The following is a 72,089-nucleotide window of genomic DNA, read 5'->3' as shown; positions in this document are numbered from 1 at the left end:
GTCGCTTTTTTGCACCTTAGTATCTTCTGTACCCTTCAGCTACCTTCTAGAAGGACAAGGGCAGCAGATAGATGGGAACACCACCACCTGGAAGTTCCCCTCCAAGTCACTCACCATCCTGACTTGGAAATATTTCATTGTTCCTTCACTGTCGCTGGGTCAAAATCCTGGAACTCCCTCTATAACAGCACTGTGAGTGTACCTACACCACAGGGACTGCAGCAGTTCAAGAAAGCAGCTCATCACCACTTTCTCAAGGGCAATTAGGGATGGGCAATAAACGCTAGTCCAGCCAGCAAAGCCCACATCCCATGAATGAATAAAAAAAATGCCCCTGGTGAATCCTTTAAAAGATTCCAATGTGTAGAAGTTGAGAGCCACCCTGATCTTCAGGGCCACTGGCACTGGGTACCCAGCAAAGTCCATGGATCTCAGCTCATCCTGAAGCATGGTGCATAAGTCAGTGATGGCCTCACTGGATAGTCTCAGTCTGCGCTGACACTACCACTCGGACATCTGCAAGTAGTTGAGCTGTGAATGGTAAAATCGGTGGGGGTCTACTGATAAACACTTCTTCCAGCGACAGGCGATCGTAGCTGCCCTATACACACTTCACCAGCGTTAACACTAGGAGTCTCGCCCTGAAGGATCATAGAATGGTTACAGCACAGAAGGAGACCATTTAGCTCATCATGTCTGTGCCTATAATCTGCATTTAGTCCCACTCCTCCATTTTTTCCCATAACCCTGCAAATTTTTTCTCTTCAGATAATTATCAAATTCTCTTTTGAAGGCCTTGATTGAACCTGCCTCCACCACACTCTCAGGCAGTGCATTCCAAACACTAACCATGCATTGCATGAAAAGATCTATCCTTATTCCAATATTCATTACAAGCCCATCGACTCCCACAGCTACCTCGACTACAACTCCTCACACCCTGCTTCCTGTAAGGACTCCATCCCTTTCTCTCAGTTCCTTCGCCTCCGTTGCATCTGTTCCGATCATGCCACTTTCCAAAATGGCGTTTCTGACATGTCTTCCTTCTTCCTTAACCAAGGCTTCCCACCCATTGTGATTGACAGGGCCCTCAAACGTGTCCAACCCATCTACTGAGCCTCTGCCCTCACATCTTCCTCTCCCTCCCAGAACCATGATAGGATCCCCCTTGTCCTCACTTTTCACTCCACCAGCCTCCGCATTCAAAGGATTATCTTCCACCATTTCCGCCAACTCCAGCATGATGCCACCACCAAACACATCTTCCCTTCACCCCTCCCGGCGGCATTCCATACGGACTGTTCCCTCCGGGACATCCTGGTCCACTCCTCCATCACCCCCAACACCTCAATACCCTTCCCTAGCGATCACAGAAGGTGTAACATCTGCCCCTTTATTTCCCCCCTCCTCACCATCCAAGGACCCAAACATTCCTTTCAAGTGAAGCAGCATTTCAATTGCACTTCCCTCAATTTAGTCTACTGCATTCGCTGCTCCCAGTGCGGTCTCCTCTACATTGGAGAGACGAAACGCAGACTGGGTGACCACTTTGCGAAACATCTTCGGTCTGTCCGCAAGCATGACCCAGACCTTCTTGTCGCTTGCCATCTCAACACCCTGTCCTGCTAGCATGCCCACATATCTGTCCTAAGCCTGCTGCAATGTTCCAGTAAAGCCCAACGCAAACTGAAGGAACAGCACCTCATCTTCCGATTAGGCAGTCTACAGGCTTCCGAACTTAACATTGAGTTCAACAACTTCAGAACATGAACTCTCTCCTCCAACCCCACCCCTTTTTGATGCCCCCCTGTTCTCTATATTCATTTTTAAAAAAATTTTAATGTATTTATTTATATATATATTTTCCTACTTATTTTCATTATTATTATTTTTAATATTTATTTCCATTTTTATTCATTGTTTTATCCCAGCTTTTAGCCTTTTCAAACTTTTTCCCCACCGATGTCACCTCACCCCACCCCACCCCACCCCAACTAGGGCCATGTCACTTTCAAAAGTGTTTACCCTGGTCCTGCCAATATCACATTCTGCTTTCCATTCTTAATGTCACCATTAGCACCTCCTTTAGCCAGTATCACCACTATTAACAACCCTCTTTGCTGCAGAGAACGGTGTCAATCCTTCTCACTATACTCTCCCCTATTACCACTGGGATGGCTTCTTGTACCACAGTGCCATGGCCAGCCAGCTCATCCACCCTGCAGCCCTCACTCTCATCCAAACAAGTTGAAAAAAACTCAGACCTGTTGGACAATTGCAAGGGCTGAGGCTCCTTCTCTCCTACCTTGTGGGTCCCGTTACCTGCCTCACTTGCAGTCACACCCTCCTGTCCCTGACCACTGACCCCTACCTAAGGGGTGTGACCACATCCTAGAATAAGATGTCCAGGTATCTTCCCCCCTTCCTGATGTGCCACGGTGTCTGCAGCTGAGTCTCCAGCTCAATAACTCAGAGCCAAAGTTACTGCAGCTGCAAACATTTACTGCAGATATATTTGCCCTGGATCACAATGGTATCCAGGAGCTTCCACATCCTGCAATTGCAGCACATCACCTGCCCTACCATCTCCAATATATGTTAATTAATAATTTGCTAAATTACTTGATTATAATTAACAAAGCCTACACCTCCCATTAGGTTTTGGCAAAGCCAGTTATCTTTACAATACTGTTAAATAATACTGTACTTACAATACTGATAAAACTAATAATACCTGTTACTTGTTTCCCCACTCCTTCTGCTGCACCAAAGTGGAAATCAAATACTGGAGGCTGAGAAAGGGTAGGAGAAAAAAAACACCTGCTCCCCATCCTTCACTGAACTCCCCACTCAGCACACTTTACTTCCTACAGTGAACTTTACCTAAAGCACCCCTTTCCCTCTATGCACCAAATTCCCACTTTGAACCAAATTCCCAAATATACTCGCTCAGTATTTATCTCACTCAGGCCAAAGCCTCCCCTCAATGACCGTGCTCCTGCACATGTCACTGAAGAGCCACAGTGAGCCGTCGCTGGTCGGTGCCTAGCTAGACCATAGGGTCCATAGACTCCGCCTTTCATTGCTGCAGACGACCGAGAATCAGTGTCGCTGACGACTGCGCATGTCTAGGGAACTAGTCGGTCACATATGCCACCTGCTGCAGGATTTGGCGCCACGGGGACATGGAGGGAAACCGCTGCCAGTGGCTATGAAAGTGACCGCGGCACTCAATTGTTACACAATTGTTTCAGGGTGCCACATGTACCCTCTGTGGGATATCGCAAACCTCCACATACAAATGTATCCATTAGGTCACAGATGCCATCTTTGCAAAGGCACACAACTTTGTGCATTTCGCCCGGGACCAGGAAAGCCAGGATTCAGCGCAATTGCCCAGATCTCAGGTTTCCTACAGGTGCAGGATGACATCGACTGGACTCTCATGGGGCTCAGATCTCTGCCACAACAAGCGATCAACTATGTAATTCGCTGAATGTGTAGCTGGTGTGCGACCACCAAAAATGCATCCTGCAGGTCTGCACTTGGTTTCCAAGGACTGTCCGCGACTCCGACAATTTCAGTCGGTCACAGATCCCTGACATGGATATGAAATATTTGGATGTGCACTTGCGATGCCATGGCATACAAGGCTATGGGCATAGTGCTGGAAAATGGGATTAGAATAGTTAGATACTTGTCTGACCAGCACAGACTTGATGGGCCGAAGGGCCTTTTTCTGTGCTGTAGACCTCTATGACTCAATTACTCTATGACATCTTCCAGGGTCCACAGAGGCTGCAAGGATAGCAAGGGCTGTCTGCAGAGTCTGTGGCTGATGACACCCGTGCGGTGGCCTCAGACTGCAGCAGAGCGACGGTATAACAAGACTCATGCTGCAGCTCACAACTTGCTGGAGCAGACCATTGGGATGCTGAAAATGAGGATCCGGTGCCTGGGCCGATCTGGTGGAGCCCTGCAATGTTGTCCACAGAGGGTGTCACCCATCATTGTCATCTTTACAACTTGGCGCTGCAATGGGGAGAGGAGCTGGCTGAGGAGCTGGAGGGGCTGTATGCCTTCTCTGATGAGGAGGATGTTGATGGGCATGAGGGTGAGGAGGTCCTCGAAGGTGAGGATGACGGCGATGAGACCATCGCATTGGCCAGATGAGGCAGGCAGACTCAAGAGGTCCTCATAACTGCTAGATTTGTGGAGGATGATGACAACATGCAGTGAGGAGACACCATAGATCCGCAGGTTGCATCTATGAATGTTTGACTCCAGCCTGGCTTATGGCAGCGCACATACCCTCTGTGAGAATGCTCCTGTCATGCAGATTCAGCCGAGGACCTAATAGTCGCTCGATTGCAGGAGGATGACGACGACATGCAGTGAGGACATTCCATAGATCTTCACGTAGCCTCTGTGAATGTCTGACCCCTGTCTAGCCGAGGGCAGCTCGCTTGCACTCTGTAATCAGGGTCATATCATGGAGATGCAGCCATGAAACTTTAAACGCACCTGATCCTTTGTCAGCCTTCAGCACCTGACCCCTTCAGGAGCACAGCATCACAGAGGTCACAGATGCTGATGAGATGCGGGCCAGCCCCACCTTAAAGGTACTGAGAGCACACAGAGAGAATGAGGGAACTCTGTGACACCTGCCCACGACATTCTGGCAGCAATGACAAGCACCATCAAGGTGCAGACATCAGTAATGTGTCCAGTGAGTGTAAGGCCGGACATTCACTTAGTCCTGAAGGCTGCAAAAAGCACAGGGAAGAGGTCATGGACTGAGACAAGTGCCTTTAACTTGTGCAGGGACAAAGGTTTCACATCTGAGTGACATGAACACTGCTCATCAGGACATAGGGCAGAATTTAGCCATTGTCGGGCAGGCTTGGCGCCGGCGGGCGTGGGCAGTCGGGAAGCTGAGCTCCACCCTCTACTGAGGCCGGAAGGCGATTTCACGCTGGCAGGCCAGTTAAGGCCCGTCCAGTGTGAAACATGAGCAGCAACGCTCAACGCTACTTGTGCGGTGGGGGGATGGGGGGGGCAAGCGGGGCGAGTGCGAACTTCACGCATACGTACAAGTGCGCGCTAAAGAATCTCCCTGAGGCAGCAGTTTTCAGAAAAATTAATAAAGATCCGAAAAATGTAATGAAACATGTAAACAGGTCCCCTCATGTCACATGAGTGGGGACATGTTATAAGTGAAATTTGAAAAATTTTATTTCATTTTTATTTGATGTTGGAAACCTCATCCTGCCTGTGCTTGAGGTTTCCAAAAAAGTGCAAAGGCCGCTTGACCTTTTCGCCTGCCCACCAACCCTAAGGTTGGACAGGCAGTGAAAGATTTAAGTTAATTGATACTTTAATGGCCTTAATAGGCCTTTCAGTTGTCGGCAGGCGCGCTGCCGATTCCCGCGCACGCTCGCCGACCGAACTATCGCACGATTGCGTGTTGACACCGGGATGCTCACCCAACGTTAATGCGTGTCTTTTCACGCTCCAGCGGGTCGGGCGCTCGCCCGCCCGCCAAGGTAAAAATCCTACCCATAGGCACAGAACACAGGGGCCATAGGCAGGGAGATATTCTTGGGAGTTTATTTACAATAGTGAACATTATGTACAAGTGATTAACAACCATGCCCAGGCTGCGCAACTACATCTTCTTAACCTTCCTAAACCTGCCGCTACGTCTTGGTGCTCCCCGAATATCCACAGCAGAGGTGGAGGCAGCCTGCTGTCTGCTACGCCCTGCCTGTGATGATCTTGGTGGGCATCCTCTGGAGGGCCGAGACCTGAAGGGTCCCGGCCTGCTTTCGGGGTCATGCTGTGTGGCAATGCCACCCTCCTCGGCCTGTGGAGCTGGAGCTGCTGGGGTCACAGGAAGTGGGGATTCGGATTGGCTGGACACTCTCGGCGTCACCTGGGTGGATGGCCCCAGGGTGTGCAACTGCTGATCCTCCTCCTTATGGATGCCCGAGGGCCTCTGGCTGAATCCTTGAGGAGAATGGATAGCTGGAGTGAGATCGAGCTGCACCCCTCTCGCTTCACCCCTCATCACTCACAGCATGGTTGTCTGATGGATGTTGCACTGTTGGATCGTCATTTGGCAGAGCACTGCCGACCTCACCGTCAGCAAAGGAATGGTCCAGATCCGTGCCGCCCAGCTGGATGGCTCTATTTTCTAAGTCCATGAGACCTTGATTTCAGGCATTCCTCCACTGGTCTGAGACATCTCCCTCTTGTTGTGTGCCAGCTTGTCCTGCATGAATATAGGTGGAGAGGGTGTAAGCAGGACACCTGCCAGGCCATGTGATAAGCATGCCGAGCACGTTTGGGTGGTGAGTGGTCCCACGGATAGGCTGAGGACAGTGAAGGTGTGTGTGAGCGAGTGAATGGTGATGTCCCTTGAACTGGCAGTGATTGAGATCCCTGTGGATGTGTGATGTGTTTGTGAGTCTGTGAGTTTAAAGTGATGAGAAGATTGGCTTACCCTGGCAGATCGGAGAAGATCATTCATCCTTTATCGGCACTGGGTGGCTGTCTGCTTTTGTTGGGTGTTGGCACAGACCACCGCTGCCACCATCTCGCAAGCCCAATTGGTGACGTTGCTGCCCATCCTGCAGCTAGAGCGAGAGTAGAGGACATCACGGCGAGCCTCCACTCTGTCCAAAAGGCGCTCAAGGGACGCATCATTAAACCTGGGGGCTGCAGTCGTCTTGCCTTTCGAGGCCAGTCTTCCATGCAGCAGCCCTGGGCTAGAAGCACAAAGCACTGAGATGTGTGTGAGTGGGTGCACTTTAAGTATGGTGCCCGGCATGTGGAAACAGTGAGGTGATGGCCTGACAGGCAAATGAGAGCCCGCCTGCCATCAAAACAGCGTGTTTTCACAGGAATACATAATTAGCGCAGCAGGATTGGGATGATACGGTATGATAAATTGCCATTGCGGCCAGCGGGTGAAACATTGTTTTTTTCCACCAGCTACCACATTTAGTGCAAATCTGGGACAATTAGTCCCATGTTTCCTGCCGCTTGTAAAATTCAGGAGCGGCATCCCGTCTGCAGATTTTTGGCTTCCCCATCCCCTACACCATCCTTGTAGGCCTGCTAAAAATGTGCCCAATGTGGCAAGAGATGGTGTCTATCTGTATATCCCTGTTAAGATTATTTCCTTTAAAAATCGAATGTTTGTACAGTTCCTCTTTTAAAGGGGTCAGCCAACACGATGAAGTTAATCATTTTTAATGTGGAGAATTTCTTCTAGCCTTTAATCTTGTTTAATCCTCATCAAACTTGTATCTATGTCCCCAAGCCTTGCAATTAAACTTGAAGTTCGGCAACTTTTTTGCAATCACTTTATCCAAGCTGTTCTACACTTTGAGGACCTCTACTGTAACCTACTTTCTCCAGAGTATTAATGCATTCCATTGCCCTCTCCTCGAAATCAGAGCTTTACATTGTTTTTTTCTATTTATGTAGGGGGAAACGGCTTGCAAAATGCTGGCACACTCCTGTGAACCCCCTCCAAAAAAATTACCACACTGCTGGGGACCACCTGCAAATAATGGCTCACTCCCAGGAACCTCCTGCATGTGTTGGCGCACTGATAGGGACCTCCTGCAAATACTGGCACATTCCTGGACCTCCTGCAATTATTGATGCCGTTCCAGGGACCACCAGTAAATATTGGCAAAAGGGATTCCCTCCTGACACCCCTTCCACTCCGCCCAGATCCTAATTCGGAAAAAAACTGTCAGATACTCAAAGGGTTATGGCACATCACAGAAAAGGTTTTTTTGTAAGAATGCAGCAAGAGAAATAACCTGCGAATAAGTCACCAAAAATAGAAATCCGATGATCTTGCAGGCCCCTGGGATGCCCCCACAGGGATCTTGGTTTGAAAACATCTGCTCAAAATTGCTGTTAAAAATTGAAAGCAGAAAAAAAAGTTTTTTTAAAAATAATCTGTTCACGCATCAGCACCTTGCAAGCATGTGCAGCCACTTTCCCTATCCACAGATATTTTCTAAAAAACAATGTCTTTTTTTTTGCTTTTAGGCCTGGTGAGATACTAAATTATAAAAAGTCCAAACCTGAACTCAACCTACCTCAAACCCGCCCACTTCTGATTTTAACAAATGTGGGACAGTCAGAAGGCAGGGAACCTGCTCCCAGGAGGCAGGTTAGCTATACAAACATCAGTAGTCGTTCGGTAGTAGAGAACTTGAATATTGAGGTGGAGGTCCTCTTCACATACAGTGTAAATTGTTGTTTTCCCCTTATATTGGTATTCTTGCGAGTGTCCTGATGAGTGCAAGACAAAAAGCTTAGACATGTCTCTTTTATCAGCAATATTCAAATATTATAAAGATGTTGGGAGCTTCAGGTTTAACCTGTCTATTTAGCTTTGCCCCTGGGCAACCTGGTTCCCCAGGCCTTGGGAAACCCAATAGCTCAGGTAAGGTGAGGACAGCTTTGGGCAATGCTTATGGTCCAAGAGTGCTTCCTCCTGGCCCAGCAATGGGACTACTCCCATCCATCCATTCGAACCACCACACATCATACGGTCTCCCTATCTCTCCGGATTGGGATTGGACTCTTCAATGGGTTTGGTGATTAAAACCTCCCTGCAAATGCTCCCATCATTGGAGCAGCAGTCTGCTTACTTGTTCTTGTGACTGCAGCCTGTGATGGAGTTCTCACTGCCCGACAAGGAGTCAAGCCTGTCAATCAGACTGACTTCCAAGCAGGGACCTTGTAGAGATAAAAAAAGACCAAGGCCATGAAGTTAAAACCCCACAGCATGTGGGGCCCAACTGAAATACCTACCTCTCACTTACAAACCCTGTATCCTTCAATACAGGGCAATAGAAACTTATAGTGCAGAAAGGGGCCATTCAGCCCATCATGCCTGTTCTGACCGTTCAAAAGAGCAATCCAATTAGTTCCACACCCCAGCTTTTTATCCTTGGCACTAAAATTTTCTCCCTTTTAAGTATTTATCCAATTAGCTTTTGAAAATTACTATTGAATCTACTTCAGGCAATGCATTACACGTCATAATACTGTGCTGCTTAAAAAAATTCTCATCTCACCTCTGGCTGTTTTGCCAAATCTCTATCTTTTAATTACTGACCCTTCTGCCAGTGGAGATGCCAGCTTCTCTAGTCTCACCAAATATCTGAAGTCCATCATCCACGGTACAATTATATTAAACAACTCTGCAGCCTAGGGCCTTGACATCCTTTGTAAAGTGCCATGTCCAAAATTGGAAGCAATACTCCAGCTGAGGCCCGATCAGTCATTTCTAAAAGAATTGAAGGACCAGGTGGGAAAGAAGTAGGAAAAAGGAAAGCAGGTGAGCCATGATTTTTCTCTGTTATTGCAGATAACATCACCAATCAGCAGAGAGGATGCAGGTTATGCCAGTAGAGGGGAGGAAGCTCAAATGCATTGGTCCTGAAAATCCATAGGGATTTTGTTGGATTTCCACAGTAACTCCAGCAGGAGTCTGGTGGGTCCCACCTCAACATGGCAGCAACCTGAGCCTCCAACGTTTCTGGAATCTTCCAGCCAGCTTTTTAATTTGTCATATGGCTAATGATGCCTTGGGGCGTGCCTGCCTATACTGGAATTTTTTTGCTCCCTTGGCTCAGTTAGGACCAGGCATCAGGTGATTGTCCACTGCACTGAGTGAAATGAGGCTATTCGATGGGCACAGGCTCAGGGAAGAAGGGGGAGGTCCAGGTGAACAGAGCAGTCTGGACTTTGAAGAAGGATAGTGTTACAGAGTTGATCTTCAGACAATCTTTCTTAGTGGAAACGTTTGGCTTTATTTACAAGACAGCAGTGGCAACTACACACGTCCATCACACTCCAGAAGTAAGCAGTACTCTCTCTGTCAAGGTTCCTCGTGCTGTTTACACATTGGTTTACACAGATCATGTGATCTTACATCACAAGATTATTCTTTAAAGCTACAGTCCAACATTTCCCAAAGTTATAATTATAACATTACTCCCCCTTTAACTTTTCTGTACATTTTGTATTCACAAGGATGTTTATCTCATGCCCTCACTTCGTCTGGAACTCTTGTCATTCAGCAGAATCTCCTTGAGCTTCTTCTTCTGCTCTTCCATGTCGTTCAAGATAGTTTTCATTCCTTCGGGCTGTTGAATCCTTACACATTCCTTTTTCACCCTGTTGCGGTCCTTGGACTCTCCAGGCTCTTTCTGAAGTGCCTTGCCTTGTTCCTTTTTCAAGACAGGAACTCTTCCTGCTTCCTTTTGAAATCTCACTTGAAATCAATGTTAATTTCCCTTAGCCAATTTCAACCTAGAAGGCTTGCTCCTCTACCTTCTAATACCATCCCTGGTAGCTGTGCCGATTGGTGTCTATAATGAACAGTTGTTCTGGTGGCACTTTTTACTTGGATTTCTTCACCTGTATACATTTTCAACTTGGTAGACGTTTGCTCCAATTTTAATTGTTGATCACCTTTATTTAGATATCTGAAAGTGTGTTCCCCTTTTACAGCGGTGAAAGCTCCCGTATTTACTTCCATTTTTAGTGGTTTACCATTCACTTGCACTGTAACAAATATTGGCTCTGTCTTCCCAACTTTCATGTTGAATAGTGAATAAATGACAGAATTTGCAATTTCAGGCTCTCCTACACTATAGACTTCATTGGACTTCATTTGCTATTTGGAAGCCTCTTTAAATCTCTCTTTGCACTGCCTCATTATTTTTTCTATATATTCATTCATGGGATCTGGGTGTTGCTGGTGAAGCTAGCATTTATTGCTCATCCCTAATTGCCCTAGTTCAGAGGGCAGTCAACCATGTTGCTGTGGGTCTGGAGTCACATGTAGGCCAGACCAGGTAAGGATGGCAGATTTCCTTCTCTAAAGGACATTAGTGAACCAGATGGGTTTTAATGACAATATGCAATGGTTTTCGTGGTCAACATCAGACTTTTAATTTCAGGTTTTTAGTGAATTCAAATTTCACCATCTGTCATGGTGGGATTCAAACCCGGGCCCCCAAAGCAATATCCTGGGCCTCTGAAAACTAGTCCAGTGATAATACCACTATGCCACCACCTCCCCCTGAGTCCACTTAAATGAACACTTCTGTGCCAAAAATAACATTCTACTTTTCTAAATTGCCAATCGCTAGAAGACTGATTGTTTCTGCATCACTGAAAGTTATTTTTCGACTTGGTTGCTAAGCTGCTTCTTCTCATTTCTCAGAGTCCTGCCTTTTTGCGTCATTTTTGGCTGACTGTTCCCACTCAATTTGGTGCATGGCACCATTTTGCACCCCTTGAATTACTTGTGACTCCCTTACAGCACTTTCCATCGCCGGCACTAATTCTAACACTTTCTTAAAACCAAGATTCACTTCAGCCAGCAACCTTTACTGAATCTTGTCTTCCTGCACACCACGTACTAAACGATCTCTGAGCATGTCATTCAGGGTTTCGCTGAAATCACAATATTCCGTCAGTTGCTTTAATTTCACCAAGTAGGTAGCAATTGTCTCACTCAGGGCTCTACTTCATGAATTGAACCTGAACCTCTGCATTGTGGCTGAGGGCTTGAATTGAAAACGTCCCTTAACAAGTCTACTAATTCACTAAAAGTCTTTGAATCTGGGGCACAGGGGCCATCAAGCTTTGAATTAAACTGTAGGCCTTGCTCCCACAAATACTCAGGAGGATCGCTTTCCTCTTTTCTTCCCCCATGATTACATTCGCTTGAAAGAAGAATGCAAGATGTTCTATATACTGAGACCAATCGTCTGTGGCTGGCTCAAAGGGATCGATTCTACTGAACTGTGGCATTTCGGATGAGTGTTTCTTCTGTTATTTTTAATGAACTCAGATAGTCACAATCGCTGGGCAAGGTACAGCACCAACTCTGATTTATCCTCATTGCCAGTTTGTTATAGAGTTGATCTTCAAACAAATTTTCTTAGTGGAAACATTTGGTTTTATTTACAAGACAGCAGTGGCAACTACACGTGTCCATCAAACTCCATAACTAAGAAGTACTCTCTCTGTAGAGATTCCCCATGCTGCTTACACATTGGTTTATACAGATCATTTGATCTTACATCACAGGATTGTTCTTAAAGCTACAGTCCAACATTTCCCAAAACTATAATTATTGCAGATAGATGTATTGATTGTTATTTGATCGGTACCTATTAGAGGAGAGATATAGTTGGAGGTCTTGTGGGGATGGTGCAGAATGGAGAAGTTTGTGGGAGCCAATAGTGACTGCTTTTCCAGTTGCATGGAGGAGGTGAGTGCTGGAAATATGTCTATAGAGGTACCAACCCATGCAAGTTATGTGTCCCTGCAAACTCAAGCAAGGTTAGTGCTATAGGGCATTGTCAGGAATGAGCCTGGTGTGCTGGCCAGGGCTGCAGAGCATGGATTTTCCAAGCCATTATTAATTGTTTACATCAAACAACTCCGCACAATGACTCTGTTACCAAAGTTTGAGAAAAGCCCAGTTTAGAGGAAAGTAATTAGCAATGTATTCTGCCCGCTACAACTTTCTGACTTACATGCAGCATCGTGCACGCTGACTCAGGACTTCAGATCCGAGGAAAGGAAATAAGCTACTTAGGAGAAGTATACAGTTTGTGACTTATGAAGAATGAGTGAACAGGGGAAAACAGAAGGTTTGAATTTTACATGCTCCTGTTAATGGGCAAGATAATTTTGCCTTCTGCCCAGTCCCAAGTGAAACTCAACCTGCAGCATTGCTCCTAGTTTAACAGATTGATTCAGCTGGACAGAAAATGTCAATAAATGTATTGTTCTGTGTTACACTAAAGGGCCATTCCCAGGGGCAGGACTAATGTCAGAACAGTGCTGGGATTGCCTGGCTTTTCTGCTGATATGCAGCTTAACTGGCCTTGGATGGAAAGTGATATCAATTCTGTCGTACTCTTTGATCCTACGAGCATCGAACACAAATGCTGGCGCCTTTTAAGTCTTTGCAAGTCACCGGCCCTGCTGGATTAGCTGAAAGTACTGTGGTGGAGCTTTGTGTTGTTAACTGTGAACCCTTTCATTTAGCTAGTTAGATGACTACGTTTTTCACAAACCTTTAAAGATCACACAGCATCAAGTGAGCAATGGGAACAAACGTTACTGTGAATGTATAAATTGTTCTTGATTGTTGAGACATTCAGTTGCTATGCTACTTACCTGGGAACTTGTGGGACTGGCTCTGCCAAAGGTTCCCAAGAACATTACAATCTCCAGCTGGCCCAGGCTCTCTTATTGACTTTGTGCTCAGCTATCACAGAGTCGTACATTTTCCCTAGGAAAGCCTTGAAAAAAATTGCAAAATTCTAGCACAGCCACCACCAGATATTCTCTTGGGTTCCACATTTAGGCTTGATTATAACCCCTGGAGGGGAATGCAGCAAAGCAAGTGATATGCCTGTCTTGGAGCAACAGCACTGGCATGCCATTTGCCAGGCAGGAGTGACCATGAAGTTGCTGGGAAGCAGCCAACCAGCCATTAAAATTATGCACCAGGAGGCCATCGCTGGGAGACCAGGCATAAGTGCCCCCATGGTAAAGTAAGTCCTCTAGGAGTGAAACCCTGGTTGTGGGATGAGGGAGGAAGCCCGGAACCAACAAATTGTTCCTCCTGCTCTTTGCTCACAGGGGATTAAAAATAAATAAATTTACTATGCTAGGCCTTTTCTAGCCCAAGCTGCTATTCCCAAGTAGTTTGACCTGTTGAGGAAGCCATGCTTTTTTATATATATACTTATTCATGGGGTGTGGGAGTCACTGGCAAGGCCGGTTATCTTTTGCTTTTCCACATAATTGCGCCTGGTGAAGGTGATGGTGAACCATCTCTTTCAACCGCTGCAGTCCATGAGGTGTAGGTGCACCCACAGTGCTGAACCACAGCTCAGGTGTCAGGTTAGAATGGCAGATCAGGGTCATTGAAATCAGGAGCCACTGTGAGGAGAATTGTAGTTACCCACCCTTATTCTATCATCTTGTGGCGGAGCACATTACAGCATTCCCAAGAGTATTCTTGAGCAAGACCCTGGTTGGGACTGAAGTGCTTGATAAAACAATAACGAGTGATGATACTACTCATTTCCAAAGTGTCATTGTGTAACAGAAACCGGAATTTTCCGGCCCCATTGGCGCAGGTGCCATGGGGGATAGGGAAGGACAATATGTTGAGAAGGCCAAAAATTGGTTTTAAGCCGTTGTGAAACCAGTTTGTGATTGTCTGGTCCACCTGTCAATGACGCGCCGCATTTCCCACCACCGGACATCGGGAATGTCATTTGAATACATTTGCATCTAGTTATAAGCCCTGCTCGCCGGAATCTTCCCCCCACATCAAATTTACACCCACGTTGGCGTGACTTCAGAGTGGCGTGCTTCATGACTGCCTTTAAAAGGCGTGCATTTGGCGACCTGAACTTCAAGGGGAACTCAGAGGCGGATGCACACAACCTTACACAGCGCTCGCGAGCATCACCCATAGGACATCAAGGATGAGGCGCTGTGCAATCATGGGGGACACAGACAAGTCGCTTTATCCCAGCTAGCTATCAATGCGGTGCCGCGGCAAGGGTTCCAGTGCAGGTCAGACCCAGGGTGGTTGTGGGGTTTGGTGGGGGCCAAGGCAGCACAGACAGACTGAAGGAAAGACTCAAGCACATGTTGGGGGCGGTGGGGGAGATGGGGAGGTGGGGGTGATGGGGGGGTGAGGGGAGTGGCTATGCCCTTGGAAAAGCTTGTCAAATGTGCGCACCCTTCTGCAGCTGAGACTGTTCAGCTGCAGCTCCATTGACACGTGTGGAGAAGGGCCTCTGAAGCTTTTCTGCCCACTCAAGCAAAAACAAAGCATGAAAGTGCCACCAAATGCTCCAGAACCTTTCACCCCTCAAGTGCAGACTGCAAATTAGGAAAGCAATTAGGAGAGCAAGGAAGGGATATGAGGAAGCTCTGGCTGGTAAAGTAGGGAAAATCCCAAGATATTCTATAAGTATATCAATGGGGAGAGGATAAACAGGGAAAGAATAGGGCCCATAAGGAACCAATGGGGCAATCTATGGGTGGAGCCAGAGGACATCGCTAAAGTGTTGAATGAATACTTCACATCCATCTTCACCCAAGAGAATGAGGATAAAGGTATCGAACTTGGGGAGAGAGACTGCGAGGTTCTTAAGCAAATTGACATAGGGAGTGACAAGGTATTGGAGGTGTTGGCAGGCTTAAAAGTCGACAAATCTCCAGGTCCGGATGATTGTGTGCCAGACTGTGAGGGAGGCAAGGGAGGAGATCGCAGGGACTCTGAACCAAATTTTTAATTCCTCTTTGGCCACGGGGGAGGTGCCAGAGGACTGGAGAACAGCTAATGTGGTTCCGCTATTTAAGAAGAGTTGTAGCGATAAGCCAGGGAACTACAGGCCAGTGAGTCTCACGTCAGTGGTAGGGAAACTATTGGAGAAAATTCTGAAGGAGAGAATCTATCTCCACTTGGAGAGGCAAGGTTTGATCAGGGGTAGTCAGCATGGCTTTGTCAGAGGGAGGTCATGCTGAACAAATTTGACTGAATCTTTTGAGGAGGTGACCAGGTGTGTAAATGAGGGTAGTGCAGTTGATGTAATTTACGTGGATTTCAGCAAAGGTTTGACAAGGTCCCACTTGGGAGACTTATAAAGAAGGCAAGTGCACATGGGATACAGGGTAATTTGATAAGGTGGATTCAAAACTGGCTTAGTTGTAGGAGACAGAGGGTGATGACAGAAAGACGCTTTAGTGACTGGAAGCCAGTGTCCAGTGGCGTACCACAGGGATCTGTGCTGGGTCCCCTATTACTTTTCATTTATATAAACGACATAGATGACTATGTTGGGAGTGGGATTAGTAAGTTTGCAGATGACACAAAGATTAGCCGGGTGGTTAACAGTGAGGTTGAGTGTCTTGGGCTACAGGAAGATTTGACGGGATGGTCAAATGGGCAGATAAGTGGCAGGTGGAATTTAACCCTGAAAAGTCTGAGGTGATACACTTTGGAAGGAGTAATTTGACAAGGAAGTATTCAATGAATGGCATGACACTAGGAAGTTCTGAGGAACAAAGGGACCTTGGCGTGTGTGTCCATAGATCTCTGAAGGCAGAGGGGCATGTTAGTGGGGTGGTGAAAAAGGTATTGGGACACCTGCCTTTATCAATCGAGGCATAGATTACAAAAGTAGGGAGATCATGTTGGAGTTGTATAGAACCTTGGTGAGGCCACAGCTGGAGTACTGTGTGCAGTTCTGGTCATCACATTATAGGAAGGATGTGATTGCACTGGAGGGGGTGCAGAGGAGATTCACCAGGATGTTCCCTGGGATGAAACATTTAAGTTATGAAGAGAGGTTGGATAGATAGACTTGGGCTGTTTTCATTGGAGCAGAGAAGACTGACGGGCGACCTGATCGAGGTGTACAAGATTATGAGGGACATGGACAGGGTGGATAGGGAGCAGTTGTTCCCCTTAGTTGAAGGGTCAGTCACGAGGGGACACAAGTTCAAGGTAAGGGGCAGGAGGTTGAGGGGGGATGGGAGGAAAACCTTTTTTACCCAGAGGGTGGTGATGGTCTGGAATGCGCTGCCTGGGAGGGTGGTGGAGGCGGGTTGCCTCACATCCTTTAAAAAGAACCTGGATGAGCACTTGGCACATCATAACATTCAAGGCTTTGGGCCAAGTGCTGGTAAAGGGATTAGGTAGGTAGGTCAGGTGTTTCTCACGTGTCGGTGCAGACTCGATGGGCCGAAGGGCCTCTTGTGCACTGTGTGATTCTGTGAAATTAATGTGTGTTTTAGAGGACAGCAGAGCAATTGGCCAACTGGGCAAGTTGTACAATCAAAAACAGAATTACCTGGAAAAACTCAGTAGGTCTGGCAGCATCGGTGGAGAAGAAATCAATTAACGTTTCGAGTCTTCATGACCCTTCGGCAGAACTGAGTATAGTTAGGAGAAAGGTGAAATATAAGCTGGTTTAAGGTGGGGGAGCAGGGGGAGAGAGAGAAGTTGAGGGTGTGGTGATTGTGGAGATAAGCAAGCAGTGATAGGAGCAGATAATCAAAAGATGTCACAGACAAAAGGACCAAAGAGGTGTTGAAGGTGGTGATATTGTCTAAGAAAAGTGCTAATTAAGAATGGAAGACAGGATACTCAAGGTACAGCTCTAGTGGGGGTGGGGTGGAAAGAGTAACAAAGTTTTAGTTTTAGATTTAAAAATAATGGAAATAGGTGGGAAAAGAAGAATCTATATAAATTATTGAAAAAAAAGGGAGGGGGGAGAAACGGGGTGGGGAATGGGGGAGGGGGAGTTTAAGATCTAAAGTTGTTGAATTCAATATTCAGCCCGGAAGGCTGTAAAGTGCCTAGTCGGAAGATGAGGTGCTGTTCCTCCAGTTTGCGTTGGGCTTCACTGGAACAATGCAGCAAGCCAAGGACAGACATGTGGGCAAGAGAACAGGGTGGAGTGTTAAAATGGCAAGTGACAGGGAGGTTTGGGTCTTTCTTGCGGACGGACCGCAGTTGTACAATCCCCATGTGAAAGGCGGCCATGGCGCAGTCACTGGTGGAGGTGCTCACAGCCCCTTGCAATGTCTTTATTAAGGTGTGGACCAGCATCCATTATGGTTCAAGCTAACAGTGAAGCCTTGCAGTGTGGGTTAGGAGAATGCCTGCGCCTGAGCTCAGAGCAGAGCATGCAGTCTACTAGCCAAAGCTTCCACCAATAGGTCAAGTGGAGTGGGACGGAGATGGGTGGGGTTTCGGACAGCCAATGGCTGCACTAAACACAGGACATCCAAGTGGTGGCCAGTGCTCTCTGGCATGCATGAAGGGGCCTTGAGGCTTAACCAAGAGACACGTATACTAACCCACGCATCTCTCTCTTTGATACTGCAGGAGAAGAACATCAGAATCATGGAGCCTGGTGAATTAGCGGTATGCCTCATGGTGTACAGAGACCAGAAAAGAGGAAGAGAGCAGCAGAGGCACCTGGCTCGGCAAAGGGAGGGGCACCTCCCTCAAGGTGAAGGGGTGGCTGGGCCTGCTGCGCACCCAGCTGAAGATCCACAGCGAGCCATCGCTTGCAGGTCCCTCACTAAGCCCAGGGTCTAAGGATGGCACCTGTCATTCCTGCAGATGACTGTGAGCCAGTGTGGCCAAAGACTGCATATTTCTAGGGAACTATCGGTCACATATGCCACCTGCTGCAGGATTTAGCGCCATGGGACCATGGAGGGCATCCACTGCCAGTGACCGTGAAAGTGACTGCAGCATTCAATTTTTAGGCCAGTGGCTCCTTCCAGGGCTTCACAGGTGACCTGAGTGGGATCTCACAAGCCTCCACTCACAAGTGTATCCTGGAGCTCATGGATGCCTCCTCATGGAGGCACAGAACTTTGTGCATTTTGCCCGCAATCAGGAAAGCCGGGAAGCAAGAGTGTTGGGATTTGCCCAGATCTCAGGTTTGCCACAGGTGCAGGGTGCCATCGACTGCACTCAAGTGGCGCTTAGATCTCTGTGGCAACAAGCAGTCAACTATGTCACCCACAAGGGCTGCCACTCGCTGAATGTTCAGCTAGTGTGCGTCCACCACAAACACATCCTACAGGTCTGTGCACGATCCCCAGGGAGCGTCCACAACTCCTGCATCCTTAGCAGGTCCCAGATCCCTGACATCTTCCAGGGTCCAGAGAGGCTGCAGGGTTGGCCCAGACTGTAGCAAGACAACAGTATAACAGGGCTCATGCTGTAATCTGGACTTTGGTGGAGCAAACTGTAGGCATTTTGAAAATGAGGCTTCTGCCTCGACCGGTCTGGTGGAGCACCACAATACAGTCCCCAAAGGGTGTCGCGCATCTTTTTCGCTTGCTGCACTCCACAACCTGGCACCGCAATGAGTGGGCAACCTGGGTCAGGAGGAGATGGAGGAGCTGCATGCATAATCCGATGAGGAGGACGTCGAAAGGGATGACGGTGATGAAGCCATCGCACTGGCCAGACGAGGCAGGCATGCTCAGGAGGCCCTCATAGCCACAAGATTTGTGGAGGATGATGATCAGAGATAGTGAGGACAGCCTGGACACCCTCACCTTGCATCTGTGAAGGTTTGACTCCTGTGTGGCCATTGGCAGCGCACATACCCTCAGTGCTCAGGCTCATATCATGGAGACGCAGTGGAGGCCCTAATAGTTGCTCGATTCCAGGAGGATGATGGCGATATGCAGTGAGAACAAGCCATAGATCTTCACATAGACTCTGTGAATGCCTGAATCCTGTCTGGCTGAGGGCAGCTCGCTTGTACTGTGATCAGGGTCATATCATGGAGATGCAGCCGGGAAAGTTTAAATGCACCTGATCCTTTGTCTGCCTTCAGCACCTGACCCCTTCAGGAGCACAGTGTCACCGGTCACAGATGCTGAAGAGATGGGGCCAGCCCCACCTCAAAGGTGCTGAGAGCACACAGAGAGAATGACGGAACTCATTGACACCTGCCCACGACATTCTGGTAGCAATAACAAGCACCGTCGAGGTGCAGACATCAGTAATGTGTCCAGTGAGTGTGAAGCCAGATCATCGCTTTGGTCTGAAGGTTACACACTGCGCAGGGAAAAGGCCCTGGACTGAGGCACCTGCCTTTATCTTGTACAGAAAGGTTTCACATCTGAGTGACACGAACACTACTCATCATAACAAGGATCCATAGACAAGGGGACATTCTTGGGAGATTATTTACAATAGTGAACATTATGTACAAGTGATTAACACCCATGCCCACATGGTGCAACTACATCTTCTTAACCTTCCTAATCCTGTCGCTATTTCTTGGTGCTCACCCGGCATCCACAGCAGAGGTGGAGGCAGCCTGCTGACTGCTGGGCCCATTAGTGATGAGCTTGACAGGTATCCTCTGGAAGGCTGAGACCTGGGAGGCCCAGGCCTGCTTTTGGGATCCTGCCGTATGGCAGTGGCACCCTCCTCGGCCTGTGGAACTGGAGCTGCTGGGTCACAGGAAGAGGGGATTTGGATGGAGCGGACATTCTCGGAGTCACCTGGGTGGATGGCCCCGAGGTGTGCACGTTCTGCTCCTCCTCCCTATGCATGCCTGAAGGTCCCTGACTGACTCCTTGAAGAGAAGGGGAAGCTGGAGTGGGATTGAGCTGCTCCGCACTCCTCTCGCAATGACACAGTTGGAGGCCAAATATGGCATAAGCGATGCAGTTCAGCCTGCATGGACCATCATTTCCATGGCGGCCGCCATCTTACCAGTGTTGACCTCAGCCCATTGGCAAGCAGGCACTGTCACCTCATACCGAAGGCGGACAGACTCCTTCATCGGGCCTTGCAATTTCAGTTATGCAGCAGACATCCGTTCCTGATGTTCCTGAGCTTGCCTTTGCAGCTGCAGTAACTGAGGTATGGCCAAGTCAGGAGGCTCCTCATCTGGCTTAGACTCAGCAGATTTCTGGCCTGCAGCAGTCCTCCAATGCCAGTAAATTGGGAAGTCCCTCCCACTGCCTGCTGTGGATCAGGCAGTGCGATGTGTTCACTTGATTGTGAACCTGAGGCTCCTCTAGAACTAGGTCCCACTGAGGTGTGTGTCTGCGGAGGATGTGGGTGAGCTCTGTGACGGGACTTCAATTAGGGGGCCATCGGATTCTTCTTCCGAGATGTCTTCGGGGCTTGAGTCATGGACCCCCTCGGCTGCTTCCCAGATGTGCCTGTGAAAGCAAAGAGAGATAATTAGTGCATGGCAGTGAATGCAGAACAGGGGAAGTGACTCATATCATGGTTATCTGATGGATGTTGCACTGCTGGATCCTCACTTGTTGAGCACTGCTGACCTCACGATCAGTACAAGAATGGTCCAGATTGTCACTGGCCAGCTGCATGACACTATTTTAAAAGCCTGTGGGGACCTTGATGTCAGGCATTCCTCCACCAGTCTGCAACTTCTCCCTTTGGTTGTGTGTCAACTTGTTCTGCATGAAAAAGATGGAGAGAGTGTAAGCAACACACCTGCCAGGCCCGATGAGAAGGTTACCTGGCATGTGTGGGCGGTCAGTGGTGCCATGGATGGGATGAGGACAAGATCTGCAGGACAGATGAAGGTGTGTGTGAGAGAGTGAATGGTGATGTCCCTTGAACTGCCAGTGAGTGAGATGTGTGATGGGCTTGTGAGTCTGTGAGTTAAGAGTGATGAGAAGAGTGATTTACCCTGGCAGAACGGAGGAGATCATTCATCCTCTTTCGGCACTGGGTGGCTGTCCTCTTCTGCAGGGCATTGGCACTGACCATTGCTGCCACTGCCTTCCATGCTGGAGTGGTGACCTTGCTTGCTGGTCTTTGCCCAGAGCAGGGAATAGGACTTCACGGTGGAGCTCCACAGTGTCCAGTAGGTGCCCTAGGGAGGAGTCGCTAAATTTGAGGGCAGCACGTTTCCACCCTTTGGCACCCACAGGCACAGCCATGACTTTCCAGCTGCTTCGAATGCCTTAAAGAGAGTAGCTCTGTGCAGGGTTGCCTTTAAATATGGTACCTGGATTATTGCAGGCCTGGCTGGCCGGTGAATCAGGTGCCATCCCGCCAGTGATCCAGGGTGTTTCCCGTGAATACATTAATTGTGAGGTGGGACGGGCCAGGAATGGAACAATACTGCGCAAAAAGCTGCCATTGTGGCTAACTGGTAAAAAGCCCTTTTTCCTGCCCGCACCCGCACTTTGATCAAATCAGGAACTACTCCACCCAGAGTGTTTTGTTAGCAGGCATGCAATATAATTTTAAGACTAATTACTTTTGAAAGCCACATAAAACACCATAAAAAAAAGTAAAAGAGAAGTTAATTAATACAAAATAACTATTAACAGCAAGGATGGATATGAAGGATATATTTAGTACATATATAGGATATATATAACAGGATATAATACAAGAAAGAATTTTCACCAAAATACACTGGAAACTAACATAAAATAGAATTAACCTGATCGAAACATAACTCCTTTGAACAACTTCAGATAATGGACAACGTCATGAACACTTTAATCACAGAAAATGGTTCATCGTCAAGGGCCAAAGACATCCTGGAAGATTTTGTGTTTTTAAAGACACTGTCCCTTAAAGAGTTAATGCAGGACTCTGATTGCTATTCCTGGAAAAAGCATCCAACAAAAAGGCTGGAAACCTCTTGAGCCTGGTGAACTGTGTACAAAGGGCTAACATAGTTTTTATGGCTCTGAAAAGAAACCATGCCTGGAAGACTATTTTAAAAGTGGGATTTGGTTTTGGTTTTGAGAAGAGAAGGACCAACTGTTTGAAAAGGAAGACAGAAGCCTTTTTGGAGTCCAGGGCCAGTAGCCAGAAGTGACTACAAGCTGCTCCTAAGTTGCTACGTGCTTGGTCAGAGTACCTGCAAGTGGTCCTCGAGCCCGCCTGAAAGGCAGTGCCAGAGTCATCGATTGCTTCGTGAATCAGCGCTGAGAGACCAACCTTATAACCCGGACGCCATTTCAAGGACTCCACCATGCATCCTTTACCTTTGAACCATTGACTATTAACCTCTGGCAGAATTCTTCCATTTCTATTTTCATTTCATTGTTTTGTGTATGTGTTTGTATGTGTGTGTGCATGCGTGTGTGTGTGTGTGTGTGACTTAAGGTAATTCGAATTCTGTATGTTGATAAGCTTTGCCTTTCTTTTTGACAAGACTGGTTTTATAATAAATTAATAAGTATGTTGTTTATTGAAAGAAGCCTGGTTAAATTCTCTTTTATTCTGGGTGCCAGTAGTGAAGGTAAACAATTGGCCACGTTGGCGAGTAAATTAAAATTTAAATGAATGGTTTGACCTGTGATGTAGTGGGGTTAGATCAACTGCACACTCCTCCCGTCCCAGTCGTAACAACAGAAAGTCATTATAAATTGCAGAACCAAAATGTTTTTTTTTTGTCTTTGGAAAATTAGAGACTTTGGAAAGATTTATGGCCTCCAGTCAACCCCTTCTTTTCCAAACATCAGCATTGCAGTCATATCCACCCCCATGTGATTTGATTTATGGTTCCTAGCCAGTGCTGTAAAGCCAATCCTCCTGAATGATAAAACACAAAACTATTTCCTGTGCTGTAGCGGTTTTGTATGTGTGCATGCGCACCTGTATTGTGATTCATGTGACTGTCTATGTCTGTTAAAAGAAGCCAGAGAAGAAACAGCGACTCTGGTCACAAGTTTTAATCTTCTTTAAATATGCAAACATGCAAGTGGGGCAGGATAGTAGCTAATGTTCAAAAACAGAGACAAGGATAATAATAAACACAGAAAATGCTGGAAAAACTCAGTGGATCTGGCAGCATATGTGGAGAAAGAAACAGAATTAACATTTCATGACCTCTCAGTTTTGGAGTGATCCAATTTCGATTAACACGTCACAGCACGTAGAGATTAATTAGTCTTGAAGGCGCTGGTGCAGAAGTTCAAATGTTCCAGTAGAAACAGTGTAGATGGGGACCATTCATCTGGACTGAGCCCTTATTCTAAGCCGTTGCTTGGTTGATGGAAAATGACAGCCTGAGCTTTCTAGCTCCACAAGGCAATATGACAGGTTCCAGCAGCTTTTGGGGTGAGGGGGATGTGGGGGGTGGGGGTTGATAGTGTGATATGACTCCCACTTATCCACTTTGGCTTGGACAAAAGATACATATTCTTTAACAAATAAAAAAGTGGGAAAAATTCAGCAGGTCTGACAGAATCTGCGGAGAGGAATACAGTTAATGTTTCGAGTCCATATGACTCTTCATCAGAACTAAGGAAATATAGAAATTAGGTGACATATAAGCTCGTTGAGAGGGGTAGGACAGGTAGAGCTGGATAGAGGGCCAGTGATAGATGGAGGCAAAGAAGAGATTGCCAAAGATGTCATAGACAGAAGGACAAAGAGGTGTTGACGGTGGTGACATTAGCTAAGGAATGTGCTAATGGTGACATTAAGGATAGAAAGCAGGACGAGCAAGTGACAGATAGCCCTAGTGGGGGTGGGGTGAGTGGAAGGGATCAAAATAGGCAAAAGGTGGAGATAAAACAATAGATGGAAATAATTTTAAAAATAATGGAAATAGGTGGGAAAAGAAAAATATATCAAAAATATATAAATTATTGGAAAAGGGGGGATCGGAAAGGGGGTGGAGATGGAGGAGAGAGGTCATGATCTGAAGTTGTTGAACTCAATGTTAAGTCCGTAAGGCTGTAAAATGCCTAATCGGAAGATGAGGTGCTATTCCTCCAGGTTGCGTTGAGCTTCACTGGAACATTGCAGCAGGCCAAGGACGGACATGTGGGCATGAGAGCAGGATGGTGTGTTGAAATGGCAAGCGACAGGTAGGTCTGGGTCATGCTTGTGGACAGACCGAAGGTGTTCCGCAAAGCAGTCACCCAGTCTGCGTTTGGTATCTCCAATGTAGAGGAAACCACATTGGGAGCAGCGAATACAGTAGACCAAATTGAGGGAAGTGCAAGTGAAGTGCTACTTCACTTGAAAGGAGTGTTTGGGCCCTTGGACGGTGAGGAGGGGGGAAGTAAAGGGGCAGGTGTTGCACCTTCTGCGGTTGCATGGGAAGGTGCCGTGGGAGGGGGTTGAGGTGTAGGGGGTGATGGAGGAGTAGACCAGGGTGTCCCGGAGGGAACGATCCCCACCGGGGGGGTGAAGGGAACATGTGTTTAGTGGTGGCAACATGCTGGAGTTGGCAGAAATGGCGGAGGATAATCCTTTGAATGCGGAGGCTGGTGGGGTGATGAGTTAGGACAAGGGGAACCCTATCATGGTTTTGGGAGGGAGAGGAAGGTGTGAGGGCGGATGTGCGGGAGATGGGCCAGATACGGTTGAGGGCCCTGTCAACCACCGTGGGTGGAAAACCTTGGTTAAGAAAGAAGGAAGACATGTCAGAGGAACTGTTTTGGAAAGTGGCATCATCAGAACAGATGCGATGGAGGTGAAGGAACTGAGAGAATGGGATGGAATCCTTACAGGAAGCGGGGTGTGAGGAGCTGTAGTTGAGGTAGCTGTGGGAGTCGGTAGGCTTGTAATGAATATTGGTGGACAGTCTATCACCAGAAATTGAGACTGAGAGGTCAAGGAAGGGAAGGGAAGTGTGTGTGATGGACCATGTGAAAATGATGTAAGGGTGGAAATTGGAAGCAAAATTAATAAATTTTTCCAGGTCCAGACGAGAGCATGAAGTGGCACCAAAGCAGTCATCGATGTACCAGAGAAAGAGTTGTGGGAGGGAGCCTGAGTAGGACTGGAACAAGGAATGTTCCACATACCCCATAAAGAGGCAGGCATAACTGGGGCCTATGCAGGTACCCATAGTCACACCTTTTATTTGGAGGAAGTGAGATGTGTTTAAGGGGAAATTATTCAGTGAGAGAACAAGTTCAGCCAGACGGAGGAGAGTAGTGGTGGATGGAGATTGCTCGGGCCTCTGTTCGAGGAAGAAGCGGAGAGCCCTCAGACCATCCCGGTGGGGGATGGAGATGTAGAGAGATTGGACGTCCATGGTGAAGAGGAGACGGTTGGGGCCAGGGAACTGGAAATTGTTGGTCTGATGTAGGGCGTCAGAGGAATCGTGGATGTAGGTGGGAAGAGACTAGACAAGGGGAGAGAGAATGGAATAAAGATGGCAACAAATGAGTTCTGTGGGGCAGGAACAGGCTGACACAATTGGTCTGCCGGGACAATCCTGTTTGTGGATTTTGGGTAGGAGGTAGAAGTGGGCCATCTGAGGTTGGGAGACTATGAGTTTGGAAGCTGTGGAGGGAAGATCTCCAGGAGAGATGAGGTCAGTGACAGTCCTGGAAACAATGGCTTGATGTTCAGTGGTGGGGTCATAGTCCAGGGGGAGGTAGGAGTAAGTGTCTGTGAGTTGACGCTCAGCCTCTGCGAGGTAGAGGTCAGTGCGCCAGACAATAACAGCACCACCCTTGTCAGCAGGTTTGATAACAAAGTCAGGGTTGGACCTGAGAGATCGAAGTGCAGCAAGTTCAGAAAGAGGCAGGTAAGAGTGGGTGAGAGGAGCAGAGAAATTGAGACAACTGATGTCACGCTGACAGTTCTCAATGAAAAGATCAAGAGCAGGTAAGAATTCAGAGGGAGGGGTCCAGGTGGAGGGAGAATATTGGAGGCGGGTAAAAGGATCCGTTGAACGGGGAGAGGACTCCTGCCCAAAGAAGTGAGCACAGAGACTATGTGAGCATGAAGCCTGTTTTGATCCCTTCCCCCCCACCCTACCCCCACTAGGGCTATCTGTCACTTGCTCATCCTGCTTTCTCCCCTTAATGTCGCCATTAGCACATTCCTTAGCTAATGTCACCACTGTCAACACCTCTTTGTTCTTTTGTCTATGACATCTTTGGTAATCTCTTCTTTGCCTCCACCTATCACTGGCCTTCTATCCAGCTCTACCTGTCCCACCCCCCTCAACGAGCTTATATTTCACCTAATTTCTATATTTCCTTAGTTCTGATGAAGAGTCATACGGACTCAAAATGTTAACTGTATTCCTCTCCGCAGGTGCTGTCAGACCTGCTGAGTTTTTCCAGCTATTTTTGTTTTTGTTTCAGATTTCCAGCATCCGCAGTATTTTGCTTTTATCATACATATTCTTTAGTTTGGATTCTTGAGATTGGTAATGTTTCAACCATTAATAATAATCAAAAGGAGGTTTCAGGGTCCATTGTCCTCGCAAACTGATTGTCTCCATTGGCCAGGGCTTGCCCTTAGAAATGTAAATAGCCTTTGTACAATTCCTTGGGATTTGATCTCTTCAGTCACAGTTGGCATTGGCGCCTCTTTAGAGATAATGACGTGGCAGCCATTCAGAATACCAGGAAGTTCCTTTTGTTTGAGTCATGGCCAGTCATGGCTTCAGTAATTTTAAACCCCTTGTCCAGTTTTTAAAACAATTTTATAAATTAGCCAGGGTGATATATATATATATATATATATGTTTTATAAAAATATATCGTGAGGTCTTAGCCTCCTGACAGGTGGGAGAGTTGAATTTAGTGAGGGGAGAGAATCTGTGGGTTTACACCCCACTTAAGTTCTTCATCAGATTTTGTCAGAAGTGAGGATGAATTTACGATGCAGCCATCCTCACTATGGTGCAGACATGCAGGTGCTGGGCTTAGGTAAGGAAAGGATCATGGGCAGGGGTTTTCTCTGTTATCTAGCTGCCTCACCACCCTAACTGCACTTCCAGTGTTAGATTGTGAGACTTAGAATTTTGGGATCTTTGAATCCATAATTTGAAATGGGGGGAGTATTGGTTAGGACCTTCAGAATGCTGTGCTGTTCTTTAAAGAATGACAAGGATTCTTTTACAGTCACCTGAGCTTTTGAGACAGGAGATTGACTTGTTTTAACAAATGATGAAGGACATAAGAAAATCCATATCTGGATTATAAATCCAAACCCAAGCATGATTCTCAGGTAAGACTAATACCATTGAACCACACTATAGAAGATATGCTGTATGCTGACTTAAACAAAAATTTAAAAAACAAATGAGTAGGATCAGGTTTTGCTTGAATAAGTAAGATTAACAAGATCCACTTTTTAGAGCTAAATGTGGCCTATTTAGGTCAAATTCAAAGTTGGGTTTTAAGAGTCAGAGGATTAAAATTTGATTTGGCCGGTTTGCAGGTGAAGGGATCATAATGCATGATTACCCTGCACTTGATCGAGGTGATGCAGGGCACTTGCAAACTATGTGCTGCCTGCTCATCTCCAGTGCAGCGTGCAGCCCAGTGCTAAACATACGGCTGACTGGCTGCACTTTCAGTAGGGATCCCAAAACTCTAAGGTGGATTCAAAATTGACTTAGTTGTAGGAGACAGAGGGTGATGACAGAAGGCTGCTTTAGTGACTGGAAGCCAGTGTCCAGTGGGGTACCACAGGGATCTGTGCTGGGTCCCCTATTATTCGTCATTTATATAAATGACATAGATGACTATGTGGGGGGTAGGATTAGTAAATTTGCTGATGACACAAAGATTGGCTGGGTGATTAACAGTGAGGTTGAGTGTCTTGGGCTACAGGAAGATATGGACAGGATGGTCAAATGGGCAGCTAGGCAGAAGGAATTTAACCCTGAAAAGTGTGAGGTGATACACTTTGGAAGGAGTAATTTGACAAGTAAGTATTCAATGAACAGCATGGCACTAGGAAGTTCTGAGGAACAAAGGGACCTTGGCGTGTGTGTCCATAGATCTCTGAAGGCGGAGAGGCATGTCAATGGGCTGAAGGGCCTCTTCTGCACTGTGTGATTCTGTGATTCTGTGTGCGAGGCTTGCACAAGTTAAAGCCAGCTTGCACTTTTTAAAGGGGTGGTGCATTCTGGCTGCAGCAGGAGTTGGAATTGTCTCAGTAAGTACTTCTCATAAGGAGGAAATAGGTGCAATGGAGCAGAAAGCTGGATAGAACAAGCCTGAGGACAGGAGGCGGAAACAAGGGGAGACGTCATGCTTTTGCAGGGAGCCAGGAGGCCCTCCAGGCATACCCTGGAAAGGGAATGTGAGTAGATAGTCATGGAAGCTAATGCAAGAAGCCTGGTCCCGAGAACATGGCTATAGTGCCGAAAAAATGTTTGATAACCTGGCACAAGTGATCAAAGTCAGGGAATGCATCTTCAGAGCCACATTTCCCCTGATGCTCCCCCAACCTATCTCTGAACCCAGATCTTTCTCTAGTTTCTCTTGAATTTACCCTTACGTCCTCCCTGAGCTCATCTTGTCCATGAGATCCACCTCCTGCTCCCATGATCCTATTCCCAATGAACTGCTGATCACAGACTTTCCTGCCTAGTCCCCATGTTAGCTGATGTTGATAACGGTTCTCTCTCTTCAGGTGTTGTCCCCCTCTCCTTTAAATCTGCCATCAGCACACCTCTCCTCAAAAAGCCAACACTTGACCCCCAGCGTCCTTGAAAATGATCATCCAATCTCCAACCTCCCTTTCTTCTCCAAAATCCTTGAATGTGTTGTCACCTCAAATCCACATCTATCTCCATCTTTCGATGGAATTCCAAGTTTGAATCTGTCCAATAAGGTTTCTGCCTCTGCCACAGCACTGAGCCATCTCTTATCAAAGTCACAAATGACATCCTTTGTGACGGTGACAAAGGTGAACTTCCCTTCGCATCCTTCTCAACCTGCCTGCCACCTTTGACATGACTGGACAGACCATCCTCCTTCAATGCCTCTCCACTGTCATTCAGCTGGGTGGAACTCCACTTACCTGATTCCATGTTTACCAATCTAATCGTATCCAGGGTATTAATTGCAATGGCTTCTCTTCCTGCTACCGCACCATTACCTCTGGTGTCCCACGAAGATCAATCCAAGGCCCCCCACCTACTTTTCATTCACATGCTGCACCTCGGTGATATCATCTGAAGGCACACATTAATTTTCACATGTACACTGATGACACCCAGATCTACCTCACCACCACCTCTCTTGATTCCTCCACGGTTGCTAAATTATCAGACATCCAGTACTGGATGAACAGAAGCTTCCTCCAATTAAATATTGAAAAGACTGAAGCCATTGTTTTCAGTCTGCTCTTAATTCTGTTCCCAACTACTGACTCTATCCATCTCACTGTCGACACTCTTGCACTAAACCAGTCTTTTTTATAAACTTGGAGTCATATTAGACCCCAACCTGAGCTTTCGACCATATACTCATGTCATCACTAAGGTTACTTAAGGCGGAATCATCCCAGGTTTGCACTAAGTACAGTAGCAGGTGGGTAAAACATCATTTTACTGGCTGGCCACAATGGTGGCCTTTCACACGATATCATACCAAACGTGCCGCATTCATTATGCCTTGCCAGGAAACGCACTGTTACCATGGTGGGCAGGCTCTCATTTGTCCACCATGCCATCACCTCACAGCTTCAGCATGTCAGGCACCATGTTAAAGTCCAGCCGTGTGCACACTTCTCAGTGCGTCCAGCCCTTGGCTGCTGCAAAGAAGACACAGCCACAATAGGCAAAAAGACTGCAGCTCCCAGGTTCAATGACGAGACTCTCGAGCGCCTTTTGGACACAGTGGAGGCTCACTGTGATGTCCTCTACCCCTGCTCTGGCCGCAGGATGAGCAACAATCTCACTAAACTAGCTTGGGAGGCGGTGGCAACGGTGGGCAATGCCAACGCCCTTCAAAAGAGGACAGCCACCCTGTCCCACAAGAGGATGAATGATCTCCTCCGTTCCTCCAGGCTAACTTCACTCTTCTCATCACACTTAATTCACACAGTCACAAACCCAACACATATCCACAGGGATCTCACTCACTGCCAGTTCAAGGGACATCACCATTCACTCTCTCACACACACCTTCATTGTCCTCATCCTGTCTATGGGACCACTCACCACCAACACATGCCAGGCATACTTATCACCTGGCCTGGCAGGTGGCTTGCTTACACTCTCTCCATCTCTATTCATACAGGACAAGCTGGCACACAACAAGAGGGGGAGGAATGCCTGAAATCGAGGCCCTCACGGACTTTGAACACAGAGCCATCCAGATGGCTGGCAATGATCCGGACCAGTCCTGTGCGGGTCAGCGCTGCTCTACCAAGTGAGGGTCCAATAGTGCAACATCCATCAGACAACCATGCTGTAAGTGATGTGTCCTATTTCACAGGCCACTGCCATGCACTAATTGTCTCTCCTTGCTTCCGCAGGCACATCTGGGAAACAGCCAAGGCCTCCAATCAAGCACCGAAGAAACTTTTGAATAGGAATCCAGAGGCACCCTCCTTGAAGTCCCATCATAGAGGTCGCCCACACCCTCCACCAGCGCAGAGACACACACCTCAGTGGGACCTAGCTTTAGAGTAACCTTGGGATCAACTAGGACCTCTCCTAGTTCAATTTAGTTAGGTTTTGGGGGTGGGGCAAGGGTAAGGGGATTAGTAGCGTGATTTTCCCTCGTTATGCCGTATGTTCCCCATTCTTAACTAAGTGTACTTTGTAGGTCCTTATAATCTCAGTGTAATCCTTATGTTATAAGTTCATTTGTGACTTCAATAAACCCAGTTTTTTTTCTTGCACCAAAACCAGTTGCCTGCTGCACTTTGTCACAACCCCCAAATAAGTCCAAGGTCTAGAACCCAGGGAGTGGGAGTGATTTGGACCACTCAGGGAAGTCAGAGGTGAAGCTGAAACACACCACCATCCCCTTCACCTTGACATTTCGAAATCCAGCCAGGTAAGCCGGTTGCAGTTTTGGGGTACGCCCTTTGTGTCCTCTTGAGCCTTCCGTCCCCACGTAGTCCTGGTCTGTGGAATCTGCGAAGGTTCTTTAGTTGGGTGGAGGGTGCAGTTGTGGGTGGTCGATCTTTGTGGAGGGCTGCGGTTGCGGCCTTGTTGTCTTTGGATAAGCCTGCCACCCCGTGCCCCTCGCTGTGATGTTGCCTGCGGGCCTGCAAATCTCCAGATCGCTTCCCTCCGCTTGGCTCAGCTACCTCCCCCTCCTTAAACTCTGCTTCAACCGCTCCAAAACTTCTCACTCTCCTGTGTCAGCTTCCCCTTCGTAACTGATGGCCCAGTTATACTGTTTTTTTCAAATTTCTTATCTGAATCCAAATCAAGGTTAGTTCTTTGTCTGAATTTGGTGGGCTTCTTCAGGTGATTGTTGTCTCATTGTTTTTAATGGGCTCGCATGATGTTTATTGTTGTCTTCCTGCCCCCGTAACTAGTCTTGAACTGAAAGCCATTGTATATGTGGAGTATTGATAGGTTCACATAATTGCATTGACTGCTGCCTTCCTGCCTTAGCAGTTAGCAGCGATTACTTATGCAAGATTTTGATGGGCTTTAGTTTCGTGTAAGATGAAGTCTTTCTCTGGGTTGATTGTTTCAAATGGAAGAATGCGTATTCTGTCTCCTCTCATTGTCTGGTTTCAGGCAACAATGAACACTGCACTCAACAAGCCCGGGCATGTCCAGTCCCAGGCCTTCATGGGCCTAGCCTCCTGTCTGCAGTGTTCTACACTTAACTCAGCAGTTGGGTCCTCTGCCATAAAAGTCCAAAAGTCATATCCTTGTTGATGATATGAAAAATGTGGGAATTTTGAGAACCCTTCAGCGTGTAACCTTCAGACCAAAGTGAATATCCAGCCTCACGCTCCCTTGACACAGTACTGATGCCTGCACCTCGGTGGTGCTTGTCATTGCTGCCAGAATGCCGTGGGCAGGCGCCACAGAGTTCCATCATTCTCTCTGTGTGCTCTCAGCACCTTTATGGTGAGGCTGACCCCCCCATCTCTTCAGAATCTGTGACCGGTGATGGTGTGCTCCTGAAGGGGTCAGGTGCTGAAGGCTGACAAAGGATCAGGTGCATTTCAAGTTTCATGGCTGTGGCTATATAATTTGACCCTGATCACAGAGCGCAAGTGAGCTACAATTGGCAGGATGGGAGTCAGTCATTCTCAGATGCTACGTGAAGATCTATGGAGTGTCCTCACTGCATGTCATCATCATCCTCCTGCAATGGAAGACTTTTAGGGCAGGAGCATTATAGAGGGTATGTGCTCTGTCATAAGCCAGACTGGAGTCAAACATTCATAGATGCAATGGGAGAATATATGGTATGCCCTCACTGCATGTTATCATCATCCTCCACAAATCTAGCAGCCATGAGGGCCTCCCGAGCCCACCTGCCTCATCTGGCCAGTACGGCCATCCCCATTCAGTTCACCTTCAAGGACCTCCTCACCCTCTTCCCGTCAATATCCCCCTCATTGGAGGAGGCCTCCAGCTCCTTTATCTCCTCCTCACCCATCTCCTCTCCCCATTGCAGCACCAGGTTGTAAAGTGCGCAACAGGCGACAACGGTACGTGACACCCTCTGTGGGCACCACTAGACTGGTCCAGGCACCAGGAATTCATTTACCGCATCCCGATGGTTTGCTCCACCAAGGTGCGAGTTGCAACATGAGCCTCATTATACCGTCACTCTGCTGCAGTCTGAGGGCGTCGCATGGGTGTCATCAGCCACGCCCTCTGCAGATAGCCCTTGTTCCCCAGGAGCCAACCCTGCAGCCTCTGTGGACCCTGGAAGACGTCAGGGATCTATGACTGACTGAGAATATACCAGTCGTGCACACTCCCTGGAAACTGCGCAGATCTGCAGGATGTGGTGTGGTGGTCGCACACCAGCTGCAGATTCAGCAAATGGAATTCCTTGCGGTTGACATAGTTGACCCTGTGTTGCAAGGAAATCTGAACATCATGAGAGTGCAGTGATTGGCACTCTATACCTGTGGGAAACCCAAGATCTGGGCAAATCCAATCGCTCTTGCATCCTGGCTGTCATGGTCCCAGGCGAAATGCAAAAAGTTGTGTGCCCTCGTGAAGATGGCATCGTGACTTCATGGATGCATTTCTGGATGGAGGCTTGTGATATCCCACAGAGGTCACCTGTGGAGCCCTGAAAGGAGCCACTGGCATAGAAATTGAGCACTGCAGTCACTTTAACAGCCACTGGCAGTGGATGCCCTCCATGTCCCCATGGCGCCAAATCCTGCAGCAGGTGACAGATGTGACTGACCAGTTCCCTAGACATGCCCACTCTTCGGCAACACTGGTTCTCGGTCATCTGCAGGAATGAAAGGCAGCATCTATAGACCTTCCGTCTAGATAGGCATCAACCAGCAGCGTGAGCAGGAGCCCCAACCACCCTTCTTCCCAAGGGTGCTGCTCCTCCCTCCACCCAGCCAGGCGCCTCAGTCGCTCTCTTCTCCATTGCCTTTGCTCTCTGTAAGCCACAAAGCATACAGCTAAGTCACTAGGCTCCACGATCCTAATGTACTCCTCCTGCAGTACAAAAGAGAGAGATGTGTGGGTTAGCATGGATGTATTAAGAACCTGTCTTGGTTACGTCTAAAGGCCCCTTAATGCATCCCAGAGAGTGCTGGTCACCACTTGGATGGCCAGAGATTAGTGCACTGTATGGCTGCCCAAAGCCCCACCCACCTCCGCCCCAGTCCACCCGACTGATTGGCGGAAGCTTTACCCATTGGACTGCATGCTGTGCTCTCAGCTGAGGTGCAGGCATTCTCCTAACCAGTGTTGCAAGACTGCAGTGTTAGCTTGAACCATGGGGAAGACTGATCCAAACTGGAATGATGACATTGTAAGAGGCTGTGAGCACCTCCACCAGTGACTGCTCCATGGCCAGCTTTAGCATGGAGATAGTACAACATGCCCAGTTGTCTAACTGTTCTGCATCCCACTAAAATGCTCATTAGCACACAAGCACATGTGGGGTGGGAGGGAGATGAGCGAGGGAAGCAGCCACACATTAGGGAAACCTTGTATAAAGTGACCATTTCTCTGCAGCGAGACGCATCCACTTTGATATGATTGGAGTCGGGCCTCTAGCTTCTCTGCCTACTCAAGCAACACAGAGGCATCAAAGTGCCACCAAGTGCTCCATTTCACCCTCACACATTTATCATTGCTCCAAGTATCACACCCAAATCTCACAGCTTCCACATACTTCCATGTGACTGGCACATTGCCCACACACATCACCACACTGACATACTGACATGCTTCCCTCTCTCTTTCAGCATGAGCACCAGAGAAGGAGTAGACAGACATTGCCACATCTCCTGAACTGCTTGGATTAGACACTGCTCCAAGTTATTGGTGTGGCAGTGACTAATGCCATTGTAACCGGCATTACTGAAATCATCCTGTCCTATTCACTTTCTCAAATCCCACATCATCCTTATCCCAAAGGCTGGTAGGAGTTACAAGCTGCAGATGGTGTAATCATGCACCATGTACTTTCCCCCCGCCCCCCTTTCCCCTCACACCAATCCTCCCATTCTGCATTTATGTTTTCAGATACTCAAGGCTTGCAACCTGTCCAGCCAGTGCTGCCTTTTGATGAAGGGTGGGAAGAAGAGCTGACGTCTGATGAAGAAGCATCATCAATTTGATCTGTCGCTCATAGATAGATACCAACTCTGATACTGGCATGCATGATGAGGACTTTGATGGGGTGATGTAGAGGAAAGGGTTGATGGGCATGAACACAAATGTGCTTGGTGCAGCCTGCTGCCACTGTCAAGGATCATGGCACAGACTTCAAGCAGAGCTTGGAACCCATCTTTTTCAGCATGGAAGTGGGGGCCAACTCCAGTACAGCATTAGCAGATTCATTCATGATGCAGTGTATAATGACCAATGTCTCAGCTTTGGTGCACAAGAAGAAGCCACTCAACATCTCAGTACAACAGTGGAAGCACAGCCTGAGGTCATGAGAGCTATGCTTGTTGACATGCAAGCCCAGCTTGCTGCCACCTTAATTGCAGATAGTAGTGCTCATAGGGGTTTGCAGGCTCTCACTGCAGTCCAGCAATCTGTGTTTCAGCAGATAACTAGGCTGGCTGAGGCACCATCCCTAGGGAGTGTCAGTGAGTCCATGTGCCTTCTCTTCAGAATGGCATTCGTGCTCCCACCACTGCCATTCCACCAGTGCCTTTGCTATTGCCTATCAGCTAGCCAGTCCAGACTACGACTTCACTTGACGAGATTGTGCAGTCCAAGTCGGGCTTGAGCTGCTTGAGGGTATTCTGCAATAGAACCTGCACACTCCCCCACTGAAGGTCAGCAGCCTTCCACCAGCCATGTTGCAGTCACACACTACATAGGAGCACTAGGATTGGAAATTGCACCTGCAAGACAAGCACTACACAAGGATGAATAGTTTGTATGTATGTACTATTGTATGTACTATTGTACCTGTTACTGGATAAAGTTATTATGGGAATTTTTTTTGTGGTGCCTTTTAGTTCAGGCTTTCGGCCAAGAGGACACTGTGACGATCCATAAAAGAGGAATGGAAAATTAGGAAATTGTGGAGCAACCGTGACATGGGTGTGTTTTCAGGGGAACTGGAATCTGATGAACTGGTCATGGACAGCGGGTCCGGAGTGATGATGTCCTGCACGCCTCCTCTGCCTTCTCTACTGTGCCATAATGATTGCCAGTTGTGAAGAACCCAAGGGAGCACCAAGAATTGGTGACATGCCGCGGCAAGCATTGTAGGACTCCCAAGTGGCCCAAGCAGTGGAACTATTGTTTTAAAATGGCGATGACTTGCTCCATGACCTTTCCAGTCACAGCATGGCCCTCTTTGAATGAGTGCTGTCGACATATGTAGTAGGGTTGCAGAAGGGGGTCATGAGCCATGTGTACAGTGAGTAGCTCTTGTCTCCATTGGTTCAGCACGGCAGCTTGAAGTTTTCAAGGCTGGTCGGCTGGCACTGGATAAAAACATCCTAACAGCTGTCTGGGTAGTGGGAATTCATCAGCAGAATGCTCTGTGCATAGTTGAACTTTAAAGTTATGTTAAGGGATTGGGGCCTTTTGTGGTTGTGACACATCCCCCCGTTGTTATGAGGCACCCACAGAGCCACATGTATGCACTCCCCGCACCAAACCAAATCCCACTACCCCAGCAAAACCATGTGCCCACAATGGAAAAGAAAGAAAGGCTTATATTTATGTCCACTTTCATGACCACTGGATGTGTCAAAACACTTTGCAGCCACTGAAGTACTTTTAAAGTGTATTTGCCATTGTAACATAGGAAATGTGGCAGCCAATATGAGCACAGCAACCTCCCACAAACAGCAATGCGATAATCACCAGATAATCTGTTTTTTACAATGTTAATTGAGGGATAAATGTTGGCAAGAACACAGGGGCCTCAGTGACTACCCTGATGCAGCGATGCACTCTGTGCTGAGAGATGTTGGAATTGTTGCAGGCTTCGGCCTGGAAGGTTCCTGAAGCATGGAAATTGGTGGCTACAGTGACTTCCAGGAGGTGTCCTGCTCTGCAGCTGCAGGACAGGTCAAAGAAGGAGGTGACATCAGTGACTGCCTTCTTGGTGAAGAGTAGTTGCCTCAGATTCTGCTGCTAGCCTCGACTCTGCTATACAGGGCTGCATATTTAAGCTCTACCCTATTAAATTTGCCTAATGAAAACCTGATACACTTCATTGTCCCCATTCAGGAACAATTATCTTTCAGGTTGAATTTTTGCTCCACATTTTAATTTTATTTTCCCTTACTGGCCACTTCCTGTCACTCATCTTTCTCCAGCCAGTAAGTTCTTGACCATATAGTTTGCCGTCCTCTGTGTAATTGTTATCTACAATTTTCCTTTATCTGTTTGGCTATTATGAAGGCTGTTAACATTTGAACTGATTTAATGAGGCAATGTCAGCTTACACCTTTCTTGATGTTTTTCTTAATCTCTGGGACCGGAGCTTCATTCTAATTGGAGAAAACCTCCTCCTTGGATAATAAAGCAAAAGGAGACCGGGAAAAATCTCAATCCATTTCCTAATTACTCTGAATTCATATCTTAAAACTGTCTACAAATTGAGATTAAATGGCCACTTGAGAGGGCGCAGAAGTAATATAAATGGGAAATGGAATTGTCACATTGATTCAGTCGAAGGTGTTCTGAGGTTGGCAACTCAAAGCACGATTTGGGGGTAAGACATGCTTTTACTTTGCATACAATCTATGTTGTACCTGGAAGTTCTTGATGTCCACAGTAACCAGAAGCAAAAAAATAGGCTTTCTGCTGTGTAGCACTGATAATCCTCTCCTGGGTCAACACAAAACAGCAACCCCTCCTGCTAAACATGGTAAGATATAGAAAACCTGCTGCAGGGCCATGTAATAAATCCAGCAATACTTCATTTTTATGTTTCTTTTCACTTAAGCTACAGCCCTCTACTCATCAGCCTAAAGCTATCTAAACAATGAAAAATTGAAAGGAAATGGTTGCATTCATGTCCAAATCTAAAGGTTAATTACTGAATATAAATATTTCATTGACAGCAATGCATTTACAATTGTGAGATAAGCCTTGCAATGCAGTGTAGAAACTTGGGCAACATCTAGAAGAGAGGAACCATGAATGGATACTAATGAGATGCAGATGCTGAGATGGATGTGTGGAGTGATGAGAAAGGATGAAACCAGGGACCAGCACATCACGGGGGGGTCAGGGGTGATTATGGGAGCATCGAAGAAAGTGGCCAAGTAGAGATTGAAATGGCATGGTTATCTGTTGCAGAGAGAGAGGAAGGAAACGTGGCGAGGTGAATGATGAGATGGGTCTGTCAGGAAGAAGGAGGAGAGGAAGGCCTAAGACCGGATGGAAAGATGCAGTGGTGAGATACTTAAATGCAGGGGGATTGGAAGAGGAATGGGTGACTGACAGGGGGAGATGGCAAAGGATGATCAACCAACATTGTGGTAATCCCAAGTAAACTGGGAAAATCAAAAAGTCGAAGATTAATAGCAAAATTCTAATCATAGAAGTATGATAAAGTTGGCAGTGTTTATTCTTAGGAAAGTGATCACAGATGTCATAACTGAACACCTATATATTTTGTCTTTCATGAATATAACTCCAAACAGTCATGAGAGAGAAGTCTATAATACAAAATATCAAGACAGAAGATGAATTTACAATGGATCTACTACCTTCATAAGCACATCATTTTCACATGGTGTCATCAATTGCAAGTAAGCTCGCAGGGGCTAGGAAAGGTAAAAATGGTAAGAACAAATAATTTTTTGTTTCACTGGCTGCACGGATAGTATGCCAAATCTTCCTGGAAAATTGATGGCATAGTGGTCAACACACAGTTTTACTGATAGACAAATCAGTCAGTTAGTTCAGGGGACAAAAAGTTACACCATGACTTGCGAATCCCTCAGCACACTATGATCACATCACAATTCCAGCAAAATATGGAGCAAATTGAGCTGAAGGTTTCAGAAAAAAGTCTGACTAATGGCATACTATAGCAAGATTAGGCCCATTGCCATCTCATTTATGCTTGCATGAACCCCATTTTGTACCCCTACATCTGCACATACAACTTCCCCCACCAACACCAATTATTCAAATCTTCAAAATCAGGATCACTTGCAAAGATATTCTAAATTATGTGCTTGAGACCTGGGCAAAACTTACTATTACAGCCCAGCTATACAATACAATTGTGCTGATGTACAGCTGACACTACTTAAATTAACAGTTCCAAACAGCAAGCTTCATTAGTGGCAACCAACTTAAACTGACTGAAATGGAATAGGAAAGAGAGCTGAACTGAACTGGACAATTTGGGTTTTATTTGTAAGTATCCAATTTTTGCTAAATTTGGATGTGGGGGTTGGGTGTGGGCATGCGGAGGAGGCTATTCAGCCCATTGAATCCATGCCAGCATGCAGGGATATAGAATGGGGCATACAACACTCAAAAGAAAAACAAAAAAAATTGTAGTCAATAAGGATCAAGTGTTGTTACATATATCCTCCTTACCTTTGAGAGCTCCGATGAGTTTACTTGCACACAGTCAACAAATGACACCATGAAAATTGATGTGCTTCAAGTAATATGAGGAAACCATAAATGCATTTTAAAATGTTCTGAACATTATTGCTCTGTTTGTACAACTGATTTTATTTTCATGCAGAGCTATTCCCAGTGAGTACTGAAACCCCTTCTGATGTTGTACTGTGATAATTAAATGAGATAAACATGGCTTTGTAATGAAAAGGTTATTGACCTATCAAATATTGGAGGCCTCAGGTGCAATACAGAAGGACCTTGTTGGCTTGTTTACGTTTTCCTGCTCGCAATATGTCTATTGTGAGTTCCAAATATTAAACACAGTCACATCTGACCCACAAAGAGCTTGTGAGCTGCATTCAGCTGCCACAAGGTGGCATGTGATAAGCTGAGCTGTTCAGCCCTTAAGAGTTGCCGAATAAAGTTAGTGGGCATTTTCAGATGCTGCATGTCTTTCTAGGAAACCATTGTTTATAAAATTGTCCACTCTGAAGATTTTTACAATTATCAGAACATTAATTTACAAAGAAAGATTGTTGATACTCTGTGAATTATATATGAATCATTGTAAGTGTTACTCTTTTATTGCAGCGTTTTATTTTGCACTTTAAAAGTAGGTGGATTTAAGCAGGAATCCAATAGTTTGCATATTTACATGAATAGTTTTTAAACTTTTCCTTCTTGGAGCTCTCCATCAATATTGACTCTTCCTGGTGAGTTCTAACTTCCAACATCAGTGTCAGTGGCCCAAAGGAAAACCATGTCCAAACTGTTGGATATTTAGATGGAGATACATGGCGAATAAAGTAACAAGCTGATAAATCAACTGTAAGAAAGGGTCTGGACTCTCTGCCAGGTCCGACATAATACAGAAGTCGAAAGGGTAATTTTAACTTAATCTACTTGGTGAAAAACTGGTAGGATCAGATTCCTCCTGGGCTGGTACCGTGCCAGCAGCATCTCAACGGATTCATCGGAACATCTGAGGACATTCCACCTGCTAATAACACCTTAGCTGCTGTCCCTTCTGCCGTCATGCTGAGAGATAATGCTGCCCTTTAACTGGCTGCATCCCTTTGACTGCCACCGTACAAATGTTTTGCCTTCCCTCTTAGCAGTGACAAGCCAATGAAGAATGGTTTTCCAGCCTCTAAACTGTCCCAAAGATCCTGGGGAAATTCAGTGGGCTGGCAACAGCTTCACAATGGTTGAAGTTAGGGCCTGGTCATCCCAAACCTGTCACCAGTGGGGAGTTCAGGGCCTGTTCACTTAGGAGGCATCCTCCTAGGTACCAAAGACACAGGCAAAATTTTGCACTTGCTGGACGGGCGCGGCGGGTAGGTGGGTGGGAAATATGGATTTCATGCTGGCGGACCAATTAACAGCCAGCCAGCGTGAAATCCGTGCTGCAGTGATCAGTGCTGCCAGAGTGGGGGCAGCAGAAGCGCAAGCGCTGATGTTCGCACATGCGTGCCAGTGCATGTAGTAAAAGCTCCCTGAGGCACAGAGCTGCCTCAGGGGGCTGAAGATTTTTATCAATAAAAATAAAGAATTTAAAAATAATGAAAACATGTCATATGAGCAGGGACTTGTAAAATATGAGTGCAAAAAGTTTTTCTTTTAATCACTGGATTAAAGTTTGGATGAAGTTTCGCCAAAAATGCAAAGGCCGCTTGGCCTCTTCGCCCACCCGCCAACTGAACGGTTGGAGGGGCAGAGAAAAATTCCAAACAATTAGTTGAATAAGGACCTTAATAGGCCACTTAATTGTTGGCGGGCACGCTGCCGATTCCCACGCACGCTGCCGATTCCCACGCACGCCCGCCGGCCGAAATGTTGTGCGAGTGGGCGATGATGTCAGAATGCCCGACGTCATCACATGTCATTTTATACTCGTTCAGGTCAGGCACACGCCTGCCCAACGAGTGCAATATTCTGCCCATCGTTGTGACTATGGAGCACTATCCTTCCTTGTCTTCAACTTGAATAGTTAGTCACTCCATGGTGGGATCTCTCCTCTGTAGTCAATGCAGAGCACCAAATCTTCATTCAACCATATCAATTAGTCTTGGGCACAACAAGATAGGGCACTCACTGAGGCAATAAAACATCCACAAATGTTCATGCTATATTGTTGCATATACTTGAAGGGAAGGATTAGCATCTTTCACAGCCTTAGAATGCTTCAAGTGCTTCACACCCAATCAAGTACCTAGTACAGTGTCGTCACTGTTGTAGTGCAGGAAAGTGCAGCACCCAATGTGCATGCAGTAAGGTCCTACAAACAACAATTTAGTAGTGACCTGATAATCTATTTTAGTGAAGGATAAATATTGCCAGGACTCCAGGGAGAACTCCCTTACTCTTCTTCAAAATAGTACCATGGGATCTTATAAGTCTTTTTATATGCTCCCTTTTTTCAGGGAGCAGATATGAACTTGGTTTAATGTGTCTTCCAAAAGATGGCACCAGTGCCAGTGCAGTGCCCCTTCAGTACTGCACAAATCAGCCTAAAGTATGCACTGAAGTATCTGGAGTGGGATTCAAACACACAAACTCCTGATTCAGATGCGTGAGTGCTCACTGAGCCAAGGCTGACGCAAAATATAACCAATCATTTCTTAGAGGCATTATGAACAGTGAGGAGGATAGTGATAGACTTCATGAAGACGTAGAATTGACAGACATGTAACAGGTCAAATTCAATGCAGAGGAGTGTGAATTGGTACATTTTGGAAGGAAGAACAAGGAAAGATCATATTAAGGAAAAGAGTACAATTCTAAAGGCGATGGAGGAACAGAAGGCCTGGGGATACATGTGCAAAAATTGCTGAAAGAAGCAGGGCAGGCTGGGAAAATAGTTAAGAAGAAACACGCGATCCTGGGTTTTATAAATAGAGGCATCAGCCTGAGTCTTCTGATATGCAGAGGGGTAAATGACTCACCTTAACTCTCTGATGCGCCTTGAGACCTTGAGGAAGACCCGATGTGCAAATCTATCCTGTACGTATGGGAAGTCTAAAATAAAGTTAGTGGGCGTTTTCAGATGCTGCATGTCTTTCTAGGTAACCATTGTTTATAAAACTGTCCACTCTGAAGATTTTTACAATTATCAGAACATTAATTTACAAAGAAAGATTGTTGATACCCTGTGAATTATATATGAATCATTGTAAGTGTTACTCTTTTATTGCAGCATTTTATTCTGCACTTTAAAAGTAGGTGGATTTAAGCAGGAATCCAATAGTTTGCATATATACATGAATAGTTTTTAAACTTTTCCTTCTTGGAGCTCTCCATCAATATTGATTCCGATCACCAGTATCACCTTTCCCAATTGCTGCACCATTCCCCACAATGGAATCAGATGGACATATCCGTAGGGACTTAAGCTGTTTCCCCTAAACTTACATGGTTTTATACACAGAGTTGTTAGAGGTTTTCCTAACAGGTTGAAAGCCTGCTGAGGAGCACAGTTTGAAGTAAATCAGCTGGAGTGTCAAAGCACTCCAGAACTGCCCCCAACAATGTTAACTCCCCTCCGAGCAATGTTCACCCACCTCAACAATGTGCTTCCACTCCCAGCAATGTTGGCCCCCTTCCTGGAAAGTTCACCCCCCTCCAACAATGTTAACCCACCCTCCGCACCAACAATGTTCATTCTCCACCCTTGTGACAATGCTCGGGCCCCTGGCAATACTCATGTCCTCCGCCTCCCCCTCCCGCCCCACCACCGCACCCCCCGGCACGAATGCTCACCCCCCACCCCCGAATCACCTTCCAAAATCCCTGGGTCCTGTCTGGCCAATGTTGGGAGTTAACATTGTCAAGGAGTATGTGGGGATGGAAAATGAGCATTGGCTGCAGTTAAGGGGTGGGAGGGTGAGCCGGTAGTGGAGTGGGGGGGGGTGGTTGTGGTGAGGGGAGAGGGTGAGCCAGGGACTGGGGAGCAGATTGTGGTGCAGGAGGGGGTGGGTGAACCAGGAGGAAGCACAGGAAGCGGGGTAAGTACTGCCAAGGGATAAGAGGGGGTGAACACTGTCGGGGGTGAGGGAAGAAGGTAAACACTGTCAGGGGGTGAGGTGAGAGGGTGAACATTGTCATGGGGTGAGGGGAGAGGGTGAACATTGTCACGGGGAGGGGGTGTGAATATTGTCACAGGGTGAGGGAAGAGAGTAAACCTCCCTCCCTATTTGCAGGGATTTGCCTGACTGGCCTTGGCGACCCTCAACCCCACTCACCATGTGAGGGCCACGTTCGTCACTGCATCTTTTCAGTGAGTGCAGTACCAGCTATGCCCACCACTCCCAGTAGCGCTGCTGAGACTGAAGAGCAGTCAGCAGTCCAATTCACTGACACCACTTGGGGGCGGGTGCTAGTCTTTTAAAGGGGCAGGGGTCCCACAATGCAGCCAGGCTCTGCAAACAGTTGAGGTGGGTTGCTCCTGGCTTTTAGACACATCATGGGACCCCCTCTGCCCTGATAATTCAGCCCATTATGTCCAATTCTGGCCACCATTTTATGTGCAGCCTTTAGAGGGGATACAGCAAAGATTTACAAGATTAGATCCAGGGATGAGGAACTTCGACTCCTTAGATAGATTGGAGAAGCTGGGGCTGTTCTACTTACAGAATAGAAGGCTGAGAGAAGATTTGATAGAGATGTTCAAAATCATGAGGGATCTAGACAGAGTAGATAGGTAGAACCTTCCTATTGGCAGAAGGATCAAGATTCGATTTAAGGTGATTGACAAAAGAACCAACGGCAACATGAGAAAATACTTTTTTTACATAGTGAGAGGTTAAGATCTGGAATGCGTTGGCCGAGAGTGTGGTGGAGGCAGGGTCAATTGGGGCTTTCAAAAGGGAATTGGATAAGCAAGTAAAAGAGGAAAACAACAATAATAGGAGTGTCCGATGCAGATGGAATTACAACAAAATAATGCAACAAAATTATATGGGTGGAATAAATAGGACTTTAGCTAAAGGCTGACCAGTCGCAATGAAGTTACCGAGGTGACTTCCTCCCAATTAGTAGGCTTATCTGAAGCCTAAGGGAGTGTCTTTTACAAGAAAAGAAAAATTACTCATATACCAACAAACCATAACAGCACCAATCATGGAGGAATACAGGGAGGGATAACAAAACCCTTACAAGAGGAGACAAAGTTACAGTTCCACTTCTAAGTCCCATTCCCCAAAGTGAGCCTGAAAGAACAATTTTTTTTTTCAAATGATTTAATCAACATGACATTACAACTGCTTTGAGTGAAAGTCTACTTCTCATTTCTACTGCTCCATGTGGGGAAAACAAATCTTTTGACTCAGGTTATCCAAAGATAAATGTGACCCTAAATAGGCATCCCTCCTGCCATAGTACTCCCCGATTTCTGCCTTCTTTCACATTCATAATGCAATATAGTTAAATTCTAAGATGATGCAGAGGCATTTCTCATATTTCCTTCTGCATCACTCACATTATTCTTTTCATCATACAATAAACTAAAAAATATTTTTTTATGCACTTCTCCCTTTCAAGAATTTCCATATTTATGCTGTGGTACTTTTCCTCAGGTAATGGCTCACCCTCCAGAACCACCAGCAAGTCCAGTCTTCACCTATGGGTGTAGAGAGTATTAGCCAGATTGTCTTAATGTGGTAGTTATGACGGCCAAGTCTGTTCACATCCTCACATGATATCACTAACACAAACGTTTTCCAGCAGGGATCGCTGCAGAAATTGGGAATAGAAATTCTGGTTAATTATTCCCCTCCCTAGACCTGGTAAACTTAATGGTAGCATGTCAACTTCTACCAAGCCTGAGATCAGCTAATGAAGAACAAAACTGGAATTTATCTTGTAACCTTTCTGTTCAGTTCTAGAATACACCCACTGGAACAAGGGAAACCTGTGCAGTTTTCTTTGGTAATTGTCTTTCATATCCATTCTATCTTGTGAAGTATTATGGTGATTTTGTAATTATTATAAAAGAAATAAGGACTTGCATTTATATAGTTGCATTTTATTTTATTGTGTTATATTATTGCAATGTAATTTTTGAAATATCAATATAGATGATTAATCTGCAAAAAACTGCAACTTGGTGAAATAAGATTGAAATTATTGGTAATGATATACTCAATAAGATTAATCATTTTAACCTCACTATGCCAAGGATAGCTGGGCCAAATAGATCAGTTAGAAAAGAATAACATTGAAAAACTATACTCTATACCCTCTTACGCAACACTGACCTCCCAGACCCCAGTGAGTTCACGAGGGAATTCTGGGGATTCCTAAGATCATTGGATTTCTATCCACCTATTAACAGATATTTGTATCTACTTGTTAATAGATAGAATTACAATTTTTTTTTCCACAAAGAAGCATGATTATTCCTTTGGGAATCTGGCATTGTCTTTTGGATACAAAAACAGGCTTTCCAGAGAGCCAAGGGATATGTCACAATTTCCTACATAGAAACGTGAAAATGACTGATGGCGACTAAGATTGGTGATCTTCAAAGGATTTTTTCAGAGTTAAAATTGTTTAATGTTACAAGCTTGTTAATACAATCACAGGCATAGAATACAATTCCATTTTGAGATGACTGAAATTATTGGGCAATTAGAATTTAGCTAAGGGAATTTTAGACCTTGAAAAACTTTTCATGTTCCAATTCTTGGTCCTTTTCTTGGTCTCATCATTTCAAGGTGCTAACTCATACCAGGGTATAGTTCCAAACATGGTAACACAATGTTCTCCAATTTGTCATTTGTCATAGGTAAACCCAAACAATACATGTTGACATGGAAGGCAACGCAACTGAGCCCAATCCTGTTATTGCTCTGCCTCTAAACGTGTCCATTTTCCAACAAGAATCACTGGATAGTGATATGAGATTTAGGAAACCTGTCTAATTTTTGCCCCCCTTTATCCAGCTATTATAAGACCAATTGTGGAACTCCCACTGTTACTTTAGCTGAAAACAACTCAGCAAGTTACAACTACAAGATGCTCCTTCGACAGCATCTTCCAAATCCACAACCACTGCCATCTAGAAGGACAAGAGCAGCAGACAGATGGGAAAACCACCACCTAGAAGTGACCAAAATGACCAAGTGACCAAGTCACTCACCATCCTGACTTGGAAATATATCATTGTTCCTTCACTCTCACTGTGTCAAAATCCTGGAACCTTCTCCCTAACAGCACTGTTGTTGTACCTACACCACATGGACTGCAGCGGTTCAAGAAAGCAGCTCACCACTGCCTTCTCAAGGGCAATTATGGATGGGCAATGAATACTGGCCTAGCCAGCGATGCCCACATCCCGTGAACGATAAAAAAATGTGAAACCAACTGTTTCATGGCTCAGTATCATGCCAGCCAGTGCAATTATATATGGAGCCATCAAGGACAGGCAAATGTTCGTTCTCAGGTATAGACACATACACAGAATTACATATAATTTACAGCTGACAAACAGACCATTTGACCCAACAATGATCCTCATCCCACCCTACTTCATATAAATCTATCAACATAATCCTCTTTATAATTCTTCTATAGGTAGTTGTCTAGATTCCACTTAAATGTATCTATAATATTCACCTTTACATCATGTGGGATCAAGTTCTAGATTCTAACCACACAATCACAGTATTTTTACAGCGCAGGAGGAGGCCATTCAGTCCATTGTGTCTGCACCGGCTCTTTGAATGAGCAATTCACTTGGTGTCATTCCGCCACCTTCTCCTCGTAATCCTGCACATTCTTCCTTATCAGGTAACAGTCTAATTCCTTTTTAAATGCCTCGATTGAACCTGCCTCCACCACAATCTCAGGCAGCGCATGCCAGTGCATGCCAGACCCCAAACACTGTGTGAAAATATTTTTCCTCATATAAGACCATAAGACATCGGAGCAGAAATTAGGCCATTCGGCCCATCGAGTCTGCTCCGCCATTCAATCATGGCTGATAAGTTTCTCAACCCCATTCTCCCGCCTTCTCCCCGTAACCTTTGATCCTCTTACCAATCAAGAACCGATCTATCTTGGTCTTAAATATATTCAATGACCTGGCCTTCACAGCCTTCTGTGACAATGAATTCCATAGATTCACCACTCTCTGGCTAAAGAAGTTTCTCCTCATCTCTGTTCTAAAAGGTCTTCCCTTTACTCTGAGGCTGTGCCCTCAGGTCCTAGTCTCTCCTACTAATGGAAACATCTTCCCCACGTCCACTCTATCCAGGCCTTTCAGTATTCTAGAAGTTTCAATCAGATCCCCCCTCATCCTTCTAAACTCCATCGAGTATAGACCCAGAGTCCTCAAACGTTCCTCATATGTTAAGCCTTTCATTCCTAGGATCGTTCTCGTGAACCTCCTCTGGGCCCTATCCAGGGCCAGAACATCCTTCCTGAGTTACGGGGCCCAAAATTGCTCACAATATTCTAAATGTGGTCTGACCAGAGCCTTATAAAGCCTCAGCAGCACATCCCTGCTTTTATATTCTAGTCCTCTCGAAATAAATGCCAACATTGCATTTGTCTTCCTAACTACCGACTCAACCTGCAAGTTAACCTTAAGAGAATCCTGGACTAGGACTCCCAAGTCCCTTTGCACTCCAGATTTCTGAATTCTCTCCCCATTTAGAAAATAGTCTATGCCTCTATTCTTCCTACCAAAGTGCATGACCTCACACTTGCCCACGTTGTATTCCATCTGCCACTTCTTTGCCCATTCTCATAACCTGTCCAAATCCTTCTGCTGCCTCCCCGCCTCCTCAGTACTACCTGTCCCTCCACCTATCTTTGTATCATCTGCAAACTTAGCCAGGATGCCCTCAGTTCCTTCATCTAGATCATTAATGTATAAAGTGAAAAGTTGTGGTCCCAACACTGACCCCTGCGGAAATCCACTAGCCACCGGCCGCCATCCTGAGAAGGACCCCCTTATCTCCACTCTCTGCCTCCTGCCAGACAGCCAATCTTCTATTCATGCTAGTACCTTGCCTCTAACACCATGGGCTCTTATCTTACTGAGCAGCCTCCTGTGCGGCACCTTGTCAAAGGCCTTCTGGAAGTCCAAGTAGATAACATCCTTTGTCTAACCTACTCGTTACCTCCTTAAAGAATTCTAACAGATTTGTCAGGCATGACCTCCCCTTGATGAAACCATGCTGACTTTGCCCGATTTTACCATGCACTTCCAAGTATTCTGAAATCTCATCCTTAATAATGGACTCTAAAATCTTACCAACGACCGAGGTCAGGCTAATCGGCCTGTAATTTCCCGTCTTTTGCCTCACTCCCTTCTTAAACAGGGGGGTTACATTAGCCATTTTCCAGTCCTCTGGGACCCTCCCTGACTCCAGTGATTCCTGAAAGATCACCACCAACGCCTCCACTATCTCTTCAGCTATCTCCTTCAGAACTCTGGGGTGTAATACATCTGGTCCAGGTGATTGATCCACCTTCAGACCTTTCAGTTTTCCTAGCACCTTCTCCTTGGTAATGGCCACCATACTCACCTCTGTCCCCTGACTCTCTTGAACTTTGGGGATGTCACTCGTGTCTTCCACTGTGAAGACTGACGCAAAGTACCTATTCAGTTCCTCCGCCATTTCTTTGTTCACCACTACTACTTCTCCAGCGTCATTTTCCAGCGGCCCAATGTCCACTTTTGCCTCTCCCTTACCCTTTATATATCTAAAAAAACTCTTGCAATCTTCTTTTATATTACTGGCTAGTTTACCCTCATATTTAATCTTCTCCCTCCTTATTTCTTTTTTTAGTTGAGCAAATATCACATTTGCTTCTTTTGCAAATTACTTTAAATTGGGGCCCTCTTGTTCTCAATCCTTTCACGAGTGGAAACAATTTCTCCCAACGACTCTGTCCAGACCTCTGATGATTTTGTACAGCCCTATCAATTCTCCTCTCAGTCTTCTTTTCTCCAACGAAATAGTCCAACTCCTCCAAGCTTTCTTCATAACTGAAGTTCCTCATCTCTCTCCAATGCCTTCACATCCTTCCTAAAGCACAGCACCCAGAACTGGACAATACTCCAGCTGAGGCAGAACTAGTGTCTTATACAAGTTCAATATAACCTCCCTGCTCTTGTACTCTATGCCCTATTAATAAAGCCTAGGATTATGTATGCTTTATTAACTGCTTTCTCAACCTGTCCTGCCACATTCAATGACTAATGCACGTATGCATCCAGGTCCCTCTATTCCTGCACCCCTTTTAGAGTTGCACCCTTTATTTTATATTCTCTCTCGATGTTCTTCTGAACAAAATGAATCGCTTGATATTTCGCCATGTTGAACTCCACCTGCCACCTCTCCACCCATTCCACTAACTTGTCTATGTCAGTTTTGAAGTTCTACACTATCCTAATCATCACTCTTTGGTAAAGAAGTTTCTTCTGAATTCCTTATTGGATTTATCAGTGACTACATGGTAGATAAATGTGACATCCTCCTTAGTCTTCATTTCATTTTCCCTATCTTTGGTTTCATCTCAGTGGCATGCAGCATTCATAGATATAGAGGATGGCCAAGTAACTTGGCCACAGGCCTCTTCTTTTGCCAATCTGGAGCAAGTGTAACGTGAAGAACCCAGCACCCACCCCCCCAGTACGTCAAAGGGGTGCTGTTTTTAATTTGAAATTTTAAGCCCTACCTCCAGGCATGCCTGGGTCTCAAATGCAGACATTGGCTTCACAGGTATTATAGCAACCATACCCCATACACAAAACTAAATGAGAGGATACTGTAATGACTTGGCAGAGCGGACAGGTTTCAACAAGAAACAGATAAACTTTATTACAGAGAGCTTTTCAGGTGCTTCATGCTCGATCAGGGCTCTTGTCAGTAAGCCTCCCCCCACCGCCACCCCCCACAACCCCCCCCCCACCCCCGCCCCCAGGTTGCCTGCGCTTAGTGCTCATTGGTTGGAGCCTCCCAGAACATCACGTGACCCTTGACAGGCAGAAGGAGAGGTCATGCCTTCAGTTACGACATTTCCTCCCCGTTTAGGGCAGAATTATCCCACACTTGCACTAAGTGCGGTAGTGGGCGGGTAAAACTATGTTTTACCCATGGGCCGTGATGGCGGCTTTTCATGCTGTATTGTCCCAAACCTACCACATTGCTTATGCATTCCCGGCAAACACACCGTTTCCATGGCAGTCGGGCTTTCATTTGCCCACCACACCATCAGCTCGCCACTTCATCACATCAGGCACCACATTTAAAGTGCAGCTGCACTCAGTGTTTTCAGCCCAGGACAGCAGCAAAGAAGACATGGCCCTGAAAGGCAAGAAGACTGCAGCCCTCGAGTCCCTTTTGGATGCCATGGAGACCCCCTGTGATGTCCTCTACCCCCGCTCTGACTACAGGAGGGCAGCTACATTACCATTCTGGCTTGGTAGGCGATGGCAGTGGTGATCAGTGCCAATGTTGAACAGAAGAGGTTGGCCATCCAATGCAGATGGAAGATGAATGATCTCATCTGTGCAGCCAGGGTATGGCAACCATCTCATTGTTCTAAATTCACACACTCAAGCCCATCACACATTCACTGGCATCTCACTCACTGCCAGCTCAAGGGACATCACCACCCATTCTCACACACACCCTCACATCTCCATCTGGCCTCATCTCCACTGGAGACTGACTGCTTAGCCCTCACCATCTTAAGGCCACTTACACAGACCAACATGTGCCCCCACAAACACCCTGGGATAACCTCCTTCCCCAGTACAACTCCCATCCTGCAGCCTCTTCCCTTGTCTGAGGCCATTTCTCCTCCTTCCCCAAGGAAGACCTTGCCCTGCAGCCATTGAATAGCCACCCATACATAGCTGATCTGGTAGGTAGAGCCCTACCTGTGCGCCCCCCCTAGAAGTGATGTGGTGCTTTCTGTGAAGCCTGGTGCTGATGACTATGGGTGATGACCGATGCAAGGTAGGCAAACAAACCTTGAAGTCCTGAGTGAAGGATAGCCCGCTAAGTACACGCCTTATATATGCTGTTGTGAAACACATTGGCGTGTTTTCCCGCCAATGTGGGCGGACAAACCAATGGGCGGGCTGGCCTTATAATGATAGGCTGATGTATTGTAATGAGGTTCTCAACATCCGGTGGCGGGCTTAGTGGACAATCGCAAATTCATTTCACAGTGTTGTGAAACCGATTTTTGGCCTTCTTGCCATATTGTCCACTCATGCCTTCGAACACGCCCGAAGCAAGCAAGCACAGAAAATCATGGCCTTAGCTTTCTTATAATTTCTATTTACAAGGAAACATTTGAATATCCAATAACACATATATAAGGAGATTAAAGATCATGTCTCTGAGGTGCTCTCGTTATACAGCTACAGCGGAGTAGTCCTACCACTTAAGGCTCCTCAACAGGATCGACAGGATCTGGAACTGCAGCACGAGGCATATCATTAGAAAGTGGCAACTCTGGATTTGGCAACTCTACAGAGGCATCAGGCATGGCTATTCTAGGTTGATCTGTCACGTTAGGAACTGACGGTTCAAAGTTAATCACAAGTGGAATAGTTGGTTGTTGGAATGTCTCTCCTGCATGAATATGATCTACTTGCTTATGAATGATTCTATCTTCCACTTATACTTGAAAAGATAATGGACCAGTCTCCGAGACAATGATTCCAGGAACCCAACAAGGTCCACCTCTGAAATTTTGCATGATTACCTTGTCGCTTTGCTGTGTATATCGTGGTTCAATTCTTGATTACACTGATTCCGCTCTACCTTCCCATCTAAATTTGGAAACACCAGGCTTAACCGTGTATGCAGGCGGCATTTCATCAATAATTCAGACGGTGTTGAACCCGTAGTCGAATGTGGCTTCATATGATAACTGAGAAGAAAGGCAGAAAAGCCGAGATTCAAGAGCACCTTCTGATAATCTTTTCATACCAGACTTGAAAGTTTGTACACCTCTCTCAGCTAAACCATTTGATGAGGGATGGTATATGTCTGATTCCATTCAGGTTCATGAATTTCTGAAACTCTGTGCTGGTAAACGATGTACTGTTATCAGAACCGATGATTTCGGGTAGGTCATGAATATTAAAACTCGGTAGTTGCGCTCGATGTTGGCAATTTGACTTTGTATACATCCATCCATTTAGAATGTGCACCTACAACCAACAAAAACATGGTACCTAAGAATGGTCTTACATAATCAATACGTAGTCTAACCCTGGGTCGACCAGGTCACTCCCATGGATGCAGTGGAGCTGAAATGAGCAACTTCTGTTGTTGCTGACACTGGAGATAGTGCTTGACCGTACTTTCAATGTCACTGTAAATGCCTGGCCACCATACATAGCTTCGCACAAGTATTTTCATTTTTGATATGCCAGGACGCGGACTGTGAAGCTCTGCCAAGAGCAGTTCTCTACCTTGTGATGAAACGATAACTCTTGACCCCCATAACAAAATTCCATCTTGACAACTTAACTCTGTCTTTCTGGCATAGAATGAACTCAAATCTTCAGATAAAGGTGAATTTGACCATCCCTGCAAAACAAAGTCTCTGACTTTCGACAATATTGGATCTCTTTTAGCCCAATATCTAATTTGCTTTGCACACACAGGCGAAGAATCCAAGAACTTCAGTAATAGCACAACTTCTTGTGGAACAGGAGCATGTACAATGCTATCTGGTAACCGGAGATGACTGAGTGTGTCTGCATTTGCATTGTGTAATCCAGGACGGTACATAAAAGTATACTCAGACGCAGGTAATGTCAGAGCCCAATGTTGTATTCTTGCTGATGCTATTGGCAGATTAGCTTTATCCTCACTGAATAAACCCATTATTGGTTTATGGTCCAACACAATGGTGAAATGCCATCCATGCAGATACTAGTGGAATTTCTTCACTCCGAATACTGCCAATAAACATTTTTCTAGCTGGGAGTAACCCTTCTCGACTGTGTAGAGAGTTCTCAAGACACAGCCAATGGGCCTTTCTGATCCATTTTTCATTCTTTGTAATAACACGGTCCCTACACCATAACAAGAGGCATCACATGTTAATACCAATTCTTTCGATGGGTCATAGTGTACCAATAAACGTGATGAATGCAACAGTTCCTTCACTTTCATAAAGGTGTCTTCCTGTTGTGAATTCCACAACCAATGGTGACTGCTTTTTTATAACAAGTGTAATGGTGCCAACACAGTTGATAAGTTGGCAAGAAGTAGCTATAGTAGTTGATCATACCCAGGACGGACTTGAGTTTGGTTACATTGAATGGTGAGGGCGCATCTTTAATGCCCAGACTTTTTCTTCTACCGGATGCAAACCCCTAACATCCATACTGTGACCCAGGTAAGTAACTTCTGGTGTTTGAAATTGCTTTTTTCCTTCTTTAATTATACGCCGGCTTCCATGAACTTTCTTAGCATCTCCCTCAGGTCGGCCAAGTGTTTGGTCTCAGATGACCCTGTGATCAGAACCTCATCTAGGTATTCTACCACTTGGGGAAGTCCTTGAAAAAGACTCTCCATTGTTCTCTGGAAGGTAGCGCATGCAGACGATACTCCAAAGGGTAGGTATGTGTACTGACAAAGACCCTTGTGTGTGTTAATAGTCACGTATTCTCTCAGCGTGCTATCCAGTTCTAATTGTTGGTAGGCGTGGCTCATACCCAATTTTGCATAGAGCTTGCTTCCACCCAGCTTTGCATATAAGTTGCCTCTCCTTGGAATGGGGCACTTGTCTAGTTTTGCTGCCTTGTTTATGGTCAAGTTATGATGCCCACAAATGCATATGGTTTGGTCAGGCTTCACCACTGGAACTATGGGTGCGGCCCATTCCGAGAATTGGACAGGTTGGATGATGCCCAGCTTTTATAACCAGCACAGTTCTGTATCCACCTTCTCCTTCAGCGCATAAGGCACAGGTCTGGCCTTAAAGAAACACGGTGTCGCCCGAAGATCCACATATATCTTGGCCTGCACACCCTTTAACTTCCCTAATTCATCCCAAAATACCGTGTCATATTTCCTTAGCAGTTCAGGAACTCCTCCTGCTTTCGGGTGAAATATCTCAGACCAGTCAAGCCTGATCTTCTGTAACCAGTCTTGGCCTAACAGACTGGGTCCTTCTCCTGTCACTATTATCACAGACAGCTGGGCAGTCTGTTGCCTGTAAGACACAGGTACTGTGGCAATGCCCTGAGCTGAATAGATTCTTCAGTGTATGTCTTTAATTTAGCAGCTGTCCGCTCCAGGTTAATTTGTTGTCTATCTTCATTAAGGTATTTGAAAATGTGCTTTCCCACCACTGTAGCTGAGGCATCTGTATCCACCTCCATTATTAATGGCTTCTCATTAACTTGGATTGTGACAGTGATAGGTTCAGTTTTTACAGTGGTCACGTTATACAGGGAATAAATGTTGGTGTCGGCAGCTTCAGGTTCTGCTGTATTTTTTAGTTCAATCATGCTGATTTGCTGCTTTATGGACTGTTTTGACTTTGACCTGCATTGCCTTACGACGTGACCTTTCTTATTGCAGTAATGGCATTCTGCCTCCTTCAATTTACAGGTGCCTGGTTCATGGCCACCTCCACATCTACAACAACTTAACCTTGGAGTCGCTGCTGAAGTGTTTATACTCGGTCTTTTCATGTTCCTAACAGCGGATGTTGCATCTCACTTCGATGCCGTGTGTCTGGTTTTCACGCCATGGTAGGTTCCCGCCCCACATGAAGAGCGGCACCACCTTGTATGTGTTGTAATGTCTGCGAGTCTCTCGCAGCACTTTCCATGGTGACCATAAGATATAGAAGCAGAAGTAGGCCATACGTCCCATCGAGTCTGCTCCGCCATTCAATGAGATCATCGCTGATCTGATAACCCTCAACTCCATTTCTCTGCCTTTTCTCCATAACCCTTGATTCCCTTACTGATTAAAAATCTGTCTATCTCAGCCTTGAATATATTCTATTCTTCCTGCCAAAGTGCATAACATCACATTTTCTCACATTCTATTCCATCTGCCAAGTTTTTACCCACTCACTTAACCTGTCTATATCATAGACTCTTTGTGTCATCCTCACCGCTTGCCTTCCCAACTATTTTTGTGCTATCCGCAAACTTGGCGATAGTACATTCACTTCCCTAATCCAAGTCATTAATATATATTGTAAATAATTGTGGCCCCAGCACTGATGCCTGTGGCACTCCACCAGTTACAGGTTGCCATCCTGAAAATGCCCCTCTTCTCCCAACTCTCTGTCTTCTATTAATTAACCAATCCTCTATCCATGCTAATATACTAAACCTTGACACTATGGGTACTCATCTTATTAAGTAGCCTTATGTGCGGTGCCTTATCAAACGCCTTTTGGAAATCCAAATATATTACATCTACTGGTTGTCCTTTATCTATTCTGCTTGTTGCCTCCTCAAAGAATTCTAATAAAGTTGTCAGGCATGATTTCTCTTTCATGAAGCCATGCTGACTCTGCTTGATTATATTATGTATTTCTAAATGCTCTGCCATTACATCCTTTATAATAAACTCTAACATTTTCCAAATGATGGATGTTAAACTAACTGGCTTATAGTTACCTGTTTTTTGTCTCCACCCCTTTTTGAATAAGATTGTTACATTGGAAATTTTCCAATCCTCTGGGACTTTTCCAGAATCTAAGGATTCTTGGAAGATTACTACCATACATCCACTATCTCTGTAGCTACTTCCTTTAAAATCCTTGGAAGCAACAGAGGTTGGTTCTGAGACCTGGGTCCTGAATCTTAATAAAGGAAACTACGATGGTATGAGGCACGAGTTGGCTATGATGGATTGGGAAACGTTTCTTCAAGGGATGACGGTGGATAGGCAATGGCAAACATTCAAAGAGCGCATGGGTGAACTGCAACAATTGTTTATTCCTGTCTGGCGCAAAAGTAAAATAGGAAAGGTGGCCAAACCATGGCTTACAAGGGAAATTAGAGATAGTATTAGATGCAAGGAAGAGGCATACAAATTGGCCAGAAAAAACAACAGACCTGAGGATTGGGAGCAGTTTAGAATTCAGCAAAGGAGGACCAAGGGATTGATTAAAAAGAGGTAAGTAGAGTACGAGAGTAAGTTTGCAGGGAACATAAAAACTGACTGTAAAAGTTTCTATAGGTATGTGAAGAGAAAAAGATTGGTAAAGACAAATGTAGGCCCCTTACAGTCAGAAACAGGGGAATTTATAATGGGGAACAAAGAAATGGCTGACCAACTAAATACATACTTTGGTTCTGTCTTCACAAAGGAGGACACCAATACCATACCAGAAATGTTGGGGAACACAGGGTTTAGTAAGAGGGGGGAACTGAAAGAAATCAGTTTTGGTAGGGAAATGGTGTTGGGGAAATTGATGGGATTGAAAGCCGAAAAATCCTCGGGGCCTGATAATCTACATCCCAGAGTACTTAAGGAAGTGGCATTAGAAATAGTGGATGCATTGGTGGTCATCTTCCGAGATTCTATAGACTCTGGAACAGTTCCAACAGATTGGAGGGTAGCTAATGTAACCCCACTATTTAAAAAGGGAGGTAGAGAGAAAACAGGGAATTATAGACCAGTCAGCCTGACATCGGTAGTGGGGAAAATTCTAGAGTCCATTATAAAAGATTTAATAGCTGAGCACGTGGAAAACAGTGGCAGAATCGGACAGAGCCAGCATGGATTTATGAAACGGGAATCATACTTGACAAATCTATTGGAATTTTTAGAGGATGTAACTAGTAGAGTTGATGAGGGGGAGCCAGTGGATGTGGTTTATTTGGACTTTCAGAAGGTTTTCGACAAAGTCCCAAATAAGAGATTGGCGTGTAAAATTAAAGTGCATGGGATTGGGGGTAGCGTATTGAGATGGATAGAAAACTGTTTGGCAGACAGGAAACAAAGAGTAGGAATAAACGGGTCTTTTTCCGAATGGCAGGCAGTGACTAGTGGGGTACCACAGGGATCGGTGCTGGGACCCCAGTTATTCACAATATATATTAATGATTTAGATGAGGAAATTAAATGTAATATCTCCAAATTTGCAAATGACACAAAGCTGGGTGGGAGGGTGAGCTGTGAGGAGGATGTGTGTTTTGTGATTCAGTGTGATTTGGACAATCTGAGTGAATGGGAAAATGCATGGCAGATGCAGTATAATCCTCCATTTTGGTAGCAAAAGCAGGAAGGCAGATTATTATCTGAACCGCTATAAATTGAGAGAGGGGAATGTACAATGAGACCTGGGTGTTCTTGTACACTAGTCGCTGAAGGTAAGCATGCAGGTGCAGCAGGCGGTAAAGAAGGCAAATTGTATGTTGATCTACATAGCCAGAGGATTCGAGTACAGGAACAGGGATGTCTTGCTGCAGTTGTACAGGGCCTTGGTGAGATCACACCTGGAATACTGTGTGCAGTTTTGATCTACTTATCTGAGGAAGGGTGCACTTGCAATAGAGGGAGTGCAGTGAAGGTTTACCCGACTGAATCCTGGGATAGCGGGACTGACATATGAGGAGAGATTGAGTCGATTAGGATTATATTCGCTGGAGTTCAGAAGAATAAGTGGGGATCTCATAGAAACCTATAAAATTCTAACAGGACTACACAGGGTAGATGCAGGAAGGATGTTCCCGTTGATGGGGAGCCCAGAACCAAGAATCACAGTCTGAGGATACGGGGTAGACCATTTAGGACTGAGATGAGGAGTAATTTCTTCACCCAGAGAGTGGTGAGCCTATGGAATTCGTTACCACAGAAAGTAGTTGAGACCAAAACATTGTATGCTTTCAAGAAGGCGTTAGATATAGTTCTTGGGGCGAAAGGGATCAAAGGGTATGGGGAGAAAGCGGGAGCAGGCTATTGAGTTGGATGAACAACCATGATCATAATGAATGGTGGAGCAGGCTCGAAGGGCCGAATGGCGTACTCCTGCTCCTAGTTTCCTTGTTTCTAACCCATTAGATCTATGGGACTTATTGGCCTTTAGCCCCATTAGTTCCCCTAGTTCTTTTCTCTAGTGATAGTTATTGTATTTATTTCCTCCTCCACTTTTGCCCCTTGATCATTTAGCATTTTTGGAATGCTATTAGTGTCTTCTACTGTGAAGACTAATGCAAAGTATTTATTCAACTCCTCTGCCATTTCCTGGTTCCCCATTATTATTTCCCCAGCCTCATTCTCTAAGGGGTCTACATTCACTTTGGCCTCTCTCTTCCTTTTTATATACTTAAATAAGCTCTTATTGTTTGTTTTTATATTACCCTCTTTATCATATCTTTGGTTATCTTTTGTTGGTTTTTAAAACTTCTCCAATCCTCTGGCTTGCCACCAATCTTTGCCACATTGTATTACTGAGACTAGCTTTATATTCCAGATTTTATTGATTAAATTTTACCAGCCGCAGGAGTGGGATTTGAGCCCATCTCCTTAGAGCATTAACCTGGGCCTCTGCATTACTAGTCCTGTGACATTAGCACTCAGCATCATCTTTCCCAGTGTAACCAGTGCTGTGGTTAGGGTTTTAAAATAAAAGAGTGGAGGAGGGTTCTTTCTTGCATTAGAGGCAGTACAGCAAAGGTTTACTAGATTGGTTTCGGGATGAAAGGGTTGTCCTTTAATTAGAGGCTGAGTAAATTGGGTCTATACTCTCTGGAGTTTAGATGAATAAGAGGAGATCTCAAAGATTCTGAAGGATATTGACAGGGTAGGCACTGAGAAGATGTTTCCTCTCTCTGGGAAATCAAGAACATGGGAGAACAGTCTCAGAATAAGGGATCGTGAATAAATAAGGTGAAATCTCTTCACTCGGGTGATTGTGGATCTTTGGAATTCTTTACTCCAGAGGGTTGTGTCCACCTGACAGACCCCAGTGAGGTGGGGGTGTGGGGTGGAGGGAGCTGTGTTTTAGAGGCCCGGGGGTAGGCTTAAAGTGATGCGGGACGGTGTGATCTTGGGGGATGCCTCTGATGGGGACAGACTCCCCCTGCAAAAGGAAGTACCACCTCCTTCCCGCCTGATGGCAGTCCACACTGTGAAACCTGCTGAACTACCCGCCTTGCCTCCGCCTTCCCCTGCCACATGTAATACAGCAGTGGAGGCAGAATGAGGTCTTGATGTGGTGTCTTTGATGAACGGACCACAGGAGACTCAGGCACAGGTTACGATCGTTTATTCGAGCAATTGCAGGGAGGGCACCATTTCAGTGCAGCTTGAGACAGTACTCTGCTAAACTACAAGTGTTCATCATATTTATACATTATTGGTCATGTACAAGAACATCCTCCAGATTCCGATCTTGTCAACATATAGATTTACATTAAACAGACAAGTCTCTGGTACAAAGGTACATGCATCATCTGACACTACTTTCACCCAGGCAGAAACCTGTCTTCCTATCTAAGATGGAACCATCTGTCCTCCCCCTATCTGTTGACGAGCACAATTAATCTATGTTATTGCCATCCTCTGACTCCAGTCTAACTCCCAGGACCTTGCTGATGATTGCAAACCCTGAGGGTGTACAAAGTTTGAGAGTGTATAAGGTTAATCTGGTTTAACTGTTTAACTGTTGATTTACTGATTTGCGCTGGCCTGCCTATAGATTCTAATTTAAGTAATTCATTCCCTTATAATGAATTCTCCCTTACCATAAATTCTCATTTACTTTCTTCTCCCTAGCAGTCTCAAGTGGCCATTAAATGGCCACTTTAGGGCCTCAATAGGGCCAAGAACGGGCGAGCTGCCTGACGTCTTCCCTGCCTACTGTAATATGGGAGAAGGCTGAGGGTGGTGGGAAAGTCACCTGCTTTATTTTAAGAATCCCTGCCTTCAAATATGCTGGCAGGCATGGGCTGCAAAATCTAGCCCTAAGGATCCTGCAAAATGGCCAAGTAGTCTTTATGCAGTGTTTAGTTTCCTGTGCCATTGTGCACAGCTCTCCAGTAATAACTACATGAATACAGTTAATCAATAAAACCGTGGAAAAAAATAAAACTCATTATCATTAGCACTTAACTGCCTGTTTGTACTCTAAATACTCATCCACAATATATTTCTCTCTATGGCAGATAATAGAGACAGAATATAATAGGGAACAGAGTGTTGATAGTTTAGAATCTATTTAATTGAGGGAAAATGATTGGAAAACTGAATGTGATTTTTCAGTCACTCCTAATTGCAAAACCTTTTGGACCAGTGATGAAGAAAAATCCTGGTTAAGTGCATCTTTTAAAGGGATTCTTGACATTATTGTTTGAACAGCAGCAGTTGAAAATGCCATCAGCAGCTATGCATTGCTGCCTAAATGTTGATTTTAGGCATCATTTTCCTTACTAATGCATTTTTTTCTAAACAGTTAAGGATGTATCAATCAGAAAAGTCTGTCAGATTTTTAACTTTGTCATTGGCCCTTTCTTATTGTATTCTTCAAGTGCCCAACGTTTTGAGAAAACTCTCTCAGATTAGCATCGTTTTCATTTGACTAAATATTGTTTTCTATCACAAATTTGCTCTCTCTCTTCTTATTCCAAAGGCACTGACTTCCTGATGCTTCAAAGCTCCACTGGTGCCAGATACTAAAGCGACCATTATTCATGGATGAGCCTTGAAGGTCAATAGAATATTGTGTCAATAGAATATTCACGTAGGATGGAATTGCAGCTGAGCTCAGTCCTGTCCCAAACTGACACCCACCCTTAAGCATTTACTTCAAAGGTCATTGGATATCATCCAGAAACAGGAACTCTGGTTGATTCCTTCCCTCTTAACCAGGGTGGTGGGAGAATGGGAGTGGGCAGGCAGTGCTGAGGTCAACGGTAGCAATTCTTTCTTTCTGCCCCCTCCTAGGATTAGTTAATTCAGCACAGATCTACTCTCGATCATCAGTAAAGTAATGGAAGGAGCCATCAACAGTGCTATCAAGCAGCACCTGCTCACCGATGCCCAGTTTGGGTTCTGCCAAGGCCACTCAACTCCTGACCTCATTATAGCCTTGGTTCAAACATGGACAAAAGAGCTGAACTCCTGAGGTGAGGTGAGAGTAACTGCCCTTGACAACAAGGCAGCACTTGACCGAGTGTGGCATCAAGGAGCCCTAGCAAAACAGGAGTCAATGTGAATCTGGGGGAAAACTCTCCGCTGGTTGGAGTCATACCTAGTACAAAGGAAGATGGTTGTAGTTGTTGGAGGTCAGTCATCTCAGCTCCAGGACATCACTCAGGAGTTTCTCACTGCTGCTAATAGGTCAGTATTTAACTGAGATTGAATTTCATTTTAGCCTGTGAGGCAACGAGAAAGGAAAGAATTAATAGACCTGGGGCATAACCATTAAAAAGACTGAGGGATAGATAAGGGCACAGGAATTAGAGGGGAAACTTGAGAAAATAGGGTCCCAACCTCACAAAGGGATAGAAAAAATTAAGAGTGACACGGCGGGTACTGGAGAGGGATAGGCCATGTCTGAGCAGAGGAAATCCAAGGAGTAGGAGTAGGCCATTCAGCTCCTCAAGCCTGCTCCACCATTTAATAAGATCATGGCAGTGTCCTAGGCCCAACCACCTTCAGCTGCTCCATCAATGACCTTCCATCCATCATAAGGTAAGAAGTGGGGATGTTCGCTGATGATTGCACAATGTTCAGCACCATTTGCATCTCCTCAGTACTGAAGCAGTCCATGCCCAAATGCAGCAAGACCTGGACAATATCCAAGCTTGGGTTTACAAGTGGCAAATAACATTCACACTGCACAAGTGTCAGGCAATGACCATCTCCAACAAGAGAGAATACAACCATTGCCCTTTAATGTTCAATGGCATTACCATCACTGAATCCCCCACTATCAACATCCTGGGGGTTACCATTGACGAGAAACTGAACTCGACTGGCTATATAAATACTATGGCTACAAGAGCAGGTCAGAAGCTAGGAATTGTGCGACGAGTGGCTCACCTCCTGACACCCCAAAGCCTGTCCACCATCTACAAGGCACAAGTCAGGAATGTGATGGAATACTCCCCACTTGCCTGGATGAGTGCAGTTTCTACAACAATGAAGAAGCTGGATACTGTCCAGGACAAAGCAGTCTGCCTGATTGGTACCACATCCACAAACATTCACTCCCTCCACCACTGACGCACAGTAGCAGCAGTGTGTACCACCTACAAGATGCACTGCAAGAATTCACCAAGGATCCTTAGACAGCACCTTCCAAATCCACGACCACTAGCACCTAGAAGGACAAGGGCAACAGATAGATGGGAATACCACCACCTGGAAGTTTCCCCCCAAGTCACTCACAATCCTGACTTGGAAAGATATCGCTGTTCCTTCGTTGTCGCTAGGTCAAAATCCTGGAACTTCCTTCCTAACAGCTCTGTGGTTGTACCTACACCACATGGACTGCAGTGGTTCAAGAACGCAGCTCACCACCACCTTCTCAAGGGCAACTAGGGATGGGCAATAAATGCTGGCCCAGCCAGCTAAGCCCACATCCTGTGAATGAATTAAAAAAAGTATAGAAGAAAGCTAGGTTTTAACAGGGAAAAAATAATGAGGACTCTTGATTCTAGTCACCAACTGGCCCCAAATTCCTTGGGTTGCACTTAGAAGAGAGTCAGAAATTTTCGCGGAGGGTCACGGGGAGCAGGGGGATTGATTTGATTTGGTTTGCCAACCAATCAGCACCCTTTTCTCATGTTGTATAACTTGTTGCTCCCTTTGAAAGTTAGTATTCTTGCATCTGTCCTGATGGATGCAAGATGAAAAGTTTTGACAGGATGTCTCCTGAGGAAAAACAAGAGCTGGCACATTTACTTTTAGTGAGAAAGAGGGCGAGATGGTGTTAGTTTGAGGGAAAGTCAGAAGAAAAGATGGGTTCAGATATTGGTACCATTAACATGTGGTTGCACTAGAGAGAGTGCAGAGGAGATTTACCAGGATGTTGCCTGGGCTGGAGAGTTTTAGTTATGAGGAGAGATTGGATAGACTGAGGTTATTTCCCCTGGAGCAGAGGAGATTGAGGTGGGACATGATTGAGGTGTATAAAATTATGAGGGGCATAGGTAGGGTAGACAAGAAGGAACTTTTCCCCTTGGCGGAGGGATCAATAACCAGGGGGGCATAGGTTTAAGGGAAGGGGCAGGAGGTTTAGAGGGGATGTGAGGAAGAATCTTTTTACCCAGAGGGTGGTGGGAATCTGGAACTCACTGACAGAAAGGGTGGTAGAGGCAGAAGCCCTCATAACATTTAAGAAGTATTTAGATGTGCACTTGCGATGCCATGGCATACAAGGCTATGGGCCTAGTGCTGGAAAATGGGATTAAAATAGTTAGGTACTTGTTTGACTGGTGCAGACTCGATGGGCCTAAGGGCCTTCTTCTGTGCTGTAGACCTCTATGACTCTATGACTATGACTATGACTCTAACATTAGACACTGCTGCTAATAGGGCAGTATTTAACTGAGATTGAATTTCATTTTGGCCTGTGAGGCAACGAGAAAGGAAAGAATTAATAGACCTGGGGCATAACCATTGAAAAGACTGAGGGATAGATAAGGGCACAGGAATTAGAGGGGAAACTTGAGAAAATAGGGTCCCAACCTCACAAAGGGATAGAAAAAATTAAGAGCGACAGGGCGGGTACTGGAGAAGGATAGGCCATGTCTGAGCAGAGGAAATCCAAGGTAAGATCACATAAGCATACGAACAAGGAGTAGGAGTAGGCCATTCAACCCCTCAAGCCTGCTCCAACATTTAATAAGATCATGGCTGATCTGATAATGACCTCAAATCTACATCCCAACTACCCCCAATAATCTATCGCCCCCTTGCTTACCAAGAATCTATCTACCCCTGCCTTAAAAATATTCAAAGACTCTGCTTCCACCATCTTTTCAGGAAGAGAGTTCCAAATACTCGCAACCCCCTGAGAGAAAACATTTCGCCTCATCTCCATTTTAAATGGGCAACCCCTTATTTTCAAACAGCGACCCTCAGTTCTAGATTCTCCCACAAGGGGAAATATCCTCTCCACATCTACCCTGTCAAGACTGCACAGGGTCTTTTAGGTTTCAATCAAGCCACTTCTTACTCTTCTAAGCTTCAGCAGGTACAATCCTAGCCTGTCTAACCTTTCCTCATAAGAGAGCCCATCCATTCAAGGCATTAGTCAGGTAAACCTTCTCTGAACTGTTTCCAATGCATTTACATCCTTCCTTAAATAAGGTGACCAATACTGTACACAGTACTCCAGATGTGGTCTCACTAGTGCACTGTATAACTGAACCATAACCTCCCTACTTTTGTATTAGCTCCTATTAGCTTTCCTAATCACTTGCTGTACCTGCATACCAGCCTTTTGTGATTCATGCACTAAGACACCCAGATCCCTCTGCATCTCAGAGCTCTGCAATCTCTCACCATTTAAATAATGTGCTTCTCTTTTTTCTTGTTGCCAAAATGGACAATTTCACATTTTCCACATTTGCCAGATCTTTGCCCACTCACCTAACCTATCTATAACTTTTTGTAACCTCCTTTTGTCCTCTTCACAACCTACTTTCCTACCTATCTTTGTGTCATCAGCAAATTTGGCAAACATCCCATCCATCCCTTCATCCAAGTCATTTATATAAATTGTAAACAATTGAGGTCCCAGCATTGAACCCTGTGGCACACCACTTGTTACATCTTGCCAACCTGAAAAAGACTCATTTATCCTATTCTCTCATTCCTTTTAGCAGCTAATCTTCTATCCATGCCAATATGTTACCTCCCTATACCATAAGCTTTTATTTTACACAATAGCCTTTGTGGTGGCACTTTTTCAAATGCCTTTTGGAAGTACAGTACATCCACCATTTCCCCTTTATCCACAGCACATGTTACTTCCTCAAAGGCAATGGCATAGTGGTATTGTCACTGGACTTGTAATCCAGAGACCCAGAGTAATGCTTTGGGGACCTGGGTTTAAATCCCGCCATGGCAGATGGTGGAATTTGAGTTCAATAAAAATCTGGAATTAAAAGTCTAATGATGACCATTGTTGATCGCTGTAAAAACTCATCTGGTTCACTAATGTCTTTTAGAGAAGGAAATCTGCTGTCCTTATGTGGTCTGGCCTACATGTGACTCCAGATACACAGCAATGTGGTTGACTCTTAAATGCCCTCTGAACAAGGGCAATTTGGGATGGGCAATAAATGTTTGCCTAGCCAGCAATGCCCACATCCCATGAACAAATATAAAAAAACGAAGTCCAGCCAGTTGGTTAAACATGATTTCTTTTTCACAAAACTATGTTGACTCTGCCTGATTACTTTGAACTTATTCAAATGCTCTGCCAAAGCTTCTTTAATAATAGCTCCTAACATTTTCCCTATGACAGTTGTTAAGCTAACAGGCCTATAGTTTCATGCTTTCTGTCTCGCTCCCTTTTTGAATAATGGAGTTACATTTGCTATCTTCCAATCTAATGGGACCTTCCCCGAATCTAGGGAGTTTCGGAAAATTAAAATCAATGCATCAACTATACCACAAGCCATTTCTTTTAAGACCCTAGGATGAAGTCCACCAGGACCCGAGCACTTGTCAGCCCGCAGCTCCAACAATTTACTCAGAACCACTTCTCTGGTGACTGTAATTTTCCTGAGTTCATCCCTCCCTTCCATTTCTTGATTTATAGCTGCTTCTGGGATGTTACTTGTATCCTCTATAGTGAAGACTGATGCAAAATACCTGTTCAATTCATCTGCCATTTCCTTGTTTGCTGTTATCAATTCTCCAGCCTCACTTTCTATAGGATTAACACTCATTTGTTAACTCATTGCTTTTAAAAATATTTATTGAAACTCTTCCTATCAGTTTTTATATTTCTGGCTAGCTTTCTCCACTACTCTAATTTTTGCCTCTTTATTAATCTTTTAGTCAGCCCTTGTTGTTCCTTGTGTTCTGTCCCATCTTCTGACCTTCCATCTATCTTTGCACAATTATATGCTTTTTTGTTAATTTTGATACTATATTTAACCTTTCTAGTTAACCACGGATCCCTCGGATGTTTTCTTACTTGTTGGAATGTATCTATTCTGTGTATGCTGAAAAATCCCCTTAAATGTTTGCTACTGCATCTCTATTGACCTATCCCTAATTCTAATTTGCCAATTCACATTAGCCAGTTCTGCTTTCATGCCCTCATAATTGCCCTTATTTAAGTTTAAAAACTTGGTCTCGGGCCTACTCCTCTCTCCCTCAAACCGAATGTAAAATTCAATCATATCATAGTCATTGCTTCAACGAGTGCCTTAGAACCATAGAACCATAGGACACTACAGCACAGAAAACAGGCCATTCGGCCCTTCTAGTCTGTGCCGAAATATTATTCCGCTAATCCCATTGACCTGCACCCAGTCCATAACCCTCCAGACCTCTCCCATCCATGTATCTATCCAATTAATTCTTAAAACTTAAGAGTGAGCCTGCATTTACCACGTCAGATGGCAGCTCGTTCCACACTCTCACCACTCTCTGAGTGAAGAAGTTCCCCCTAATGTTCCCCCTAAACCTTTCCCCTTTCACCCTAAAGCCATGTCCTCTCGTGTTTATCTCTCCTAATCTAAGTGGAAAGAGCCTACTCGCATTTACTTTGTCTATACCCCTCATAATTTTGTAGACTTCTATCAAATCTCCCCTCATCCTTCTACGCTCCAAGGAATAAAGTCCTAACCTGTTTAATCTTTCCCTGTAATTCAACTCCTTCACTTTAAGATCGTTAATTAATCCCATCTCGTTGCACAATATCAGGTCTAGTATAGCCTACTCTCGGTTGGCTCTAGAATATGCCATTCTAAGAAACTATCCTGGAAACATTCTATGAACTCCTCCTCATCTAGGCTACCTTTGCCTATCTGACTTTTCCAATCTATGTGTAGATTTAAATCTCCCATGATTATTGCCGTGCCTTTCTGATAAGCTCCCATTATCTCTTCCCTTATGCTCCACCCTACCATGTCATTGGGAAAATGCTAGAGTCCATTATTAAGGAAGAAATAGCAAGACATTTAGAAAAGCTTAACGCAATCAAATAGAGTCAACATGGTTTTGTGAAAGAGAAATCATGTTTGGCAAATTTGCTAGAGTTCTTTGAGGATATAACAGGCAGAGTTGATAAAGGGGAACCGGTAGATGTATATTTGGCTTTCCAGAAGGCATTCGATAAAGTGCCACATAAAAGGTTATTGTGCTAGATAGGAGCTCACAGTATTGGGGTAATGTATTAGCATGGATTGAGGATTGGTAAACACGCAGAAGACAGAGAGTCAGGATTAATGGGCTTTCTTCAAGTTGGAAAGATGTAACTAGTCGAGTGCCACAAGGATCAGCCCTAGAACCTCAATTATTTACTGTCTATATTAATGACTTGGAGGAGGGGGCAGAGTGTAATGTATCTAAATTTGCTGCCGATACAAAAATAGGCAGGAGGGCATATTGTGAAGAGGACATAAGGAATCTGCAAGGGGATATAGATAGGTTGAGTGGGTGGCAAAAACTTGACAGATGGAGTTTAATGTAGGAATGTCATGCACTTTGGTAGGAAGAATCAAATGGCAGGCTATTATTTAAATGGAGATAGACTCTAAAAAAGTGCAGCACATAGGGATCTGGGTGTTCTTGTGCATGAAACACAAAAAGTTAGCATGCAGGTGCAACATGTAATTAAGAAGGCAAATGGAATTTTGGCCTGTATTGTTAGGGGGTTGGAGTTTAAAAATAGGGAAGTCTTGTTACAACTGTACACGGTGTTGGTGAGGCTGCGCCTGGAGAATTGCATACAGTTTTGGTCCCCATATTTAAGAAAGGATATATTGGCATTGGAGGCAGTTCAAAAGAGATTCACTAGGCTGATTCCTGGGATGAAGCCCTGGGATGAAAGGGTTGACTTATCAAGAACGGCTAAACAGGTTCGGCCTTTATTCATTAGAGTTTAGAGGAATGAAGGGTGATCTTATTGAAAAGTGCAAGATTCTGAGGGGGCTTGACAGGGTAGATGTTGAGAAGATGTTTCCACTAGTGGGGGAATCTCGAACTAGAGGAAATAGTTACAGAATAAGGGGACGCTCATTAAAAACTGAGATGCGAAGGAATTTCTTCTCTCACGGGGTAGTGAATGTCTGGAATTCTCTACCCAAGAGAGTTGTGGAGGCTAGATCACTGAAAGAATTTAAAGGGGAGGTAGATAAATTTTTGAAATATCAGGGAGTTGAGGGTTATGAGGAGCTGACATGAAAGAGGAGTTGAGGCCTGGCGCAGATCAGCCATGATTTTACTGAATGGTGGGGCAGGCTTGAGGGGCCAAAGGGCCTACTCCTGCTCCTATTTCTTATGTTCTTATGTGGGTACTATTAGGGGGCCTGTATATGACTTCCACAAGCGAACTTTTGCCTTTATCTTTTCTCATCCCTACCCAAACCGTTTTCACATCCTGGGTTCCTGAACTTGGGTCACCCCTCCCTATTGTACTAATACCATCATGAACTAACAGAGCCACCTCTCTGCCTTTTCCTCATTTCCTGTCCTTTAAAATGTCCTATACCTTTTAATATTCAAGTCCCAATCCATGTCCTCCTGCAGCCATGTCTCTGTACCTTTCAAGCCATACTTATTTACTTCTACATGCGCTCTCAGTTCATCTGTTTTGTTTCGAATGCTTCGTGGATTCAGATACAGAGCCTTTAGTTTTATCCCTGTTTTCTTTTTATAACCTCTAGCCTCATCTGTTGATTTACTGTTAGATAGATTCTCTATCCCTTCCTGTCACAGTCTGTTTTTCACTTCCTGTAATAATACCTTTCTCTTTTGCCTTGTCTCTACTCTTTGATTTGCCGCATCTTCCCAAAGTTGTACCTTGCCCCCACTACATAATTTAAAATGCTCTCTACTTCCCTATGGCTCACAAGAACACCAGTCCCAGCAAGGCTCAGGTGTAGACTGTCCCAGCGGTACAAATCCCACTTTCCCCAGCACTGATGCCAGTGCCCCATGAACCGGAACCCACTTCCCCCCACACCAGTCTTTGAGCCACGCATTCATTTCTCGAATCTTATTTGTCCTATACCAACTTGCATGTGGCTCAGGTAATAGTCCAGAGATTATGACCTTTGAAGTTCTTTTTCTTAATTCGGTGCCAAACTCCGCTTACTGACTAAGCAGAACCTCCTTCTTTGTACTGCCTATGACGTTGGTACCAACATGGACCACAACAGCTGGGTCCTCCCCCTCCCACTGCAAGTTCCTCTCCAGCCCCGAGCAGATATCCCTAACCCTGGCACCAAGCAGGTAACAGCCTCTGGACTTACGCTCTTTGCTGCAGAGAATGATGCCAATCCATCTGACTATATTGTCCCCTATTACCACTGCATTCCTTGTAACTACCCCCGCTTGAATGGCTTCCTGTACCACGGTGCCATGGCCATTTAGCTCATTCACCCTGCAGTCCCCATCCTTATCAAACAATTTGAAAGAACCTCAAACCTGTTGGGCAATTGCAAGGGCTGAGTTTCCTGCACTCCTGCCCTCTGGGTCCCCTTACCTGCCTCATTCGCAGTTACACCTTCCTGTCCCCAACCACTGACCAATTCAGAAGACCCAATCCTAAGAGGTGTGACTGCCTCCTGGAATAAAGTGTCTAGGTAACTTTGCCCCTCTCTGATGTGCCGCAGTGTCTGCAGCTCAGCCTCCAGCTCAATAGCTCAAAGCCAAAGTTCCTGTAGCAGCAAACACTTACTGCACATTCTGTTTGCCCTGGAACACACCGGGGTATCCAGAAGCTCCCACATCCTGCAATCGCAGCACAACACCTCCCCTGCCATCTCCAATATGTGTTAATTAATTAATAATTGCTAATTAATTAATTATATTCAGTAAAGCCTCCACCTCACAATAGCTTCAGCACTGTAAGTAAACTTTACAATACTGATAAAACAATACTGTACTTACAATACTGATCAAACTAATCATACTTGTTACTGGTTTACCCGCTCCTGCTGCTGCACCAAAGTGGAAATCAAATACTGGAGGCTGAGAAAGAGTAGGAGGAAAAAGCACCTGCTCCCCATCCTTCACTGAACTCCCCACTCAGCACACTTTACTTCCTAAGGTAAACCTTACCTGAAGCACTTCTTTCCCCTATGCACCGAATTCCCACTTTGAACCAAATTCCCAAATACACTCATTCGGTTTCTGTCTCTCTCAGGCCGAAGCCTCCCCTCACTGACCTTGCGCCTCTTACTCTTGGGGCAGGATTTTTCCATTGGTGTGCGGAGGCAGGTCCCACACGCACGGGCGTAAAGTGAGGCACAGTGATGTCGGGCGAGCGTCCCGACGTCACCACACACCATCACGATATTTTGTTAGGCAGGCGGGCGATGCTTTCTGATGCACGCCCGCCATTAATTAACGGGCCACTTAAGGCCCTTAAGGCCCCAATTGACCGTGATTTTCCTGCACCCGTGCAATCTTCAGGTCGGTGCATGGGCGCAATGGGCAGGCGTGTAGGACACATTTGTATAAACCTCATCCACGGGCGGGATAAGAGGGCTCAGTGGGGTCATGAGTGTTCCCTGTCAAATATTGATGTTTCAAAGTTACTGATACTTGCCTGTGTGATCTGCAAAACTTCAAAACGCATACCAGCTGCTTGGTCCGGACTCACAGCCTTCAGGTCAGCACTCTGCAGTGAGGAATCTTTTTTGGGCCTGCATGTTTCAGGAAGCCTTTCCTTAGAATGGGAATGGGAGCTGAACTCTCCGCTGGAGGCACCTCCTCTGAGGAAGAACGAAGGGCTAGAAGGGGGAGGAGGCTAGGAGTGCATATTTAGCCTCCAGGGGAGCCACCTTTGGGAGGTCATGCATAGGCACAAGGGGTGCGGGCCAAGAGGTAGTCCAAGGTGGAAGGGGCCGCAGAAGACGCCACTATCCTGATGCCAGGGTATACAGGCGGCGAAGCAGCTATCTCAATATGTCTAAGGTGCAGTGCCACAGGATGCTCCGACTGTCAAGGGAGACAGTACACTACAACTGTCAGATGATTGGCCCTGAGATCTCCCCTAACTGTGTGGGTGGACACCCCATGCCAGTGGCTCTAAAGGTCACAGCTGCCCCCAACTTCTATGCATCTGGCTCTTTCCAGGGCTCAGTGGGTGATCTTTGCAGTGTCCCCCAATCAGCTGTCCACACTTGTGTCAAGCAGGTTACAGACTCTCTGTTCAGGCGTGCATTGACCTTCACCCTCTAACATTGGGACCAGGCAAGTCAAACACAGCGAGCCAGAGGCTTCGCGGCCTTTGCTGGCTTCCCCCGCATCCAGAGTGCAATAGATTGTACACATGTGGCTATCAAGGCGTCAGCAGGTGAGCCCGGTGCCTTCCTCAACAGGAAGGGCTTCCACACAATGAACGTGCAGATAGTGTGTGATCACAGGATGCTGATTC

The sequence above is a fragment of the Cetorhinus maximus genome, chromosome 1, assembly GCF_964194155.1.
Source record: "Cetorhinus maximus chromosome 1, sCetMax3.hap1.1, whole genome shotgun sequence".
NCBI lineage: Eukaryota > Metazoa > Chordata > Chondrichthyes > Lamniformes > Cetorhinidae > Cetorhinus > Cetorhinus maximus.
The sequence above is the reverse complement of the archived record's forward strand: the minus strand, read 5'-3'. Positions refer to the sequence as shown.